General features: G+C 39.5%; 2 protein-coding genes across 3 annotated transcripts; both read right to left on the bottom strand.

Annotated features, from left to right (window-relative positions):
- Positions 1-26,599: 26,599 nt before the first annotated feature.
- LOC133789787 (uncharacterized) lies at positions 26,600-27,687 on the bottom strand. Its single transcript, XM_062227525.1, has 2 exons — positions 26,959-27,687; positions 26,600-26,875 (listed from the first exon to the last, which is right to left on the bottom strand). The coding sequence occupies exons 1-2, from the start codon at positions 27,123-27,125 to the stop codon at positions 26,734-26,736; spliced, it is 309 nt and encodes a 102-aa protein (XP_062083509.1). The 5' UTR covers positions 27,126-27,687; the 3' UTR covers positions 26,600-26,733.
- A 6,704-nt stretch (positions 27,688-34,391) lies between these two features.
- LOC133788460 (calcium-transporting ATPase 4, endoplasmic reticulum-type-like) lies at positions 34,392-45,664 on the bottom strand. Of its 2 annotated transcripts, none has more exons than XM_062225949.1 (9): positions 45,471-45,664; positions 43,863-45,378; positions 37,872-37,941; positions 37,667-37,788; positions 37,058-37,339; positions 36,577-36,954; positions 36,062-36,171; positions 35,362-35,590; positions 34,392-35,255 (listed from the first exon to the last, which is right to left on the bottom strand). In XM_062225949.1, exons 2-9 carry the CDS (start codon positions 45,255-45,257, stop codon positions 34,671-34,673), a joined length of 3,171 nt encoding a protein of 1,056 aa, XP_062081933.1. In that variant the 5' UTR covers positions 45,258-45,378; positions 45,471-45,664; the 3' UTR covers positions 34,392-34,670. The 2 variants fall into 2 exon arrangements, with proteins under 2 accessions (XP_062081933.1, XP_062081932.1); XM_062225948.1 differs by having other exon boundaries at positions 43,863-45,273; positions 45,471-45,663.
- Between the last annotated feature and the right edge of the window lie 26,425 nt (positions 45,665-72,089).

Here is a 72,089-nt window from a genome sequence, read left to right as displayed (position 1 = left end):
GATGGCTCTAAAATCCATCAGTGTAGGTCGTCCTAGAATCACGTTATATGCGGCTGGACAATCGATTACCACGAACTCAAGTATTTTAGAGACAGTTCGTGACTCTTCTCCAAATGTCACCACTAGTCTGATTGTCCCTATGGTCCCCGTTCCTTTGCCCAATAACCCATACAGAGTCATTGAGGTTGCCTTCAAATGGGTTACGGACAATCCCATATTTTCTAGGGTGGGCCTGAAAAGCACATTTATGGAACTTCCATTATCCATCAGTATTCTCCGTACCCTTTGGTTAGCGAACTGCACGGTTACCACCAGTGGGTCATTGTGTGGGAATTGAACGTGGCTAGCATCCTCTTTCGTGAAAATGATTGGTTATTTTTCCAACCACTGTTGTTTCGATAACCACTGCTCCGAGACAAACTCCACACCATTATGAGTTTTCAAATCATTAATATTCCTCTTTTGGGATCCGCTGCTCGTGCCCGCCAAATGAGGTCCTCCGACAATAGTAGTTATATCTCCTCCTATTATCGGGGGAAGGTCAACCTGATTCATCTGATCTCCAAGCTGACCTGTCATGGCTTCCTGAGATGGTTAAGGATTTTGCCCGACTGGTTGATTGGGGAATACCTGATTTCGGGTGTACTGAGCTAATGGTCTAGCCCGAATGAGAGTCTCAATCTCATCCTTCAACTGTTGGCAGTCATCAGTGTTATGACCGATGTCATTGTGGAATCAGAAAAACTTTGAGGGGTCTCTCTTCGCTCTCTGATGCCTTAAAGGCTCTGGCTTCTTCCACGGGAGGTGATTAGAATTTTCCAGGAAGATATGTTTCCGGGTGTCTGTTAGGTCGGTGTAGGTGGCATAAACGGGCTTGAATTTCTCCACAAACTTGTTCTTCTTTGTGTCAATCTGGTCGCCGCTCACCATTTTCCTTCCTTTTGTTGTTTTTCGCTTGGTTATTCTGGGTAACGGGTTGAGCCGTAGTTGCAACATCTGTCACCGTTCCAATGGGTTGGATAGGGACCTGGCTGGTTTCTGCGACAGCAGCTCGCGCCTCTTCCAGGTTTATCCACTCCTGGGCCTGAGCCAAGAATTCATCTACACTTTTAACTCCTTTTCATCGGTGTTCTTGCCATAGGTCGCCTCCCACCAGGATTCCTGTCCTCATCGTCATTAGCTTAGAGATATAATTAGCGTCCCTAGCTCGTGCTGCAACATTGGCGTATCTGCTCAGATATGCGTTCAGTGATTCACCAAGTTGTTGTCTTACATTGGCCAATGAATCAGCCTCTACACGAGCTGCCTGTGAAGCTGGGAATGCTCTCTTAAACTCGCAAGGAAATTTCTTCAACGAGCTTATCGAATGCTTCTTGTATTGTTTAGACCACTGTCTGGTAGGTCCAACCAAAGTTGCGAGGAACATGATACATCTTAGATTGAGCCCGACATTGTGGACCATCATCATTATGTTGAACATCCCGAGGTGATTGGATGGATCCGTGTTTCCATCAATTGTCGGCATGTTCGGCATCCTAAAGCCAATAGGATATGTAGCCGCTACAATGTTTGGAGCGAAAGGTTCGAGCTCCTCATCTGATTCACAATCGTCCATTCCCTTTCTAGATAAGAGTCCTTTCATTTGTTCTTCCATCAAAGCCAGTCTCTTAAGGGTTAGGTCCTTGGCCCCTAGGTTAGTTGGGGGCTATTCAACAACTCCCATCCTATTGTACACGTTTGATGGGTTGCTGTCCCTCCAAGCTCGAGCTTGGTTAGGCAAGACATTCCCATTGTCGCGTACGATGGACGGACCTCCCTTATGTCGAGTAAAACTAATATCCTCATTCCGAGTTGGATACCTTCTTTGTGAGTTCAAGTGATCGCCTAGGTCGGGCTGTGGATCATATCGAAGACTTTGTGCTGATCTCAGGTGATTTCTCAAGTTGTTCTCAGACTTGCCTCCATGCTGGCTCCCCGTCCAGTAACTTCCATTGGCAAAATTGTTAGGAAAAATTATACAGGATCTTTATTTATTTTCATGTAGATCTAATATTAAACAAGTTAATATGAGACAACATAGAACATGTTTCTAAAATTGAATTCAAAGAGAAATAATGATAAGATGTAATTACCCGACTAACTTAAAGACCTCAGACCATTAAAAACTACTAAGCATAGCTACTAATTTGAATACATACATCAAGAAATAATAGAACTTCTTTCAAAACCCAAAATATGGTACAAAATACAAAATAAGGTATGGGATCCCATTGTTATAAAACATAAAACATAAACTTTAAATTAATTGTTTTAATACTAAGTGCGGAAATACATAAGAACATAATTTAAAAGACTTTAAACAACGTCATCCTCGATCTTCTAGCAATCCATTCAGTCCATTCATCCTCAACACACATGCCAAGCTGCCACGAATCCTTCCCGCCTTCCATGCTCATTTTCCTGCACCATCTAAAAAGAAAGGAATGAGCCTAATGCCCAACAAGGAAAATCTACTACAAACATAAACCATAATATCATATCATAAATCATATACTATAAATATATGATGTAAAAACATATATCATATAGGACTACAATATTAATGGCCATTAACTCATTAACGTGGTATGTGAAAAAACCATCTAGATCCTCAGTCTACTAATCGAGGTAGTTTAGATCACAACTATAGTATATGATAACCCATCTAGGTCCTCTGTCTACTAATCGAGGTAGGGTAAATCATAACTCTAAACCACGAAAGTGATCAAACTTCTTGGGGCTTGCTATCTGTTGACCCAGGATTTGGCCAACTGACATGGAGTCAGAGTATGCTTGATATGAATGAATGTGTAGAGAGAAACGTAATGACAAAAAGTAATAACAACACGATATTTTTATAGTGGGTCGGCCCCAGGATCTGGTAATAACCTACGTCCACTTAGACTGTTATTGATATGAGAACCAAAGGAGTGATCAAAGAACAAGGGTTCAATGAGTTTCACTAACCTTTCAAGGACAATACAATATCACTAGGAGAATTACTATAGTCTCAAATGATTCAAAAGCCAAAAGTCCCTTCCTTGAGCTATCTTTTTCTATTTATAGGCTCAAGGGGGATTACATAAGATCGTTACAGATATTCTTTCCTGAATAATCGGATACTCAGGAGATTGTGTGAGTTAAATTCGAGATTTACAAAGATCTTCTCATTAATGTTGCTTTGTATGCGGAACTATCGATCAGACTGGTCGCAGGTAAGACTAGGCTGCTTACTGCTTCAAATGCGTCTTCTGGTTGATACTCTAGCAGAGCCTTTCCAGGTGTCAGGCACGTGTCCAGGGATCACTTGCCACGTCATCAATGCTAATTTTTTGGATAACATTTGCCCCCCAAGTTTATTTATCACGAGCAATAAATAAACTTTTGAACGAACGACTCTTCGGTAACCCCGCCTTACGTGTCAGTACCCTTCGTGTGTTCTTGGAAAAAGTAACCTACTTCCGTCTAATCACGTCTTTTCGGTTCCCCAGAAATAATTCGACGGCCATTCCGCTTCCCCATACTACGAAAAAGGGAAACTGATGATTACACCTTTTTAATGCCATAGACAAACTTATATAATACCTTCGAAATCTTCCTTTTCTTTTTATGCACGCCATTGTCTTCACAAGAAACCCTAAAAACTAGAGCTTTAATCGTCCCCGGAGACCGTTTCTTCTGTATTTCCAAGACTCAGACCGAGAGTTCCCTGATCTCCGAAGACTCTTTTTCCATCTCCACGATCATTTTCTTGGTAAGTTTTCGAATTCTTATGCTTCAAATTTTCGTGGTGCATGCTTCTGTATGTTGATCGTTTGAGTTTATCTGTTTCTGGTTCGAGATGCTTGTGAGTAGAATGTTTTGTAGGCAAAAAAAAGGGTTACGAGTTAGTTTAATAGTCAGGATCATACTTTTAGGACGTAAGATCGAAGTAAAAATTCGATCTTTAGGCTAGTTGGAAAATAGGTTTTTCCCGCCCTAAGGGGAGTTGAAAAAGCTTTCTTGAAACAAATTTTTGCTTTCACCCTTTGATCCGTCTTTCAAACTGTTCGTATGGAACACTTAGCTTTTTGTTAGAATGCTGTTGTATAAAAGCTTGGCTTTTTATACTCGTCCAGCGCTATTCTAAAAAGCCTTTTAAAAAATTCTTTATCCTCACCTCCCCATTATTCTGTTTGCAGACATTGATGCCAGATTTGTGGGGAGGTGAACGGCCCATCGACGACGATCTTCTCGCCCAGTTGCTCGAGGGCGAAGAACAACCGGCTGACCGAGTCCATGAGATTCCCTTCTCACGATCCTCTACTAGACCCCGTCTTTCTCCTCCTCAAATGGCCCGCTCCAAATCCGTAGGCAAGAAAAGACCTGAGTCTGAAAATAGTCCAAACCTTCCTACCCAGCCTGATTCGCAGGCTAGGGCTCCCTCGACCAGTGGTCGAGAAAATCTTGCTCCTGACCCTAATATCCAAACCAGGGCCCACCCTCGCCATCAGAATCTGCCTGATGTCGAGTGGTACACTTCCCCGACCAGCTCAGTGACCATTCGGATGGTTGCTAACTACTTCAGGAAATACCCTCTTACAGGGGTTTCCATTACAATTCCTGCCGCAGACCAAAGGGCTAACCTCCCTGGGGGCATATACAGTGCCTGGTCTCGGTATCACTTAGAGGTGGGGGCTTACCTTCCTCTACATCCTTTTTATGAGGGGGTGGCCAATTATTTCGGTGTCGCCCCCTTCCAAATTACTCCAAACGGATATAGAATGCTGACCGCACTCTATATCCTGTATAAACTCAAGAAATGGCCAAAACCTACCCCTCATGAGGTCAACTATCTTTTGACCTTAAATCCAACCCGCAACAATATGGAACGGGTTTCTTCCACTTCTGTCACCAGGAGACCAACTGGACGTTCCTGAGTGACACCACGCATATATCGAACGTGGGGCAGTACAGTAAGGAGTACTTCCTTACACCGGACATAACCAGCAACAACCTGGCCTTCTCTCGAGGAGGTAAGTGCTTGCCTTTGACTGGTCGATACTTTTAATCAAGGTGTCTCCTTTCATTTTTCTCAAACTGTAATCTGTCTTTCAGGCCCATGGTTACGTCCGACCCCAACACCAGACATGGTGTTGAGGTCCAATAGACTGGCCAGGATGACAGACGCAGAAAAAAGCGTCAAGTCCCTGGTTACCGATGAAAACTTGAGGCTGTCTGGCCTCCTGGCTCCTCGCCATGAAACAAGAGGGTCCGTGGTAGACGATTCCACTGCCGAGGGGGTTCTCGAGCAGCAACCTCCTGCGTCTCCTCCTCCTCGGAGGCCAACGGGGGTTAAAATCAGGGAGCCCACGGGCAATCCTTCCGCAGAAAGGCCTTCTGCTCCCCAAGGCAAGGGGAAACAAAAGGCCAAAGAGCCAGTTGTGGACTTGGGGGAATCTTCTGATGAGAACGGTAAAATTATTTTTCTTTTAAGTAGCTTGCCAATTCCCTGTCATTTGTTTGACGGGGAGGGAAACTTTACATATACTCCAAATTTAGGGCCAGAGTTCTTCATGCCAGATAATGAGTGTGTGACTAATAGAGTCAATAGTATACCGACCAGTAATTGTAGCTCGGGTATTCACTTTGTGACCTCTTTTCTGTTGTATAAAGAATTTTCATCTGCTTTTATCTTTACCCTTTTGCATGCTTTTTCTTGTGTGCAGATATGGTCGCTCCCAACGTCTTCGATCTATACAATGCTGAGGAGGAAGAAGAAGTTCCTCAGCTCCGAAGGAAGTCATCGCGGAGACAAACTGGCGAGACAAGCCAGAGACCGGCCAAGAAAAGTCGAACAGAGGACCCTCCCAGGGACGTGCCAGCTAGGCAAACTTCTATTCATTCCCCGGCCTCTGCTGAGAAAGAGACTCCTCCCGTTCCAAAGATCCCTCCTCCGGCTGCGCCCAGCAGGGAACAAGACAGGCGGGAAGAGACCCTTGGGGCCAAACTCTCGAGCTGTGCCGTACGAGTAGCAAAAGACCGCATTGCGCTCATCGGAAAAAATGACCGCGTCAAGGATGCAATGGTTGAGGCAGAAAATATGACGGTCGACCTGATCCTAAACAGGACCTTGAAAGAAATAGCCAGTGTAAGTACTTCTTTAATCCTTTTGGCCTTAGTCTTTTAGTCTTTGCCACAGGTTCTAACTCTTATCCTCTGTCTTCAGGCGTTGCTGTCCGCCACCATTGCTCGCACCCACACCCAAGCCACCATCGAGCAGGCTAGGGTAAAGGCCATTGAGGGGTACCAAGTGAAGGCAGCCGAGGAGCTTTCGGCTGCAAAGGCCAGGCACGCCAAGGAGTTGGAGGCGATGGTTCAACAGAGGGACGCTGCGGTGACAAAGTTGTCGGAGGCTGAAGCTGTAAAGGAAGCTGCGATAAAGTCGAGGCAGGACTATCAAGATGCCAGCCGCACCCACCTTCGCGAAGTCAGAAGATTGGAAGAGGTGCTTAAGCCCAAGGACGAGGCCATCACCACTCTTGAGGGCAAAGTAAAGCAGCTAGAGCTCGACAACTCCAAAAATCTGGAAAGGTATAAGAGGACGACTCTCTGATGTTTCTACAACTTCTGGAAACACAATCAGGGAGCCGACTTCAGCTATCTTTTAGAGGATGTCAGGGCTGCCGAGCTGGCTCGCTGCACTGCCCAACTGGCTGAAGAGGAGGCAAGAGCGAGGATCCCTGCTTCCCCAAGCCTGGCTGGTGCTGAAGAAGAAGAAGGGGCCGTTGAGGATGCTGTCAACCAGAATGCTGCTAATGACCCTTCGGCCCCAAATGCCTCTTGAGCTTTTCCATTATTTTTTCTTTCTTTTTGATTACACGACCCACAGGTCGTGATGTAAAGACAATATTTTTATTTTAAACTTTGCTGCACGGGCAGTAAATCTTTTTCTTTTACTTGAACAATTACATCCAAGCAGTGATGCTTGCGGTGTAAAAGATTGCATGATGCTATAATATTTTCATTTATTATAACATTTGTTCGTATGACCGAACTTAGCATAGTACTTTGGCATGATTTAACAAAATATAAATTTTGAAAAATACTCTAAGTACCTTAGCATGCTTTCACTCATTTTGTTCATGTGTTTACATACCTCATGGTATGCTTTGCTATCGATGTGCCTTATATGCCCCCCAAGTGATCGAGGAGCTTTAGGTCCTTGGTCACTTGCCTTGACCATGACCTGTTCGAACATTCCTGTTCAGGTGAAAAATAATAGTTGTAATACAGCAAAACAACACACGTAATGAACAAATACTTGTAAATATAAATTCACAAAGGTTGGCAAGAATGACTGGCTGTGCACAGTCCCTTATAATCTCGTATTAAAAATGGACTAAACATGTCTTTACGAGTGTTCCTGAAATAGAATCTTACATATATGAGCGATTAGCCATATAGCGTGGCTAACCCTCTTTGCTAAACTTGTAAAAAGAAAGAATTAATACAAGCCAGCCCTTTAAAAAGGACTATTCACTGATAATACTTGCGCAGGTGTTCTCCGTTCCAATAACGCGGAACGAGATCTCCGTTTAAGCGTGCAAGTTTGTAGGTGCCCGGATGAAGGACTTCTTCAATCTGGTAAGGTCCTTCCCAATTAGGTCCGAGCACTCCAGCAGTAGGGTCGCGGGTATTTAAGAAAACTCGTCATAGCACTAAGTCTCCGACGTTGAATTTTCTTTCTTTAGCTTTGGAGTTAAAGTACCGGGCAACTTTTTGTTGGTATGCAGCAACTCGGAGTTGGGCCTTCTCCCGTATCTCATTAATTGAGTCTAGGGATTCCATCATTAGTTGGCTGTTCTGGTCATGGTCGTACGTTAGACGTCGATGTGAGGGGGGATCTAATTCGACAGGCAACATTGCCTCATATCCATAGGCTAGGGAAAATGGGGTATGTCCTGTCGCTGTTCGGTGAGACGTTCTATACGACCAGAGGACTTCAAGCAATTGCTCTGGCCACGCTCCCTTATCTTCTTCAAGCCTCTTCTTCAAGGTGTCTTTAAGGGTTTTATTCATGGCTTCGACCTGCCCATTCGCCTGGGGGTGTGCAACTAAAGAAAAGCTTTTAATGACTCCATGTCTTTCGCAGAAATCGGTGAACAAATCGCTGTCAAACTGGGTTCCGTTGTCTGAAACTATCTTCCTAGGCAAACCATATCGACAGACAATGTTCTTGATAACAAAGTCAAGGACTTTCTTGGTCGTGATGGTAGCGAGCGGTTAAGCTTCGGCCCATTTGGTGAAGTAATCGAATGCCACGACTGCGTACTTTACTCCGCCTTTCCCTGTAGGTAGGGATCCAATCAAATCTATCCCCCATACTGCAAAAGGCCACGGACTTTGCATCTGTTTCAATTCGTTTGGAGCTGCTCGTGGAATCTTGGAGAACCTTTGACATTTATCGCATCTTCGTACAAACTCCATCGAATCCTCGTTCATAGTTGGCCAGAAGTAACCTTGCCTTAGAATCTTCTTTGCCAAGCTTTGCCCCCAGCATGATCCCCACAGAAGCCTTCATGCACCTCTTTCATGAGTTCCTTAGCCTTTTCTAGTGTAAAGCATCTGAGTAGTGGCAAGGAATACCCTCTTCGGTACATAACACCATCGACCAGTATGTACCTAGCAGCTCGCCTTTGTAGAGTTCTGGCTTTGTTTCTATCTGTTGGTAGCGTACCATTTGTCAGATACTCCAAATAAGGTGCCATCCATGTATCTTCCATTCGAATCTCCATACTAGATTCGGCCGCTTGTATGCTTGGCTTACTCAGTCTTTCTACTGGCACAATGTTCAAAGTGTCAGCATCCTTCGCGCTCGCAAGTTTGGAGGCATCTGCGTTTGAATTCTGATCTCAAGGGATTTGCTGGAGGGTGTACTTCGTGAATTGGGCCAACATGTCTTTTGTTTTATTTAAGTAGGCCGCCATTTTCAAGCCTCACACTTGATATTCTCCTAGGACTTGATTCACCACCAGCTGTGAATCACTGTAGATATCAAGCGTTTTTATGCTCATATCCTTTGCCATCCTCAATCCAGCGAGGAGTGCTTCGTATTCTGCTTCATTATTTGACGCGGTGAAGTCGAACCTGATGGCGCAGTGAAATCGATGCCCTTCCGGCGTTATCAATATCACTCTCGCTCTAGCGTGGGCTTCATTGGAGGACCCATCCGTGAATAACTTCCACGAAGGAGCTTTGTCTTGAGGCTCAGGCGCTTCAGGCTGTTCGCACTGCTCGCTGTCTGGGAGTTCGGTGAACTCTGCAATAAGGTCGGCCAAGACTTGTCCCTTGACTGCTGCTCGCGGTGAATAGGTTATATCGAACTGCCCCAGTTCGACTGCCCATTTTAATAATCGTCCAGCCGCTTCTGGTTTTTGGAGGACTTGTCGAAGGGGCTGGTCAGTTAGAACTGTAATAGGATGGGCTTGAAAGTAGGGGCGTAGCTTCCTAGAGGCCAGGATTAAGCAATATGCTAACCTCTCGATTGGTGGATATCTCAATTCTGCCCCGATCAGCCTTTTGCTGACATAGTAGACTGCCTTTTGTACGCCTTCCTCCTCTCGCACTAGTACCGCGCTAGCAGCAACTTCAGTAATCGCCAGGTAAATAAACAAAGTTTCTCCTTCAATTGGATTTGATAAGATGGGAGGCTGTGCCATATGGGCTTTCAAGGCCTGGAATGCTTGCTCCCAATCTCCTGTCCATTGAAACTTCTTATTTCCTCTAAGTAGATTGAAAAAAGGGACACACTTGTCTGTTGATTTCGAAATGAATCTACTTAGGGCTGCGATTCTTCCGGTTAGACTTTGTACATCTTTGATCCTTTCTGGCGATTTCATGTCGATCAGGGCTTTTATCTTGTCGGGGTTGGCCTCGATTCCTCTTGAATTTACAATGAACCCCAAAAACTTCCCTGATCCAACTCCGAAGGAACATTTGAGGGGATTTAACTTCATCTGGTATTTGTTCAATACACTAAAGCACTCTTGTAAATCCCTCACATGTCCTTATGCCTTCTTAGACTTTACCAGCATGTTGTCCACGTATACCTCCATGTTTACTCCGATTAGCTCCTTAAACATGTGGTTGACTAGCCGTTGGTAAGTCGCACCGGCGTTTTTCAGTCCGAAGGGCATTACTTTGTAACAGTATAAGCCCGTATCGGTCCGAAAGCTGGTGTGATCCTCGTCAGGGGGGTGCATGCTAATCTGGTTGTAGCCTGAATATGCATCCATGAATGAGAGGATCTCGTGCCCTGCAGGTGCATCGACCAGCTGGTCGATTCTTGGGAGCGGGAAGCAGTCTTTCGGGCAGGCTTTATTGAGGTCCGTAAAATCCACGCAGGTCCACCATTTTTCGTTAGGCTTGGGAACCAGCACTGGATTTGAGACCCACGATGGATAAAATGCCACCTTGATGAACCCATTCTCCTTTAGTCTTTCGACTTCTTCTTTTAAGGCTCTTGATCTATCTTTATCGAGCAACCTTCTCTTTTGTTGCACGGGTGGAAAGATCTTGTCTATATTCAGGACATGGCTGATAACTGCGGGATCTATCCCAGCCATGTCTTTATGTGACCAGGCGAAAACCTCCTGGTTCTTTCGCAAAAATTCCACCAGTGCGTTCTTCGTGGTAAGCTCTAAGTTTTTCCCAACCTTTACGACTCTGGTCGGGTCTTCTTTGTCAAGTTGGACCTCCTCTAGGTCCTCGACGGGTCCAACATTTTCTTCAAAATCCCCAAAGCGAGGATCCAAATCTCTATCCTCACTTTGGGCAACACCCTATTTGGTGACTTCATCACCGAATTGGGCTTGTGTATCAACTGCCATCTGCAACCTATCTGAGGCAGCGCTCTTCGACGTCCCACTCTTCGCCTTTGTGATTGAGGCATTGTAGCACTCCCTGGCTTCCCTCTGGTTTCCCAACACTCGTCTTACCCCCGCGTCTGTTGGGAACTTCATGGCCAAGTGCCACATAGAGATGACAACCCGTAGATCAACCAATATAGGCCTTCCAATAACGGCATTGTACGCCGAGGGACAATCGACCACTACAACAGTGGCGAGTAATGTCCTTGTTGCAGGCGCTATACCCGTCGTTACTGGGAGTTTGATCAATCAGGCGGGGGCGAGTCCTTCTCCAGAGAAGCCGTATATCGTTCGGTTGCAGGGCTCCAAGTCCTTAACGGACAATTTCATGCGTTCCAGTGTTGATTTATACAGGATATTCACTGAACTTCCTGTATCGACCAGTACTCTTTTCACCATCATGTTGGCCATCTGGATGTCCACGACCAGCGGATCGGAATGTGGGAGCTTGACGTGTTGGGCATCGCCATCAGAGAAGGTTATCTCACCTTCCTCTGACCGAGCCTTTTTTGGTGCACGGTCCTCCACAGTCATAATTTCGATGTTCTGGTCATGGTGCAGAGTCCGAGCATATCGTTCCCTGGCGCCGCTATTTCCCGCGAGGTGTGGGCCTCCACAGATGGTTAAGAGTGTTCCAGTCACGGGGGCAGGCTCTAAGGGTGGCGAGCGTTGGCGCGTGGGCGCTTGCTCGTTGCCACCCGGAGCTTCTCGTAGGGAATTTCCCGAGGCCCGTACGTATCTTCTCAAGTGTCCTTGTCTAATAAGGAACTCGATTTCGTCTTTCAATTGGTTGCATTCATTAGTGTCATGTCCGTAGTCATTATGATAATGACAGAACTTGGTAGTGTCTCTCTTCGAAATATCCTTCCAAATGGGGCCAGGTTTTTCGTAAGGCACACTAGAACTTGTGGCCTGATAAACCTCTCCCCGAGACTCAACGAGGGCAGTGTAGTTAGTGAACCGAGGTTCATAACGATTACCCTTGGCTCGTTTGTTGTCGGAGGTGGAAGGCTCGTTATACGGCCGTTTTCCACCATTCTTGCCATTGCCGTTGCCGTTCCCGTTGCCTTTGCCGTTGCCATTAGGTTTGGAACCATTGGCGGCTTTGGCGGGTTCGGAAGCCTTCTTATCCTTGCTTGAGGGCTTTCCATCATCAGCAATGGCTTCTTCGAGCTTGATGTAGCGATCAGCTCGGTCTAAAAATTCTTGGGTAGTTCTCACTCCTTCCTTTCAGAGACTTTTCCGGAGGGGAGAGCGACGTTTAACCCCTGCGGTAATGGCCATCATTTTGCCTTCGTCCCCCACCGTTTTTGCTCCAGCCGCTGCTCGTATAAAGCGCTGGATGTAGTCCTTTACTGACTCCCCATCCTGCTGGCGAATTTCAACCAGCTGGTTTGCTTCGGTTGGATGCACACGACCTGCATAGAACTGTCCGTAAAACTCCCTTACAAACATTTCCCAGGAAACTATTCTTGCGGGAGGGAACTTAAAAAACCATTCCTGCGCAGCTTCAGGAAGTGTTGCAGGGAAGATCCTACACCGAGCATCTTCAGACACTTTCTGAATGTCCATTTGAATTTCAAACTTGTTGACATGAGACACTGGGTCTCCATACCCGTCAAAGTTTGGGAGTGTAGGCATTTTGAACTTGCTTGGAGTTTCGGCATTAGCTATCCTCTGTACGAAAGGAGTGCCTTTCCTCCTATCGTGGTCGATGTAAGATGTCCTTCCCCCGACCAGCTGTTGCACGGCCTTGTTGAGGGCGTCTATCTGGGCCTGTACAGCGGCAGGAATCGCTGTGGCCTCTGTTGCTGGGGGGACGTTCTCGCCATGCCGCTCGCAGCGATCGTTAATTACGTCACGCAAATCCTCGTCTCTTCTCCGCTGCTTGCTACTCCCGAGCCGGTTGAAGACATTATTTTGTTTGGGCTGCCCCCCAACATCCCATCTATTGGGTTGGTCATCTTGAGGTACCTGGCTCCTGCCTTTACCTCTTTCTTCATTCCTTCGGCCAGCATTCCCCTTGCCTGAGTCAGCCTCATTATATCCATGGCCATCTCTGAACCTCGACTGGCTATGGTGGGATCGACTGTTCCCTCGATTTCCATTCCTGGCTGAAACGTCCCGAGCGTTAGAGGGTGGCCTGTACTGGTCGTGGTGTCCCCGTGCATCATCGTGCCATGGGGGACCCCGGACCGTAGAGCCTAACTCTGAGTCCCTCCTATTACCAGGGGAATACTGACCTCTATTTGGTAGGTTTGGCTCATCACCCCTACGGCGTCTAGGACTACGAGGCTGATACTCGGCCCTATTCTGCCTTTGTTGTGGGGGATTGCCGCGACCAACCTGGGATGGTGGTTGCGCCTCAGGGTCCAGCAGGACGTCGTCATGGGGCGCTTGAGGCTGCTCGGGCCTTTGTGGACTTGAAGTCTGGATCGGTGGGCTTGGATTAGGATCTCTCTGAGGTGGCCCATTTCCAGGTTGGTCAGGTTGCGAAACAGGTGCGGCCTGATTCCTTGCCAGCTGCAAGGCCGCCTCGAGGGCTGCCATGGCCTCGCTCTGGCGGTGGTCCATCTCCGCCTGCCTTTCGCATAGTTCTGCGCGTTGCCGTTCAATCTCCTGCTGCTGCCAAGCTACAACTCCGGCAGCAGTCTCTTGACTGGCTTTCAGACTAGCCAGCTCTTCCTGCAACGCCCCCAGGGTACTCTTCAGCGTTGCATCATCCATTTCTTCCTCCTCAAAGTCCAGATGTGGCTTATCCTCCGCCACGCTTGCAGGGGAGGAGGAGGTGGATTTGATGATGCGGCAGCGGCCGCCTATCCAGCTTTCCTTCCAGTTTTCGCCATTAGTTTTCTCAGCAATGATAAATCAAGCTCTCAATGAAAGTACCAGAATGTTGACCCAGGATTTGGCCAACTGACACGGAGTCAGAATATGCTTGATATGAATGAATGTGTAGAGAGAAACGTAATGACAAAAAGTAATAACAACACGATATTTTTATAGTGGTTCGGCCCCAGGATCTGGTAATAACCTACGTCCACTTAGACTGTTATTGATATGAGAACCAAAGGAGTGATCAAAGAACAAGGGTTCAATGAGTTTCACTAACCTCTCAAGGACAATACAATATCACTAGGAGAATTACTATAGTCTCAAATGATTCAAAAGCCAAAAGTCCCTTCCTTCAGCTATCTTTTTCTATTTATAGGCTCAAGGGGGATTACATAAGATCGTTACAGATATTCTTTCCTGAATAATCGAATACTCAGGAGATTGTGTGAGTTAAATTCGGGATTTACAAAGATCTTCTCATTAATGTTGCTTTGTATGCGGAACTATCGACCAAACTGGTCGCAGGTAAGACTAGGCTGCTTACTGCTTCAAATGCGTCTTCTGGTCGATACTCTAGCAGAGCCTTTCCAGGTGTCAGGCACGTGTCCAGGGATCACTTGCCACATCGTCAATGCTAATTTTTTGGATAACACTATCTAAGCAAGTCATATGCCTAAGCGACTACGAAACATATAACACATATCATATCATAACATAAACATATAAACACATATAATCTAACCTATTTTCCTTACAAAAAACTGGGATATGGAGACAAGAAAGGGATTGGAAAACTCCTAAAGTCAGCAGTAAAAACCATGAGTTTCTAAAGAAAAGGGATGAAAAAGAGAACTAAATCATCAAAGAAGAAACTTACCAAAAAGAACCTTAAGTTTCAAGAAACTTAAACACCTAATCAAGAATCATAAAAATAAGTTAGGATCTGAAAGAAAACAAAAGAAAACTAAAGAACTTTGAAGAGCTGAACTTAAGGATAAGAATACCTTGGATGACCTATGACTTTGATCTACACCTTGATATCGAAATAAAACTCTATCTTAAATCCAAAGTGTTTAGAAAAGCTTAGATTAGAAAAGCTTTTAACCCAAAACCCAAGTGTTTCTCACTATAGTAATCTTAGTAGCTTGGGGGCTCTGAACAATGCTTGAATTATAAGTGAAATGGCTGAGTACTAGGTCTTATTTATAGATTTCAAGGAGTGAAACTAAACCCTTTTTAGAATGAATAAATAAATGAATATAAAATGAAAAATATTTGAATTTCATTCAACAGATGCCCATAACTCGGTCAAAATCTTTCAATAGCAAGTCCAAGTAGTTAAGGCTGTTTCTAGCTCGGTTCTACAAATATTTCAAAAAAATGTGTGCCAAGGGCGATATATCGCCTACCCTGGGCGATATATCGCCTAGACCTATATCCTGAGCCCTTGTGCTTTCGTTCGTGTGAAGTTGACGTATTTTCCGTATCTCCCGTAGGCGATATATCATCCCCTATAGCTGCAATATATCGACATACGCTGATATTTTAAACACGTTTTTGCACTTTTCAGGATATTTTGAAATTAATTAAAATAACTTTGACTGAATAAAACGTGATCCTAACAGCTGCTAGAAGGTTTTAGAGCTTCTAGATCTTTCTTTTAATTAAACTATTCATAAAAAATACTTAAATCCTTAAGAAACATGCTTGTGACAAGTGTCACACTCTTATTAATTCTATCTAAACCTTAGGTTATAATAAATAATATTTCTAAGAACAGTAATATTAATCAAACCTTATGTTATAATTAATATTTCTAAACTATAGGTTAAACTTATAAAATCCATAATTGTTACTATGAGTTTCCAACTAAGTCCCGGCTTGAACCAACATCCACGGAAACTAACATACTACAGGCTAATACTAACTACTACTACTACTACTATCTAGCTAAGTAAAATTCTGAAATACTACATAAGAACACTTACATTATACACAACGGAATGAATGAGTCATTCCTTCAATTTCTCTAACCCTTGTATCCTTTCTGTCGCAGTGCATTACCAAGAAACTGAACCGTTCTTCAATTTTCTTCACAACCTTCCAAAGTATCCTTAGAATCACCTAGACTAGGGTGGGAAATTCTCAACACATGAGATAGATACAGAGAGAAGAAGAATAGAAGAGAAAAATTGATGCTTAGAAAATGACTTATGCAGTAGAGAGAAACTTATGATTCAACTTTTTGTTTTCAACTCTCTCTTAGCATTTATTTTATAGACTCAATTATGTCATTTATTTAATTAAAAAATAAATAAAATAATAGTCAATTAATAGCCCTAAGTCAAAATTATAATGGGCTTTAGGCCCATAAAATTTCCCATTTGATTATAAGCCCGTTGGACTTAAAATCAAGGCCTGTATTATTTTCTATTGATTTAATTAATTAAATCCTTTATCAAATTAATTATTTATAATTTGAACCTTGATTTAAACTTATTTATTAATTTAGATACCAATTTTACTTAATTAATAAATCTGCCATAATTTCTCTTTTCTTCTCTAAATTACATAACTTTGTGAAACTATCCAAAATTGACCTTGTCAACTTTGATAAATCTAATTGATAATTAAATCAATTAATTGAGACTATCTAGATGATTTTATCCAAGGTATAACGGGGACCATGGGCCTATGAAATCAAGCTCCAATAAGTTATCATAAATCTAACAAATAAATTTACTAACTTATTAATTCCTCGTGACTCCACTAAAGACTCGGAATTGCACTCTTGAATTCATAGAACACTCTATAAGCAATATGGATACGTTATTAATTATCCATTGTTACAACTATAATTGTCACTCAATCCTCTATAGACAGTCTACAATGAGATGTGACTAAAATACCGTTTACCCTCATTGTATTTTATCCTTAAAATACTTCGTTCCTTGTAAATGATATTTCAGTAAACTAATATTAATTATGAAATGAGATCTCTATCATTTAGGACCTTGAACAAAACTAAAAGGAAACCATCGTTTCACTTCTTCATCAGAAGCTTTAGATGTTCATATCTATGATTAACACTCTCACTCAATTATACTACCGAGTTCCCAAGATGTAAGTATGGGCTAGTCCATAGGGTAAGATAGTAACGAACAAGTCGAAGAACTCAAATAATACAATAAATTAGAATACTAACCACTCATAATTGAGGTTGAATTGACCTATGGACAACTATATGATATGACTAGAATAGATAATAATAATATGTTTACTTATCCTATCAACTGTCAATATCGGTCCAGTCCGATGTAACAAATACATCTGATCTTATCTACTTTGCTAATGTCATGGAAAGAACATAACACTGTGATGTGTAAGTAGATCATATCGTAGATTGAAAATTCAATGTAAATTCTATGTACTGACTAATTTTAGGACAAACTTATTTTGAACATATAATCATATTTATATTCCATTGTGATTACGTCACTATAAATATGATTAGCTATATGCTCGGGATTTAATAGAAGTTTATATTAAACAAATAATCATGAAAATAAAACATGTGAGCAAAGTGATTGACCAATTCAAAAAATGATTTCTTTTCTTTTATTGATAATAAACGAGATTACAAAGAAATTGTGTTTTAATTAGGGCATAAAACCCCAACACTATTCTCAAAGACGACGCAATTTTTTGGGTCAAAATCTTCCCAAAACAATAACTTTCCCAATTAGGAAAGATCTTTATCTTTGAGTCATCAGTTGATGCAGTACCTCAAATCTTTACACATTCTATTGGCTAAATCAATAGCATAAATGTGTTCTTCGATGGAATTGAAGGACTGAACCGAGTGGGACGTACTTGCAAAAATGCTCTTCGATGCTTAAGTTAGTCCACGATTCATTCACTATAATCCACCATCAAACAGTAAAAATGAATCCAAAGTCCCTATAAATGAGTCCATGGCTTACTATTTATAGAGAAATTAATGAGCAAGTGAATTGGAAAGACTCCCCCTGATTGGTCCATTTGTCAATATTTTTAATTCATTTTCCCTCTTCTTTTCATGTCTTTCAAATCAAGCTACAAATATGAGCGTGGAGCAATTGTTCTACCTTTGCACTCTTTTTGCTTACTATTTCTATGCAGAGCTTGGAGCCCCTTCATTCACAAAGAGCATTGAGCTCTTCGTTCATTTAGAGCTTTGAGCTCTTCTTTCATCCAGAGATTTGAGCTCCTTATTTGTTTAGAGCTTTAAAAGAACTTAATATACCAAAATGGTGCACTTCATTATTTAAATCATGCCATGCCATCATAGAAAATCGTTTCCCTACATATATGTGTGTATAACTTCAACTCAGAAATTGAAAAATAGCAAGCAAGCAATAAACCAAACCTATGAAATATCATCAAGCTTTAATATATATATATATATATGTATAACTTCAATTCAGAAAATCAGTACATTCTCAATAATTGATCAAAAATCATCAGCCAAACTTTTACAATACACATACCATTCATTTTGCAAAATCCCAACTCACAATTTTATTCAATTTAATCAAGTTTCATATATCAATATCTTCACGACAGGCAGCAAGCTCAGAGAAATAGTACATTCATATATCAAACATCACATATCAATAGATGTATATATAATATTTGACTAATTCTATATTATATATATTAGGTTGAGTTAGCTTACTGGTATTATTATAATGAAAAAGAAAAAAGAGGAGAAAACAATACCTTCCATCTTCGGCAACTCCTCTTTTGCACAATTTCTCCTATTTTTGGCCAGCAGGATACTGGGATAGAGAAAGAGAGAGACGAAGAAGGTATGGAAATAGACGTGAGGAAGAGAAAGACAAGATAGGTAACATATGGGTAAATTATTCATTCTCAACAGTTTTGCATTTTTCAATTGTAAAGGGAAATTTCACTATTTATACTTAATAGTGTTTAATATTACCAAAAAATCCTAGCACTATTCATCCTTTCAATTTGATGCTAAAATTTCCCCTCATACCCAAAATTCCTCTCCCATTATATCAAGAATCCCTTTTACCTTCTCTTCCTCTCTCTTCTCTCTCTCTCATTCTCACGAAATCCTCACCAAAACCCACGGAATTGCATGATTTTCTTGCTGAAATCATTGTTAGCCATCTCCAATGTCTCTGTGAAGTCCCCAATATCAAAGGCAACATCCATTTTGAGGGTTTTTGGAGGAGAAAAACCATGGGTAAGAAGATTTTTCATTTTTTGTGTTGGGTATTGTTTGTTTGCCTTTTTTTTTTTTTGGCTATTTCAAACAGATCTAAGCCTATATTGGTGTGCTTTTTTGGGTTTGTTAGAGAGATTTCGCGATCTGCATTTTTCTAGGTTTTATGCAACTTTTTTGCTTGATAGGAGCTCGATAACAACTCGATAGGGGCTCGATGGTATGTAGATGTAACGACCCAACTATTCTAGACCATGGACCATTATTAACTACTATACTAATCTTAAGAAAACGTACATATAAAAACACCATAACTTTATTTAAACTGTAAAGTAAAGGTTTAAATACATAAAAAATTCACTTAGGATATGGGATCCCATTGTTTTGAAAACAAAACAAAACATAACTTAAATAAATTGGTTACAAAATTAAGTGCGGAAAAATAATACATAGAAATCATAACTAAAAGACTTAAAAAAAACTTCATCCTCAAATCGTACGCGCAATCCACCGATTCCATCCTGCCTCAATACACATCCCCAAGCTGCCAAGAACCTTCCCGCCACCATAAATATTTTCCTGCACATATAAAACATAAAGGAATGAGCCTAATGCCCAGTAAGGAAAATCTACTACAAGCATGAAACATATACATACACATAAACTATAAACTATAAACTGTAAACTATAATCATATGACTATATAAATACAACATCTATTACAATGGCCATCATACTTCTTGGGACTTGCTAGCTAAGCATTCATATGCCCATAAATTTACGGGGCTAGTTATCTAAACAAGTCACATAAATTTATGGGGCTTGTTATCTAAACAATCATATGCCCAAGGAATCTACTATTGGGACTTGTTATCTAAACAAGTTATATATTTATTATCTAAACAAATTATGTGATTGTTATCTAAACAATTCATATACTACAACAACTAAAAACATATCGCACTTATAACATAGACATATATCAACAACATAAAAACATACAAATCTACCCTATTTTCCTTACCAAAAACCGGAATGTGAGAACAAGATCGAGACTTTGGAACACTACTAAAAACCATAATAGAGAGGTGAGTACACTAAGGAAAAGAGATGAAAAGAATGATCTACACCATCGAAAAGATACTTACCAACAAGAACCTCAAGTTCAAGAACTTAGATGCCTAACCAAGAATAAAGAATACGAGTTAGGATTTGAGTAGAAAAACTATAAGAACAATACATAAAGGAACTAGAATAAGGAATACATTGAATGCTTCTACGATCGAACTACACCTCGAAACTGAAATATGCTATAAACCTTACTTCCCAAGTGTTTATTAAGCTTATAATGATAAAGCTTATAACCCCAACCCAAGTGTTTAACACTCTAAAGTAATCCTAGCAGCTTGTAGGCTTTGAACTCAACTTGGTGAATGAAGAAATGGCAGGGTACTAGGTCCTATTTATAGAGTTCAAGAATGAAAAGATATTCATTTAGCTTGAACAAAATAATGGCTTTTTAATTGAAAAACATTTTAATAATCATCCAGCAGAGGCTGAAGACTCGGCCAGAAAGATTCTGGACTTATCAAGAGGTTAAGGATTAAAAGGAGCTCGGATTCAAAATTGTTCAAAAATCTTGCACCATAGCCGATATATCACCCATGCTAGGCGATATATCGCCTGGGCTGATATACCCGAGGCTCGTCGAGGTTGTCGTACGAAGCTACGTGTTTTTTGTTTCCCCGTATGGCGATATATCGCCCCCTAGAGCTGCGATATATCGGCATACGCTGAAATATTATACACGTAATTACACTTTTTCAGTCTAATTTGAATTGAGTAAACAACCTTGACTAAGTCCTTTAACGATTTCAAAGTTGCTGGCAGACCCTAGGATTTTCAAATATTGCTCTTAATAAACTATTCCTCAAAAATACTTAATTATTCGTTAAACATACACATGACAAGTGTCATTTCCTTATTGGGTCTGTAACGACCCAAATTCACTAATAAGGCTTAAGGGCCTTGATTAGTATGCCGGGAGGGCATGATGGGAATTATGTGTGATTATTATGATTAAGATGTATGATTATGATTTTAAGCATGTTATATGACTATGTGAATTATATTATGTGATAATTATGATATGTGAATTGTACTGTGTGGGTGCTGTGATACAAACGTGATGCACGTGCCAAGACGGTCCTAGGAAACTAGATAATGGTAACTGGTGATTTGGTAACCTGCGTAACCGTTAGTAACTATAGAGAGTAACAGATTTTATTGGGAAAGTGGTAGAATTGCAAAGTTAAGGAAAGGACAAATAAGCCCTTGAGGTCTAGTTAGTAAGTGATATTAATGGAGGGTTAAAATGGTAATTTGGTAGTAAATAGATGAGTTTGAGCTGAGGGAATAACATATACGTATAATATTTTGGAGAGGGGTTTATGCTGAATGGTAGAAACCTAGAATTAGAACAAAAAGGAGATAGAAAGGAGAAGCAGAAATCTAGACTCTTGGAAGGAGAATCAAGGGATGTCTGAAGTTATCAACCAAGTTTAGGCCAAGAAAACTCAGAGGTAAGATTTTGATTATGCTATATCCAAGTTTTAAGTCTGAATTTTAGTTAAGGAAGGTGAATTGAGATAAGTTGGTGGCTGGTTTTATGTAATTTCAGAATTTGGAAACCAAGGGGGAAGAAGGTCAAGAGCTGGAGGTTGAACCTATCACTTAAGGTAAGGTCTCTGTATGTTTATTAGATTTTTTTTGTTAAGGTTTAGGGAGTTTGAAGTGTGGGTCGTGCTTGAATTCAAGCTGTGCATAACTTTTCTGGTTTGAGTTGTCAAGTGGGAATTCAAAAGTGAATTTTAGGATTGAAGGTGTGAGTGAGCTTAGGCATGATGTCTTTGGGTTGTTGTGAGGTTTGTTAGGGGTTTAGAGTTGGTTTTGGGACTTAGGATAGAGTTTGGGGTGAATTGGTGAGGTTGGAGCTCGGGAAAATGCGAAGGAAAACCCAGAAATCTGGGTCTGCGATGGTGTGCCGCGGCACGGCTTTTGCTTGCCGCGGCCTAGGGGTCTCTGGAGGTGGGTGCCGCGGCACAAGGAATGTGGTGCCGCGGCACAAGGAAAATTTCAAGGAGTGATATTTTGCAATTTTTGACCTTTGCTCCGGGGGTTCGGGGGATGTCTCCGGGATGTTGTTCTAGGGTTTTGGGGGTTCCGAGAGTGTGGATTAGGTACCGGGAAGGTAGTCTTGGATTGGTTAATGAAAAGGAATATTATATTTGTGTTTGATTAGGACTTTGGAGAAGCTCGGGATAGAGGACCGTGCTTGTGGCTACGTGATATCGGAAACCAGCGAATTGAAAGGTAAGAACACTGCACCCGAATGTATGATTGTGATGGGACTAAGTGCTCCCGAGAATTGTTTTGTGTCATCGTTGGTATTATGCCAAGGGACACGTGTAAGCGGTCTAAGAGTACCGTTCATGAATTTAGTGCATGGGACTCGAATTGGCCACTGGGAGCCAGAAACGAAAGGATAACAGAGGGAGCAGCTTGTGAGCGCTAGCCCTGGTTATCGTCTGTATATTGTGTTATGAGCTGATATGCTTTGTATATGAGATACTTGACTATTGATATACTTTGTATATGAGATACTTGACTATTGATATGCTTAAGTTTATGAGATGCTATATGTAAGATTGACTTGACAGCTAAATGTGCATGCTCTATTATTGATGTGTGTTCTTGCTGGGCCTTGGCTCACGGGTGCTACGTGGTGCAGGTAAAGGTAAGGGCAAGTTGGACCAGGCTTGAGGTGGAGAGCTCCGAGGTGAAATGTACATAGCCAGCCGTTCGATCACCACGATCGAGGAGTGTGTCAGGACGGAGATCACCTAACTGCTCATTTTGCCTTAGTATGGCTGTTAATGTATATAAACTTTGTAATTTTTGTAGTATGGCTTTTAAACTGTCATTTTTGGGATCCCATGTACATAAACAATGTTTAGCAGTGAAAATGTATCTTTTGAGACCAAAACGCTTTTAACCCTAGTTCCTCTACTATTTCAATAACACGTTTTTACTTTAATGACTTGATTAGCGAGTCTGGCACTTTATAAACACACAGTGTAGCGGTCCTGGCTATCCAGGGCGTTACAGGGTCTATCTAAACCTTATAGTATAATAATTATCATCTTCATAATCAGTCATATTAATCAAACCTTAGGTTATAATTGATATTCTTAAACTATAGGTTAAACTTAGAAAATCTACAAGTGTTACTACGAGTGTCCAACTAAATCCCGACTTGAACCAAAATCCACAGTCATAAAAATACTACAACTATTACTAGCTATTACTATTACTACTACTATCTAACTAGCTAAGTAAGGTTCTTGGACTCTACAGTAGAAGACAATTCTTTCATGAGCTTGATGCTGCTCGATATAGTTCGATTATAGCTCGATAGTTTTAGGCTTTGTTGCTCGATTGTGCTTGATGGCAACTTTATAGGGGTTCGATTGGACCCTATAATATTTTGTTTAGTAGTTTTCTCAATATGTGCTCCATAGGAGCTCGATAGGGGCTCGATAATTGGCAGATGGGTATGTAATGTTAAGAGTTCGATGCTGCTCGATTATGGCCTGATGGTGAGTGCTCAATATGGGCTCGATGAAGGTTTTGGTTAAGGTTATGTTCGATTTAAGAACTGTTAGCTCGATAAGAACTAGATAATATCTCGATGAGAGCTCGATAATATTATTTTTCATGACTTTGTGAAAATTTTACAATTTTTTTTAACAATTTCTTTGTTTTCTTTTTCCAACACAGGTTCTATTGTCTACATTTTTGTATCTTACAATGGTGTTTGGGAATTAGAAGGGAAGAAGTGGATTTTCAAGGACCCTCAATGCATGGCGATACCGATGGAGGATAATGTAATGTACTTGCAACTTCTTGACATATTTCACAAGGAACTTAAAGTTGATAAACAAATGTATGGGTTGATATTTGAGGTTCCTTACACATGCGGCGACCAACCGTTTACACCCGTTCATATTGAAAGTGATCTTGGTGTCCGTGCATTCTTAGGAGTAACATCTAATGAAAGGTTATCCTTATGTGTCACTCATGTTAAGAAAATTGTCATTGCAGATCCATATTCCACTATCGGTCCCAGTGTTAATAAAGTTCATAGTGAGGTAGGCAATTTTGTTTCAGAAAGGGATATTGTGGGAGATCCTGCTGGACCTGAGGGAGCTACTTTAGGAGGTCCTATTGGTGACATGAGGGACAACGAGTATGAGTACGACCCCTATGTGAATGACGATCCGGTATTTGAACATAATTAGGACTCGGGGTACGATTAAGAGGCATATTATAGTGCAGAAGTGCCGATTGACATGTCTGATGATTTGCAAGTCGAATAAGTACAAGAATAGCCAATACGTCCTATTGCACGGGCAAGCCCACCAAGTCAAGGATGCTGAACACCTGGCACCAGCTCTAGTCGTCCTGGTGGAATAGAATATAACAATACAGGGAACGTTCCAATATTTTTGATAGAAGATCACAGAAGATGGAGTGCTCCCATGTTTACAAAAGAAGATATTATGGCCTCTGGTCGATCTGAAACACCCTCATCCGGTGTACTGTTGGGAGAACTACACCTTGGGAAGACTTTTGAGAACAAGATGTCTTTGAAAACCAAAGCGGCTCTCTTCGCAATGAAGAATAATTTTGAGTTTATGGTTAAGAAGTCTGGTATTGATGCGTTGTATATCACCTGCAAGGATCCTGATTGTGGTTGGAGGATAAGGGGAAAAAGTAGCGTGATCGGAGATGTTAGAGATCACTGTTTATAATAGTGTACATACGTGCTCACTAGAATTGCGACATAAAGACCACCATCAAGCAGCACCTTAGGTCATTGGGCACCTTATCAAGAACAAATATGCTACTGATGGCATTAGTTACCCGGAAAACAACATAAATGAGGATATGAAGAACAATTTTGGGATCAATATGAGTTATATGAAGGCTTGAAGATGCAGAGAGAAGGCACTCGATTATGTCAAGGGGACACCTGAAGAGTCGTACTTCAAGTTACCTTCTTACTTGTACATGTTGCAACAAAAGAATCCAGGTACAATAACTAATTTTTTCACAGAGGACGGTCGCTTTCTTTACTGTTTCTTCTCACTTGGAGTTTGTAGAAGGGGATTTACATCATGTCGTCCTGTTATATGTGTGCACGACACTTTATTAAAGGCAAGGTATGGTGGCCACATGTTGTGTGCTGTTGCATTGGATGCGAATAACCACCTTTATCCAATTGTGTTCACGATTGGGGACAGTGAGGATCATAATTCTTGGAAGTATTTCATGATGAAATTGAAGGAAGCCATTGGAGTTGTTGATAATCTGGCTTTTGTATCAGACAAGCATGCTGGCATTATTCATGCTCTTGTGTTGGCCTTCCCTGATGCCTACCATGATGCATGCTACCATCACATAAGTATGGATGTAATCGCTAAGTTCAAGATTGATCACTGTCACAAGGAGATGTGGATGCAACCTATGCATTTTGGAAGTCAAAATTTCACAGATTCTTCAACAATATAAAGCAAATTGATCTTTCCATCGCTCGATATCTCGAGGGTATTGGCTTCGATAAGTGGACTTGTGCTTACTTTCCTGGGAATCGATACAATATAATGACAAGCAACTAAGCTGAAAGCTTCAACAAAAAACGAGAAATGCAAGAACCTTCCTAGTCACTAATGTTGTGGAATTCGTTTGTTTCACAATTCAGTCATGGTTTGTTGTGCGCTGTGAGGAGGTAGAGAAGTGCACATCCAAATTATCAACAATATATGAGAAGGATATCTCAGGAATTGCGAATGATGCAAGGTACTTGAAAGTCCACCCCCTTGGACAGTTCGAATTTCATGTGGTACACCTAGAAGGTGATGGTGAGGTGATGACCAAATCATGCTCCTATGGCATGTTTCAAATAATGGGTTACCCTTGTGTTCATGTTGTGGCAGCAGCCATCCTGCGCGGTGTCAACATTTACTCACTGTGTTCCCCATATTACACTACTGAGATGTGGATGGAGTCTTACAAAGAAACAATTTACCCAAATGGCAACGAGGACGAGTAGGAAGTTCCCGAGAACATAGAGAATATGCAAGTTGGGGTACTCGTTGAGAAACAACCAGTTGGTCGGCCGAAGAAGAAAAATGTGGGAAGAAGGAAGACAAACTGCTATCCATTGAATGGCGAAATCATTCACAAATAGCGCAAATGTAGTATGTGTGGTGGTCTTGGCCACAACAGGGCTACATGCAAAACTAGGCTATAAACTTTTTTTTCCCATTTGGACTTGTTGTATTATTAACTTAGCTTGTTTTCCCTTCTTTTTTCTTACAAGTTATGTTTAGCTCGATTATAGCTCGACATGAACTCGATATTAAGTCGATAGTAGCTTGATTGAACTCGATAATAGTTTGATATAGCTCGATAGATGATATATGAAAGTTACAAAAAAAAATGTAAACAACAGAACCCAAAGTTACAAACTGAACATGTAAAGACCCTGTATATATACAGTCATAAAAAAAAAATGAAGAGCATATCATAATCGCTCTTATAATATATGTCCATAAAAAAAAACAGAATATACATGTTTCATATAAAAGCCAGTCAAGGTCGCACATTTTGATACCACAAGTCTGTCATCCACTTGTTCCTGAACAACTCTATATTTTCATCGCAGATCGTTTCCAATGGAATGCTGACAATGAGATGCTCAATATGCTTGAAAACATACACACCACAATCTCCACTGTAGAAAAAATATAAACATTAAGTGTACAATACTATAATTTTCTTTAGTAACAGATATAGTATGAAGATGATGTTTTTTACATTCTCTTTGACTGAGTGAGCTTGTGTTGCTTTAGGCGACGCCATATGAACTGATGGGGCCTCTTTCCTGCTGCAGGAATCTTCAACATCAAGCTATCAGTGAACAGTTTACTCTGTAGCAATAGAGAAGGAAACAACAAGCACCGTGGCTTCATAACTTCCTCCATATTTTCATCACTAATCACCGATATGTCTGAATCATAAACAATTAGTGCCCAACTAGAAATAGAAGCCTCAATGGCCAATGTTGCTGTTCATAGGTCTGGCACCAATATAGACTCTGAACTCCTCCCCAAGATGCCAGAAACTGCTGCTCGATGCCGATCACCATGGACAACATGTCAGAATCCCACAAGAACTTTTTTTGTCGGTACTCATCCTGTACTGATCATATCGGGCATATATCACTAGTGAGAAAAAAAGGTTCATCACAACAACATTTTGGCAATATGTCATGGGAAAAAACTGGCGACGCCTACGAAACATGTGCTGTGCCGCATCAATATGCCACAAAGAGAGTACAATATAAAAAGTTAGCAAGGACCATCATAAATGGTTAAAAATAGGGCAGAAACGAATAAATTGTGTTATAATCGAGCACTATCGAGCTTATATCGAACTAAACATCGAGCTCATCGAGTCCCTATCGAGCCCCATCGAGCTCATATTAAGATAATACCAGACAGTAAACAATCACCCTACAACACCCCATCAATCTACTATCAAGCTCCATTGAGCTAATCTCAAATAGTAAACGACAACCCTAGTTCAACACCCCCATTGATCAACTATCGAGCTCCATCGAGCTAATCTCAAATAGTAAATAACAACCCTGGTTTATAACCCCCATCGAGCAACTATCGAGCCCCATCAAGCTCCCATCGAGCTAAAATCAAACAGTAAACAACAACCCTAGTTTATAAACCCCATCGAGCAACTATCGATCCCTATCGAGCTCTCATCGAGCCATATCGAGCTCAAATAACCCCTCCCCCCAATCGAGCTCTTGGTAACCCCCCATCGAGCCCCTATTGAGCTTTCACTGAACCTTATCGAGTCAATAAAAGATAACTAATAAAGATTAAAAAAAAAGAATTTGTTAACTGTTTAAATATATGGCTTACCCCATCATTGAGCCACGACTGGGGTATCTTCCACGTCAGAAACTATGATGGACCGTGATTCCCAGTGTTCACATCCCTCGGGGCCTGGTTGGTGATGTCTCCAAGCAGCCACTTGCAAATTGTCCTATACTGTTTGGTCCAACACAATTGCCTCCTGTGTAGCCTCCTCTGTAGATGCAACTACATCAGTGCGAGGTCTTTTCCTCGTGGGATCAGTGTAGTCATCAAACCATTTTGGCTTGCGTCTTTCGCGTCTGGTCCTCTGAAACCGAAACTTAGCAACTTCCTCAGGGTTGACAATAGCGACTCCCGGAGTCGCAAGATCAGGTGTCACAATGATGGTGGGAGGAGTGGTTGGATCATCAACATAGTCATTTGGAATATCCCTCACGCCTCACTGCGCTCTCCCTCCATATCTTGTTCTCCGCTTCCTCAGCGGTAAGAGCCTTCTCAATGGCCTGGGCATAAGTGGTTCCTCCAGGTACCGTTGTAATTCTAACATCTCGGGCTATCATAGCATTCAGCCCTCTAATAAACCTATCCTGCCTAGTTGCATCAGTAGGCACAAGATCTGGAGCAAACTTTGCAAGCCTATCAAATTTCAGGGCATACTCAGTAACGGTCATACTGCCCTGAACCAAACTTACAAACTCATTAACCTTTGCTGCTCTGACAACAACATTATAATACTTCTGACTGAATAAATCTTTGAAACCTTCCAAACTCAATGTAGTCACCTCCCTAGTCTACGATGCCACCTCCCACCAAATACGGGCATCCTCCCTCAACATATAAGTGGCGCAGGCCACTCTATCATGCCCCTCAATCCTCATAAAATCCAGAATTACCGTAATCATAGTTAGCCACTGCTCGGCTTTCAATGGATCTGGTCCACCCTCAAAGATTGGGGGTTGTTGCTTCCTGAACCATTCATATAACGGCTCCCATTTGTTACCAATCTCCCCATACTACACAACTGGTACCACTGTAGGTGGTAAAGCAGGGGCATCACTCCCTGATGGAGCCTGCTGTTGCAGAATACGGATCTGCTCGTCTTGACTCTGTAATCGAGCCTGCATCTCAGCCATTAATTACTGCCAGTTCTCAGGCACTGGCGGAGGAGTCTGGTCCTGGTCATCACCCCTGATCCCGGACCTAGTGCCGGCTAGTCGTGAAGATTTTCTTGGACGCATAGCTATCCAAGTCAATCTACAAATAACGACTCGGCAATCAGACCATGACGACAGGGTAAAAACATCTCCAAGTTCCACCAATAGAATATCACCAATCACAAACAGTCCACATATAAGCATCCATTCTCATGCACTGGCTGCTAATAAGCACGCCTCAAATCTCACTACACAATAGCTATAAAACAGGCATTCATACATGCACGATATACAATTAATCATTCAAATATTCATCTACATGCACGACAATGTTAATAAACATGCCTCAATATTCTCACTCAACAGTCAAGGGCCAGGCCCTATCAGTATCTCATGCTTCCTAATAATCCAGTAAATAACAGCATTCATTGCTCAACACAAACACATAAGCACATAGGCACATATACACATTACCGAACCCTGATCTGAGCTTGTCTTTAGCAGCGAATGTACATGTCTAGCCTGTCTTCAAGAACCCTTAAACCTAGGACGCTCTGATACCAAGTTGTAACGCCCTGGATAGCCAGGACCGCTACACTGTGTATTTATAAAGGTGTGAGACTTGCTAATCAAGTCGTTTAATCAAAACGTGTCATTAACTAAAGAGTTCTAGGGCTAAAAGACATTTTGGCCTCAAAAGATACATTTTATAAGTTATAAACAGTTTACAGAAGGGATCCCCAAAATCAACAGTGTTTAAAAGTTGGTTTACAAAATTCAACAGTTAAGAGTAAACATTAGCCATACTAAGGCAAAATACAAGGTTCTGGTCCTCTCGTCCCTGTAATCTCCTCAACCGTGGCGGTTGAGCGGCCTGATATGTACATTCACCCTGCAGAGCTCTCCAACCAAGGTTGATCGATCTTGCCCTTGCCTTTACCTGCACCACGCAGCACCCGTGAGCCAAGGCCCAGCAAGAAAACAACATACACAGTATAAACAATATTATCAAACAGACATTCCAGTAAGCATGTTCAGATATTCAGTCCACAGTATATAAGCACACTTCAAGGTTCAAGTAACCTCATCTATACTCAGATTACTCAACAATCTCATTAATCACATTCATAGCCAAATATAATAATCAATTAACACAAATACTAGGGTCGACACCTTACGTCGCACCCTCTGTTTAACCCACTGACTCCGGCCCGCTTAAACCGAGCTCAGTGCATAATAAGCTGTCCTCGGATACCAGTGTCCGAGCCGTGCCAATTGCACAAGTTAACCATGGCACGCTTAGGCCGTTGGTTTACAATTTACATGGCATAATACCATTCTTTCAATCATATATATCAGGGAGCCCTTAGTCCCGTTCAAATATTCAACCGGGTGTAGTTTTCTTACCTTTAGCTTTCAGATGAATTAGCTACGGGCGATACTCCTTGAACGCGATCCGATCCTCGAGCCCTAGCTTAACACCTAGTCACAACCATGATGAAAGACACCATTAACAATATTAAATGAGTTTCCAAACCAAGTTCTAGTACTCGGAACATTGAACTTCACCAAATATGGTAAAAGACTCAACCCCGAGCACCCTAGGTTAAATTCCCAAGCCTAAAATCTCAAAATCCCAAAATCCCTTAAGCGCCCCGGCATAGGCCACCCATGCCGCGGCATGGCCCCCAAACAGATCCTTCTAAGGCACAAAAACAGGTAAGGGCCGTGGCATTTCTTGGGCCATGCCGCGGCCCACCCTCCTTCCTCAGCATGCAACAACTTCGAAGGGCCGCGACTCACCAAGAACCATGCTGCGGCCCAACCCTTCGAACCCAGAAAAAAACCACCATTTTAAATCTCTAAACCTCACCTTAAGCCATCCCAAAGCCCCCAACTCAAAACCAATTAATAATAACAACATTAGAATGATTTAAACAACACAATCCAGCCAAAAATCCAGCCTAAGACTCACCAAAATCCCAACTCCAATTTCTGAGATTTCAAACCCATAAAACTCAAAACCAGCCATGAAAACTCTCAAATTCAACCATCAAACTTCAAATTAATCCTTACCTCAGCTGTAGAATCGTTTCTCCAAGAGTCCCTTGGCCTATCTTCAAAGTTTCAAGCCTCAATTTCCACCTTAAATGCCATAACCACAGATATTTAAAACTCAGCCATTTCTTTAAATTCCTAACCTCAGAACGAAAATTCAAAACTTACCTTAGCTCTATCTCAGACCTTGATCAGTTCTTGAGCTAATCCTCCAGATTATTCCCTTCAATTCTCAAAGACACAGCTTAATTCCAGCAGTTCCCTCTCAAGTTTCAGTAGTTTTTCCTTTGCTAGGAGAGAGAAGGAGAGATAGGGTCAGTTTACACTTTTCTGTCTAGTATTTTCTAAGTCTTCCAAGTATATCCTTAGATTATTAGACTAATCCCAAAGCTCGGGGTGCCGGAAACGTCCCCGAGGCCAAAACGGTAAAATCCCCCAATAATCCCGCCTAGACATCCTAACCTCAAATATATCTCCAATTATTTATTTTCATCACCCGATAGTCTAAATCACTTCCTGATACCTAAAATACCCCTGACTTGTCCAAAGTCAATTATAATACCCCGTTGTGACTTTTCCCGCTATCTAGCCCTAGGATCGCCTCGAGTCACCGGTTGCAGAATTATCCACATAATAATGTGGTTCTCGCATATATCTAATACATATATATCACATCATCATATAATATCATCAATTATCATAAACACACTATTAATCATCTATTTACGCATTTAAATCAATAACATTCATTCTAATCCCGATTATGCCCTCCCGGCATACTAATTAAGGCCCTTAAGCCTTATTAGCAAATTCAGGTCGTTACAGCGACTTTCTCAAAAGTTGCATCCTCCTCCTCACCAGCCTCCCTTGGATCCTGGCCAAGCCCGGGATAAAGGGGAAGATCTCCCTCTGTCAGCGATAAATAAAAGTCCTTTTCTGCTGGTCGGGGCTTTAACATCGGAAGGATGGTCAACTGCAAACAACATAAAATATTTGGTTAACTCAAAGAATCGTAAAAGATAAGCATATATATAAATAATTTTTTTAATGTCAATCAAATATAACTTATATTCTTCTTCGATAACATCGGTGAGAGGACAGACTTGGTGAAATCCTTGTTCTTCCGGTGCTACCAACTAAGCATCCTCGGGACCATGTTTCCCGAGCTCACAACAAACTCCGTTGCAAGCTGCTGAATAGCCTCATATGCCCCATCCTGTAAGGTTGGGGCATAACCATAGATACTGTAATTGGACTCTTGCTGCACCTTGGCATCCTTCTTGTTCTCATAGTTTGCCATTTGCTTCAGCATGTCCTTCTTACAAGACTATAAAAGCCTCCCATAAGAGTACTTCCCCCATGGATAGCTGAAGAAGTAGTCTACGTCCTCAACCATCTTCAAAATATCTCGCCATATATGCAACTTGCCCTCTATGACATTTATCACCCCCTCAACCAACAAACAGAGACCAAGCTTGTACACATCTTCCACAACAGTACAAGTCTTGAAAGCATTGTCCACCTGTGAGAGCTTTATTTTCTCAACATCATTGAAATACTCCTTTGTCAAGTGGTTGCTGAGATTACGCTCCTCAAACTCTTCTCGTGATGGGAAGGTACTGAAATTCAACCCTGTCACCAGGGCATACTCTCTCATGCCGAATCTACAAGACTTCAACTCCAAAAAGAAATGCACCTCATCTTCTTTATTACAGGAAATTTTTCTCAAAAGCATGTGATGCACCAAAACTCCTGAGAAATTAAACTCCGAAGCCAAAATGAACTGCTTGAAAAGGGATTCCTTAGCCCATTATATCAGCTCGAGGTCCACAAACCTAGTCTTTATGTGATTTAAAGTGCTACTACCCCGATATGTGACTCGGCCAGAAAAGTGATCTCCAAACGGAACAAGCAACTTAGGCATCTGCAACAACACATGAAAAAATTGGTAAGAAAACAGAATAAGGAAAAAATTTAAAAAAATCATAAAAAACTGAAATAAACACTGTCTTCGAGCTTCTATAGAGCCCTATCGGGCTCAATCGAGCCTCTATCGAACTGCCATCGAGACACTATTAAAACTAGTCTTTTAGGTTACCATCGATCTTATATTGAACTTCCATCGAGCCTAACTATATCAAGCCCACTATAAAACCATTCAAACCATCAAACCATTCAAACTACCCTATCGAGCCTACTATCGAACCATAGTCGAGCCTATCGAGCTAGTTTCATCTATTACCACACCTCAATCAAGCCATTATTGAACATGTATCGAACCCTATCGAGCCACTGGTTCAAACCCAGAAAAAAAATCCTAAAAAAATGATGAACCCATTCCCCAGATCACATATTCAACAATAATTTCTATCAAATATTGAAATGGGTTCAAGATTTTACCTTTGATTGTCAAACTTTGGAGGAAATAATGGCTCGGGGTTGACGTGGGTCTCGGGGCCGACGGAGAGATGGGAGAGAGGGTCTCGGTTTCGCCGTGGGTCTCGGTGTCGATGGCGGTTAGGGCTCGATGGGGTTGGGGGCTCGACGGAGGTGGGTTCGATGGGGTTGGACGATTTGTGTGTGTGTGTGTGTGTGTGAGAGAGAGAGAGAGAGAGAGAGAGAGAGAGAGAGATTAGGGAGAGAAGTGAGATGTTGATTTTTTTTTTTTTGTGTGAAAAAATTAGAGGGGTATTTTAGAAAATAGGGGAATGTTTAGCATCAATTTGAAATGGTGAATAATGCTACAATTGTTATGTAATTGTAAATATTAGTATGTATAAGAAGTGAAATTTCTCATTGTAAACCCACTTTACAGCTGTTAATGTACATAAAAATAAAAGTTAAATTTTTTGGACACGTGTTTCAATTCAACAAAAACAACTCCTTTCCATTTTCGCCACCTGCTCTATAGTTGGATCCAATAAATTATCTCCTCCTCTTTCCTTTTCCTTCTAGATCTCTCACCTCTATATCCTTCCTTCCACAATTCCTTATCAAACTTCCACTTACATGTGTTTGTGCTTATGCTCGTTCTTTTGTAGCATTTGCGTGTTACTATTATGTTATGGGTGTATAGAAATTTGAGGTTCTTTTGTCGCGTTTTTATTAGAATTTTAATTAGTAGGTCACTTCAACCAATCCCAACGTAAAAGTGATTTGCCACATTATAATGGTTGTGTTTAATTACACAATTGTGCACATATCAAGTCCCGAATTCTTCTTTTTGGGCTTTCGTTCAGAATCTGCACCATTCTAGCGGAAACAAAACGTTAATAATTATCTTCAACGATCTAAATTCTAGCTAGATCTTTTAAAAGTCCAAATAATCCCCCAGATTCAAAACAATGAAGGTTACAATAGGACCCAAGAAAAATTATAACCTACTTCGAAAGATTGTCTGATTTCCCCCAATAACAAAAACTCACTCGGCTTTGCGCTTCGTAGTTTTTCTTGCATTAGCATACCTCCACCCACTTGTACACCTCCCCACGAACTTGAGAATTTCATCAATGAGTATTACTGGCAATGCAACCATCAACACCAAAAGCCATTCGTTCAGGCTGAGGGGAACAATGCCGAAAACTTGTGCAAGGAATGGGACATAGAGAATCAAAAAGTGCAAGCCAAAGGAGATAGACATTGCCAGAAGCAGCCATGGATTGACCCAAGGCGGCATGGTGACTAGGCTACTATCCTCAGACAAGGCATTGAGGGAGTTGAACATCTCAATGGCGACCAAAACTGAGAGGGACAAAGTTGAAGCTTTAATCTTGCCCGACTGAAAGTAGTCACATGGATTGGAGTCAAAGTTGAACTTCAGCGACCCTGCTGTGAAAGGAGAGACAGAAAATCCCTCCCAAGAACGGCACTGTCCCCAGTTTGCAAGCTGAGAGTAGGTCACAAGTGTATGACCATCTCCGCTCAGGTCAATGCCTAAGAATGAGCTGTGTGTGAACCAAATAATGAACACCCCAACTGTTGCTATTCCGACGTAGAGGCCTATGACCTGCATGGACACAGAATGCATTTAGAGTTAAAGTTTCTCATGGTAAGTACAAGCTAATTCCAAACTCAACTGAAGTAAAAAATCAAGAGATATGAGGTAGTAGTACAAGATAACGGAATAGAATCCATGCACTGATCAAAGAGTCATCGCTTCTTCTAGGGGGCTTTTTCATTATGTCTTTGTCTGGAGGATTAAATCCCAGAGCTGTTGCTGGGGGTCCATCAGTGACAAGATTGACCCAGAGAAGCTGAACAGGGATCATGCCCTCTGGAATGCCCAGAGCAGCTGTTAGAAATATTGAAGCAACTTCGCCAATATTTGAGGAAATCATATACCTGCATATAACATTTGGTTAAGGACACAAGAGATTCAATAATGTAATTATGATGATTTATACTAGGGCTATCTTAATGAATTCTCAACCAAATGGATGCTCAATCCAGTAAGAAAGTCAATCCTGTGAGATTACTAGAATTATGGGTCTAGTACATGCATACGGAAGCTTATGTTTCAAATTGTCAATTTTCCTGTCTCTGCTTTATGAGCTAAGCACCTGAAGGGATTGTATGGGAGATATCTTAAAAAACTAGTCATCTCAAACTCAAATGTGTCAGCACGATGCTGGGTAACGAGTGTATGTTGAAGCTTTGAACCTTCAGAAAATTCCATTAAAACCAAGAACCCATAAATAAATATATTTTTTCGATTGATCCTATTGTAAGTAGAATTTTTAAACAATTTCTTCTTGACAGTCGGATTGAATTATAGAGTGATGAAATCCATCAAACATAACTAGAGAAGTAAACCTGATAAAAGCCTTCATGTTGTTGTAAATAGATCTTCCTTCGCCGACAGCAGCAACTATAGTACTGAAGTTATCATCTGCTAAAACCATATCAGAGGCTTCCTTTGCAACCTACAATTAGTGGATCAGCAATGGTCAAAGCATTTTTTAAGCATAACACTACCACTAGTATTAATAATAAGTAAAATAATACACAAGATGTAACAGGGTGTACAATGAAACACAGACGCAAATCTAACTAACTCATGAAATAGATTGAAGGCTTATGGCCATTGACCTCAATAGTAAGCATAATTGTATAACTTGACAGGCAAAAGTAAGGCGGAGAGACTTGGACAAAACCTAACATAAACATTCAGACAAATTTGTGGCCGCAAAATAAAATAAAATGCAGACAGTCGACGATTCCAAGGGTCCCCTCATTGGAACATTGAATGAATGACAAACAATAAACAACCCCCCCACAAAAAAAAAAGAAAAAAGAGAGAAAAAAAGAAAGCCATCTAAAAAACGTACCTCTGTCCCTGCAATTCCCATTGCAATCCCTATATCAGCCAATTTTAATGCAGGTGCATCATTTACTCCATCACCAGTCATTGCAACTACTTCCCCATCGTCCTTAAGCAACCTCACAATTTCTTGTTTATGTCTTGGTTCAGCCCTAGAGAACAAGAGCCCTCCACTTTGTCTTAAGAAGTTTTTTGGATCATGATGCTCCATGAAGTCTTTCCCTGTGATGCTTCTTGAACTAATATCTTCATGAGACCCAAATACACCTATCTCTCGACAAATAGTTTCGGCAGTATTTTTATTATCTCCTGTAATAACCATTACACGGATTCCAGCAGCCCTGCAGTCCTCAATTGCTTGACGAACCTCTTTTCTAGGAGGGTCCTTTTAAGTCACAAGTAACATCCAATGGTCATTATTTCGAGTAAAAAAAATGTAAAAAAAGTTGAAAGTACATTTGACACAGCTAAACACAGCAAGAACTCACCCTTATCCCAACAAGACCAACAAAAGTAAGTTCACTCTCAATTTGAGAGTAATTTGTTGGATTAAGTAGAAGCTGGTGAGCTTCGTGATCTTCATCACCATCATAAGTGGAAAATTTTGGCAGGTCTTCCTTGTATGCAAAACCCAAGCATCGTAATGCACTTGTTGACATTTCATGAAGACTTTCTAAAATAAGATCCCTTATGTTTTGGTCCAATGGTACCGCTGTACCATCAGCCAGCTGAACACTTGTGCTTCTTTCCAATAAATTTTCTACAGCACCCTGCCACAGTTAATTGAATAGAATCAAGCAAGCAATTAAGTCGTGAAAGTATCACAAACCAAAATGTTTAAAAAAAAAATGGATGCCAGAGATAATTGGTGAAGATGTGAAATTGTCTCAGTAAAAGAAAAAGTTGGTCCAATCAGGGTTAAATTTTCATCTTTTGGCAAGATAATAGTGAGATGTTGAAGGTATTTTACTATTTAGGGAGGGGGTTAAGTGGTAAAGAAGAATACATAGACTGGATTAGCGATCAATAAAATCATTAAATCTTTTTGAGAAATCAGTAGTCAATACAAGTGACCTAGGAGACAGTAGATAGCGTACCTTGACGAGTAAGGATTTTGTTCCTGATCTAGAATTAACAATGACTCCCATGGATTTTCGATCACGGTCAAACTCAAGAGTTGCAATCCGTTCCTCAGTATTCTTCCATACTTGACAACAGGCTAGAAGTACCAAAAAAAAAAGTAACTTAGCATCCAAGAAAATAAAAGTATCAAACTATGAGTGGCTCAGCTAAGAAACTTACGTAGAGCATCACCATTCGAAGTTGAACCACTATTTAACCCTTCAGGGAGTCCCATCTTTTCGACAAGAACCTGAAACAACAAAGAAAAATGATTGAAAAAATCCATACATAATGAAGAAGATTTTCTTGAGCATTTTTTTAGCATCACTTAAAGAATAATTGGGCAGTGATCAATAGCAATAAATACACATGCATAAAAAAGTTGCAGAATGGGGGAGTACTTTGTGTAAAAAATGCAACAACTAAAAACTGAATATATCAAAAGAAAAAAACAGAGCATACTGGTTTTGATTAAGCCAATTCATGTGCCACCTAAGAAAAACACATGAAGAATGAAGACTAAAACCAATCAAGATAGGAACCAAAGAGAATACCAAGTGTAGAAATATCATGATTGTTTTATTGTTAGAATCCAAAATTAGTATAAGAATTTTATTTTTAATTCTTTCCATGTATAGATATTTTTTGTCTTAATTCCTTTTATTGTAGATTAGTCTGTTCACAACAGAATAAAAGGAAAAAGATATTTTCCTTCTGTATAAATATATGGATTGTAATCGTATTTTATTATCAATAAGAATTATTCAAAAATTCCCACATGGTACCAGAACCGACACATTCAAAACCCTAAGTTTTTGTTGTTTTTTACTGTGATTTATTTCTTCTCTATGTCGATAACACCATGGACAAGGAAACTCCTCCAGTCCATTCAACCATCTCTAATGATTCCTCTAATACACTCCCAATCACGAATCCTCCAGCCACTTCTCAATCACATGTCACAAAACCTCCTCAAGTCCTTGAGAGCTCTCCTCTTCCAATCACGTGTCACAAGCTCAGCAGCAAGAACTTCCTTCAATGGTCTCAGTCAGTCATCATGTACATCTCTAGAAGAGGAAATGATGAATATCTCACTGGTGTAGTCGTGGAGCCGAAAGAAACCAATCCCACCTATTGTCAATGGAAACGCGAGAACAATATGGTAATGTCCTGGCTAATCAAATCACTCTATGCTTCTTGAGAATGGAGAGAATTTACTTCTCTATCGGACCACCCAAGATCTTTGGGAGGCAGCCTGTGATACCTACTCCAGTTCTGAAAAATACTTCAGAACTTTTCAAAACTGAAACCAAATTGTTTGAATTCAAACTAGAAGACTTAAATGTCACCCAATATTATAATACAATCACTCAGTATTGGCAACAACTGGATATGTTTGAGGTGTACCCTTGGAAGTGTCCAACTAATGCTGCACTCTACAAATAAATTATTGAAAAAAAGAGGACATACTGATTCTTGTTAGGCCTGTATAAGGATCTTGATTAGGTGGGCTAGAATTATGAGTCTCAAAGCCTTTCCCTCCCATTCGCGAAGTATTTTCAGAAGTCAGAAGGGAGGAAAGCCGTCAAAAGATGATGATGCCCGATACTACTTCGCTGTCAAATGGTTCAGCAATGCTCACTCACACTTCTTGTCAAGATAATAGGCCTCGAAAGGGGGGTAGATCCTGGTGTGACCACCATAAGAAGTCGGGCCATTTTCGTAAAACTTGCTGAAAGATACACGGAAACCTGCTGATTGGAAGCCCAAAGCACGTGCTAATGCGGCTGAAACCTTTGCAGAATCATCCAATGAAGTCAGTCCTTTCTCCAAAGATCAACTTGAGGCTCTGCAGAAGCTATTTGGCCAAATAATTGCACCTTCAGCCGAAGCACATGATAGCATGATGAGTCATCAAGATACCATTCCTTGCGCCTTTGCTGCCAATTCCTACAACAATGGTTCTTGGATTGTGGATTATGGGACATCATATCATATGACAGGTGATTTAAAGGCATTGCTAATGGGTCACTCTCCAATGTGATAGGAAAAGGATCTGTCAAATTATCAGATGCACTTCTCCTTTCATCTGTTCTTTTTGTTCCTAAATTAAATTGCAATCTTCTCTTCATTAGCAAACTCACTAGACTTAAATTATGTGACTAAATTCTATTCTAATAATCGTCGTGAATTTCAAGTTATGGGCTCGGGGAAGGTGATTGGCAATGCTAAAGTGCATGGTGGTCTCTATATTCTCATGAACACTCCTCAAAATAAACAAGATCACCCATCAAGTTGTGTTTTTAATTCTGTTCCTAGTTTAAATTCTACTTCTATTTCCAATGACAGTCTAGTTATGTTGTGGCATTTTCGCTTGGGTCATCCAAATTTTAATTATCTTAAAATACTGTTCCCTCATTTATTTATCAATAAAAAGTCTCAATTTTTTCATTGTGAGGTGTGTCAACTTGCAAAACATACTCGAAGCATTTACTCAAGTATTCCTTACAAATCTTCCAAACCTTTTTCATTGATACATAGTGATATTTAGGGACCCTCAAAGGTAAACAATGTGAACGATTCTAGATAGTTTGTTTCCTTCATTGATGATCATACTAGAACCACGTGGACTTTCCCCATGAAAGAAAAATTTAAAATTGAATCTATTTTCAAAGCTTTTCATTCCATGATTCAAAATCAATTTCAACAAAAATATCCAAGTTTTAAAAACAGATAATGGTATGGAATATTTTAATTCAATTCTTGGCCCTTACTTTTAAGATCAAGGGCTTATCCATATTAGTTCCTGTGTTGAAACCCCTCCACAACATGAAGTGGCTGAAAGGAAAAATAGGCACCTCCTTGAAGTCTCTATCCATAATGTTTTCAATTCATGTGCCTAAATTTTTTTGGGGAAAAGTTGTTCTTAATGCCATTTATCTCATCAACCGTATGCCAAGTCGTGTCTTAAAATTCAAAACCCCTTGCAATTTGTTACTCCAAGCTTTTCCTCACCTCTCAGTTTTTCCTTAGAATTGTCGCATAGGATCTTTGGCTGTACTACATTTGTCCATATCTATAATCATAAAAGATCAAAACTTGACCCCAAATCACAGAAATGCATCTTCATTGAATATTTTAGTAATAAAAAGGGAGACAAATGTTACTCACCACCCCCAAATCAATTCTATAGTACACTAGATGTCACCTTTTTTGAACACCAATCATTATTTCCCAAATCTACTATTCAAGGGGAGAATCCGAGGGAATATCAACTTTGGGAAACTCTTCAGGGCAATCAGGCTGTCTTTCTTCCTACTCTAACTCAACATGCTTTCTCACCCACATCATCTGGTCGTCCTCCTTCACCCTTGCAACCTGATAAGAATTCTATGATTGATGAGTTGGTACCTATTGCTATTGATGATCTTGATCTGCCTAATGCACATCGGTAGGGTGCAACACCAGTCACCCTATAGAAAAGTATGTTGTTTATGGGAAACTGACTCCTATGTATCAAGCCTTTGTCTCCACTCCTGATCTTGTTCAGATTCCCACAAGCATTAATGAGGCACTACAAGATCCCAAATGGAAGGTTGTTGTTGATGAGGAAATCAATGCTCTTGAGAAAAATAGTATACGGGTCCTTGTCGAGTTACTTCACAGAAAAAAAGCAGTGGGATGTAAGTGGATCTTTACTGTCAAACACAATTCAGATGAGAGAATCAACAAATTCAAGGCTCGGTTGGTTGCCAAGGGGTTCACTCAATCTTATGGTGTTGACTATCAAGAGACGTTTGCTCCTGTCGCCAAACTCAATACAGTATGAGTCTGATATTACTTGTTGTGAATTGTGATTGGCCTTTATATCAATTGGATGTGAAAAATGCTTTTTTAAATGGAGAATTGGAAGAAGTCTACATGGAAATTCCACCAAAGTTGAAGAAATACTTCAGTGGCCGATTGGTTTGCAAACTCCAAAAGTCTCTCTATGGCTTGAAACAATCACCTCGATAGGTTTGCAAAGTCGGTTGTAAAAGTGGGATACACTCAATACCAAGTCAATCATACCTTGTTTGTGAAAAACTCTTCAACAGGGAAGTTAACTATTCTCATTATCTATGTTGATGACATAATCCTAACTGGGGATGATACAGGTGAGATTTCTAATCTCAAGAGAATTCTTGCATCAGAATTTGAGATAAAAGATCTAGGAGTTCTAAAATACTTTCTAGAGATGGAGGTACCTCAGTCCAAATAAGGAATTGTTATATGTCAACGAAAGCAAATCCTAGATCTTCAGAAAGTAACTAGAATGCTGGGAGTAAGCCAGCAGATACTCCAATGGACCTTAGTGGGGAATCAATTCCAATAGAGAGAAGTTATCAAAGATTAGTGGGAAAGCTGATCCATCTCTCCCCTACCAGACTAGATATTGCTTTCTCTATCAGTGTAGTTAGTCAATATATGCACAGTCTTAGTGAGGAACATTTGGAAGTTGTTTGTCGTATCTTGAGATACATTAAAATGACACCAAGTCTTGGTTTGCACTTCTGAAAACATGACAACTGAGACTTAGAAGTCTACATAGATGTCAGTTGGGCTGGAGAGTTGACAGAATGACGACCAACCAGTGGCTACTACACTTATGTTTGGGGAAATTTAGTCACTTGGCATAGCAGGATACAATCAGTGGTCTCTCAAAGTAGTGCAGAATTAGAATATCATGCACTGGCCTTGGGTATTTGTGAAGGAACGTGGATTAAAAGGCTGAAAAGTGAGCTGAAAGTTGAGGTTCCAACATCCTTCAAAATGTACAGCGCCAGTCAAGTTGCCATCAACATCGCTAAGAATCCAGTTCATCACGACAGAACAAAATATGTTGAAATAGACAAAGGCCCTGTTTGGCACGACTTTGGAAGAGCTTTTGAAGTCTTAAATTACTTTTACGTGTGTTTGGATGAAATATAGAAATAGCTTTTTAGAGAAGCAGTGACTCACCTCACCAGAAGAACTTCTAAAAAACACAGGAAGCTATTTTCTTGTTTTAATGAATATTTCATAATACCTATATTACCACTATTTTTTATAAAAGAAAAAAATAAATTACATAACAGTTATAGAATACGATTATTTTTTTCTTAAAAATATTCTATTTTTTTTAGTTTTAGTTTTAGTTTTATTTTTCTTGTTATTGTTTTATATATAGATTCTCTTTCTCTAACTACATTTATATTTTTATATTTAAATATTCAATTTAAAATTTAGATTTTTTGTTAATTATGTTTAGATTTTATGATTTATTTATTTATTAATTAATATTAATTCATATATGTATGCAATAAGATCTTTTTTCTTCAAAAGAATGATTGATTTTCAAATGAGTTCAAACATAACATATACTATTATTATTATTATTATTATTATTATAAACATATATTTATGGTTAAATTTGATATTTATTTTATAAGAGTATTTATGCAGTATATACCAAACACTCTGAAAAACTCTTCAACAAAGAAAAAAGCTCTTTCAAAATATAAATCCAAACAGGAATTAGAAAGTTCAAACTTTTACTTCTCTTCTTATTATGTCTAAAAGTAAAAGCTATACCAAACAAGCCCAAACACTTCATTTATGAGAAGGTGAATTCTAAAATTTTTCAACTTGACTTCATTCCCACAAGGAGACAGATTTCGAACATCTTAACAAAGGCCTGCCGAGAACAAACTTTGAAGAATTCAATTCCAAACTGGGTTTGTATAACATTTACAACTTAGTGTAGAAATATCAAAATTATTTTATTGTTAGGATCCAAAATTAGAATTAGAATTATTATTTTTTTATTCTTTCCATGTATAGATATTTTTTGTCTTAATTCCCTTTTTATTGTAGATTATTCTATTCACAACAGAATAAAAGGAAAAAGATCTTTTCCTTCTGTATAAATATACAGATTGTAACCGAATTTTATTATCAATAAGAATTATTCAAAAATTCCCACACCAAGCATCTGATTTATTATACTAGGATTTCTTTTATTTTCTCCCGAATTTGAATAATAGAGAGAAAGAACATACCTCTGTAAGATAATCAACAACAATCTAATTAGAATGAATAACCAAAAAAAAAAAAAAGACAAGGAAGTGCAAACTATTATTTTCATTTTACCTTCAGTGCTGCTTCAGTTGGTAGTCCATTGGCCACATAATGATTGCCAGCTTGTTCAACACCAGAATCATTACACAATGCAGCAATCTTCGCAATTGTTTGAAGATTAGCATCAATCCTACCCGATGGCCAGTCTTGTATCTTTCCATCAATAGGGCTATATGTTGTTCCTTCCACACCGAAGGCTCGAAGAGTACCTGCCCTAGAACCAATTGCCACAAGCTTAGCCACAGCCATCTGATTTGTTGTCAAAGTCCCTGTTTTATCTGAGCAGATCACTGTTGTACAACCAAGGGTCTCAACACTAGGCAACTTCCGGACAAGGGCATTTTTTTGTGCCATCTTACGTGTGCCAAGGGCCAAACATGTTGTGATAACTGCAGGCAGACCTTCTGGAATTGCAGCCACAGCCAGTGCCACAGCAATCTCAAAGTAATAAGTACATTTCTCAAATGAAAACTTAAAATTTCTTGGCCACCCATCAACGTATTCCCAGCTGAGAAAGTACTTTACATTGATAAGCCAAACTAATGCACAAATCACTCCTATTATCATTGTCAAAGCTTCCCCAAATTCATTCAACTTTTTCTTCAATGGGGTATCTTCTTCATTCTGCGAAGCCTCATGGATCTGGGAATGCACTTTTCCTATCTCAGAATTCATCCCTGTTTGAGTAACCAAGCAAATACAATGCCCGTTTACAATAGTTGTCCCAGCAAAAACCATACATTTCTTCCCCTGAATATCAGAATTTTCAGGAACAGCTTTAACCGTTTTGCTAACAGCTTCACTCTCTCCTGTCAATGACCCCTGCTCAACTCGAACGGTAGAGCTTATCAATCTCAAAACTCTCATATCAGCAGGCACCTTATCACCGACCCTCAACTCCACAATATCACCAGGCACAAGCTCCTTGGCAGGCAAACTAGGCACCCTTTTACCATCACGAATGACACTAGCATGCTCGGACTGAATTTCTTTCAAAGCTTCCAAGGCCTTTTCAGCATTGCTTTCTTGCCAAATTCCCACAACGGCATTTACAATCAATATCAAAAAGATCACAAGAGGCTCCACGAAAGCCGTGATCTCCATTTCACCCCCTTCATCCCCATCATACCAAGCAAGAACAAACGAAATAACAGCCGCAGCCAAAAGAATCCTCACCAGAGTATCATTGAACTGATCAATAATAAGCTTCAAGATCGATTGACCCTCGTGTTTCTCCAATTCATTCAAACCGTACCTCTCCCGTCGCTTCTCGACCTCATCGGACGACAATCCCAATTCTTGATTCACCTCAAAATTCTCCTCACATTCTCGAACATCCTTCGACCACGCCGGGAAAGTGTCCTGATTCAACGATTCAACACCATGGGTTTCACCTCCTTTACCCATCGAAATTTAGCAACTCCTATTCCAAAACGAATCCCAAAAAAAAAAAAAATCCACAAATTATATCAAATCCTCCAAACCCAAAATTATCTCAGAAATAAAACCCTAACCCCCTGTTTGCCAGCTAAGAAAATCATTTAAAAAAACATAAAGTAATCAGCTTTGATTATTAAGCATCAACCAATGGAGAGTGAGAAAACGAAGAATTTGAATTACCAGATTTTGAATGAGCACGCAGTCCTCTTTCTCTCTCTTAAAAGTCTGAAACTCATGAAAGAGTAGAGAGAGAAGTTAGCAAGAAACAGAAGCAAGAGATCTAAGCAAAAGGATCACTTGAGATGGAAGGCAATTTTTATATTCGGAGCGAGTGAGAAGAGAGAGAAGCAAGGAGAGAGCGATTCAACTGCTTCGCAGACTCGTTAGATTGCAGGTGGAGGTAACTAGATTACCATATATGGCAGCCAATTAAATTTTGCCACGTAATCTAAAATAGTAGAGCGCTTCCCATGTGGCCCAGTCAGAAAGCAAGACCACGTGGACCTTCTTTAACTGCACATCCGAAAGTGGAACTCAAGTGGGTTTGCTTTGCTTTGTGGGAATTTTTTATTTTTAAATGTAATTTAATTAATTAAATAAATTTCTTTTGGTTTCCCGGAAGAATATGCTTTCCGTGGAAAAAGTAATCGGTTGTTTAGACTTTTTATTTTTAATTAATAGTTTATTTCCTCTATTATTATATTTTATACTTATATGAAATTTCATGCTCCTTACCTTCTGATTAAGAAAAGAATTTTATTTGCAAAATTGCCCTTGGATTCCTACATATCCTAATCCTTTGCCTGTTACATGGATTTTATTTATTTTTTAATTTTTTCTTGCTTATTTGAAGGAGCAATGAGACTCATGAAGCTTGTAGAATTTATTAAAGTTTTGCAGGACTTTAACCCCATATCTCTTGGTGGATCTTATTCCACACTAGTGGACCTCTAAGCTGTAGGAAGTTTGAATTTTCAATAGTTTTTGGTTATGTGGAAAAGTAATAGCATCTTCTAATGTCTGGTTATCTGAATCACTGAATTGATAAAAATATATTTGTAGTGAGTAAAGGCCACTTTTCTTTCCCACAATGACACTTGGGTTCGCAAGTCGTGCATGATAATGGAACTTTATTGACATTTTTAACAGTGTTTGGAAAATTTCATGGGCAGCCATGGAATGGAACCGTTGACCGCTGTTAGTTTTATTTTAACTGCTAAATTATTCACTAGTAAAAAAAAGCAACACTAATAATAAAATTCTGATTCTCTTTCAATTTTATGATATGAATATACCAGATAAAAAGTTAGCAATAAAGTTAAAACAGAGAAACATGCATTAGTATAAAAAAAAAAAAAAACCCTAAATAGTTTTCTATGTATTTGTAAATAAATTCATAAAATCACGTAATGAGTAGGTTTATCTAAACAATAAATTGAGTTGGCCGTCCTGTTTAGTAATTGGTAATTTGGCATAGACTTTTCTCTTAAGTAAAGAGAGTTGAGGGGCCTACTTCTGTTATGTTTGTCATTTATCTTCTTACCTTCTCAAGCTTCGTGGCCTTTATTTGTAAGTTGGAGTGTCCTTATCAAGACTTAAAAAGCACTAATAATTAGGGCAAGATCCAGCCCAGAAGAGGAAGGCAAGGCCAGTGATGGTTTCTTTCAGGATAATATATAAGAAGAGGGAAACCAGTTTTAAACATTGGTTAAAAAAATCCAACATAAAATGTGACGATTGGACTGGAATATTATTTTTTGCAAGTATATGATTCTAAGATGATAATAAGTCGTCAGACCAAGTAAAAGGGTCCAAACTACTTCCATTTCAACCAAAAGTTACACTCCATAGAAAGAAAGAAATAACATGCTTAAAAAATTAAGGCACCAATTGGTACCAACATCAATTGAAGTGGAATATCAAATTTAAGAGTTTTAACATTTTAAACTATAACATATGAGAACATGTTAAATTCAATTACTCATATTAAGCAACGCATATGGTGTTTTAAGGGAATATATATTTTTTTTAAAACAACGCCAACTCATCATTGGTAAAAGTAGTAACAAGTAATTTTCTCAAAAAAAAAAAAAAAAAAAACAGAAAAGAAAAGGTAGTAACTAGTAATTAGTAAACCATTGTCCAACCCCTTTTTATCTTTTGACATTTTAAATTTGTCTCAATTGAATTTGAGTAGTGTTTCTTTTGAAAATTAATGTGTATTATTCCAATGCAACACAACATACACAATCCTCGTGATCCAATTTAACTTAAGTTGCATGAGTGCTATTTGTTTTCTTTTGGCACCTTTGTCTCTTCGTAAATGTCAACATATTTCCAGAGTGAGTTTATGTATCTCGCTATAATTAATGTTGTGCATCATAATTATGGATGACAATTGGTAGAACATAGGTAGGGTATGTGATGCCAATCGTATACCTTACTAAATTTAACAATTATTAATTTCAAATTATATCAACTACTTCAATATAATGATAATACGAGTGGATTCTACCAGGACATTAATTTAATTTGTGACTCAAATAAACAATGAGTTAATGAAAGGGGTTTTAAAGATTGATGAAGTAAAGAGAAATAAAAACAGTATTGAAAACAAATTTAATGATTAAAAAAGTAAAAGGTCATTCTCCACCATTAAACATTAATTCAAGCATTTAATAACAATATTAATCTCTATTCCCTATCAAATTAGATAAGACTAAAGTCATCATTACCCCAATCTCCTAATGTAATTAATTAAAATAAAGCACTCTTAATTAATTATATCCATTAAACAACCTAAATGAAAAATACCAAAGATTTAATTTAATGAAAGTATTAATTAAGTTTAGAGATATTTGCGGCAATAATGTCTATGTAGTTAAATTTGTTGCACTTAAATGTTTATGTACAAAATTTGGCGGCAATAATGCCTACCATTAATGTTTTTGTGCAACAATTGGTCACTGAATCGTTAAGGGTATATATGGTACACGTGGTACAACCCGATTGGGTTAAATTATTAATTTTTAAAATAAAAATATATATTTCTGTTTTCTAATCTAAAACAAAAAAAAACTAACCATTAACAAAAACTAATTTTTTTTAATATCTTAATAACATTTCTAAAACTAATCTAAAAAATATATATAAAACCAAACCCAAAATATAACCTAATCGGAAACCCAATCGAATGAATCCCTAAAAATTCTTTACCCAGAAAATTTAGAGGAGGAGCTTGAGAGAAAATATTCAAAGAAGCCATCCATTTCGCGATAGGAGCACGAAAGAGATGACTACGGCTTCGCCTCCACAATGCCAACCATTCGATAACCGGAGGAACAACCACCCGACTACGTTGAGTTCTTTTCTTTTGCACAGAACCTGTTGACTAGGTTTCATTTCTTCTCAAAGTGTTTTTACAATGTTTTGGGAGAATGATAAGGATACTCTATATAGAGCAGTTTGGGAGGGGAAGGGTATCAATTTTCAACTTTTTTGGGGGTGAGAGTTTTGTTGATTTATAATAGGTGGTATTATTAAATTTGGGTCAAATTGTTGTTGGGAAGCATGTGCATACAGTTGACAGAGTGTGGTCCATTGAAATATATGCTTTGTTTATTGAATGAATCTTTGTTGTTGTGGTCCATGGTTCAATCGTGTGGTGGACTGTGTTGCTCTTCAAGTGTGTGAAGTATATTGTGTTTCGGTTTGTGTGTGTGTAAAGTGTTGACATAACAATTTTTATTTTTGTTGACTAGGGCATTATTCTAAACTAGAGTTGTCTTTATTTAACATGTGGCCATACTAACATCTTCACTATTGAAATACATCATGGGGGAGGCTGGTTTACTCCATTCGACAATAGAAGATATGAAGGAGGTAAAGTTGATTATGTTGATTGGGTGGATACTAATTACCTCACTAGGATGGAATTGGATGGAATGGCCTTGAACTTAGAACATAAACTTCCAGTGGGTTTTTTGTACAAACCAATAGGAAAGGTGCTTAATATGGGCTTCATGGTGGTAAGGGATAAGGAGATCCAAAGAATTGTGGAGGATATTGAGAAGCAAAAAGAGGTTGCAAATCATTGTCTGGTTACTAGGTCTGACAAGTTTGAGTTTCAGGTTCAATGCAACAATGGTAGTGCCTTGGTTGTCGATTTGGAATTCAGAACTTGTACATGTAGGAGGTTTCAACTATTTGGGCTTCCTTGTGGCCATGCACTAGCTACTATCTGGTTCATGGGAGGTAATGTCTTTGATTATGTCCACAGATTCTATAAAAAAGAATAGTTGCAAAAAGCATATGAACAGAGTGTACATCCTATGCCTAGTCCAGATATATGGCCTCAGACAGAACTCAACCCAATTGATCCACCACTTGAGACGAAGCTGACTGGAAGACCTAAGAAAGCTAGGAGAAGGGAGACATATGAACCTCCACCTGGTTCAAAGAAAGCTCGAAGAACTGGACAAATTAATACATGCAGCAATTGTCTGAAAACAGGGCACATGAGAGATACATGCAAATCTGCTGAGGTGGTTGAGGTATGAATTTTATGCTTTCTTCTCTTCCTAGATAACTTTTATCATTGATTCAATAATGATTTAGGATTAGTTGTTTTATCATTGTTTTGTGAATTTGGAGCTGAATATTTGTTTGTTCAACCTATTTTAGAATCGTGTGGTAAAAAAGCGAGGTCATCCACCACTGCAGAAACCAACTGAAGCCACACTTAAAAGGAAGGCAAGAAGGCTAAAACAACATGCTAAAGGAGGAACTAGTGGCGCAAAGAATACTTAACCCGATACTGTCTAACTGGAAGGAGTTTCATATTTTGATTTTATTTTGAACTAGTGGTTGAATCTTGTATTTTGGTGTCTGTTATGTGTTATGCAAAGTTAGTATTTGGATGTTGTGGTTGATGGCTATTTTTTGGGTCATGAAAGTGTTATGTAAACCATTTTAGAGTCATGTACAAATCACCTTTTGCACATATCATATAGACTTGTTGATCATATCTGTTTTTTGAGTCATGACAGGGTCATGTTGGCCATGATATTGGTCATGTACAGATCAGATACATTTGACTTTTTAGGCCTATATTTTTGTACAAGTCGTGTTATGGTAATGAATGTAACTAGTTGTTGATCATATCTATTTCACAAAATGCATAAACTAGAATACCAAATTCAAAAAGCTTGCTGAATTTGAATACTTAATTTTGAGCAATCAAGTTGACCATCAAAATAGACCAAGATAGATTACATTGATTCGGGGCTTCATTTTACAACAAAATTCATTACAAATCAATGCCTAGGCTGTAATAGCTTTGTCATTGCCAATATTGCAAGTGAATATTACCCAAAAATAAACTAACAATACAAACAACTTCTACTTTGATTTTATAGCCCAACTAACCACAACCAATAAAATTACAGCAAAATACAAAATATTCAAAAAGTAGTAACATTGCATTCGACCTCCAACATTTACTCTACCCTTGCTTTTAGCACAACTTTCACAACGTTCTCTTCCAAAATGAGTAATTAAAATGATGACATTTATTGTGAGCCAAATTTGGCACATGTTATATTTTGTGCCAAATTTGGCACAACTTTTAACATGTGCCAAATTTGGCACACATTTCAGACCGCCGTTGGAGTTCCATTTTATGAAGATGGGCTAAAAAATGGTTATACACCACTTTTATAGCACTCCATTGGAGATGCTTTAATTATAATTTATCACTCAAACATAGAATTCCAGGTGAATAGAAATTCTAAGATGATAGTAAATTAAAGCAAAAACCTATTTAGGAACCTTATAAACAAGATGAGAATAAAATAACAATGAAGATTATTAAAAACAAGAAATCACATTTAAGTATTGGAAATTATCCTTAACCAAATAAAAACTTAGCTAGACCTTGATAAACAATAGTGTTATACCCAAATTTCGAGATTAAGTAAACAACCTCAAATGTAGGCTCATAAAAACATAAGCTCGAAATAAATTAATTTCCACATTATACTTGTGCAAATTATCATGGAATGTCATAGCCAGGCCATTAGCTTGCAAGCATAAGTCGTAAGTTCGAAGGCAATCGTCTTCGCCAGGAAATGAGCTCGACAGACTCTTCTAGTACCGAGGTGTTGATGACTAGATTAGTGAGCTCGTAGTAGAGTATAGTCTCAGAGGTGTCTCGAGATAGAAGTCACGTTCGAAGACACGATTAAACAACAACATGGAAGGCTGTTAGAAAATCCCTATTTCTTAGGGATTAAGTTTGACTGTGCGTTTAGTTCCTATTTTTATGGGATCTTTACTTAAATAATGCATTTAAGTTGTATTATTATTATTATTCAAATATTTATTTGAATTTGAATATATGTTGTAACTTTCCTAAAATTGTGGGAATATATTCTTGTAACCAGGTCTATAAATAGCATGGACCTAGTCATTTAGTTTTCAAAGACTCTGCAAAATTGCTTTCACTTGAAGCTTTGACACAGAGTTCAGATTTGTAAACAATGGTGAAGAGAATAATTGTCTTGTTTCTTTCATTGAGAAAATATCATATATTTATACACAACTTAGGGAAGCTATTATAGGAAACTAAGAGAATAAAGGAAACTAATTACCCTAATTTCTAGCTAATTTTACAGCTAAGGTACATAGCTAACACTCCCCCTCAAGCTGGAGCATATATGTTAATCAGGTTCAGCTTGTTACAAAAATAATCAACCCGCACCCCATTAAGAGGTTTTGTGAAGATGTCCCCTAGTTGCTCTCTAGTCTTCACATATCCTGTAGAAATTAAACCTTGCTGAATCTTCTCACGAACAAAATGACAATCAATTTCGATGTGCTTAGTTCGCTCCTAAAACACAGGATTAGATGCAATATGAAGAGCAGCCTGATTATCAAACCACAACTTTGCTAGTACTAAAGTTTTGAGTCCTACTTCAGTCATAGTTGATATATCCATATTACCTCACACACAGATTGTGTCATAGATCTATATTCTGACTCTGCACTGGATCGTGACACAACATTCTGCTTCTTACTCTTCCAAGAGACCAAATATCCTCCAACAAAAATACAGTAACCTGAAGTGGATCTTCTATCTACCTTGGAACCTGCCCAATCTGCATCTGAGAAACACTCAATATGAGTGTGTACATGATGCCTCGTCCTGGTGCTTCTTTCAAGTAGCACAAAATTTTCTCTAACGCTGCCTAATGATGAATTGTTGGAGATGACATAAACTGATTGACCACACTAACAAAGAATGCAAAATATGGACGAGTCACAGTAAGATAATTCAACTTTCCAACCAACCCGCGATACTTTTTAGGGTCTTCAAATGGTTCCCCATCTCTTGTAAGGTGCACAGCAGGATTCATTGGAGTACTACAAGGCTTTGCTCCCAACTTTCCTGTCTCAGTCAGCAAATCAAGTACACACTTTCTTTGGGATAGAAAAATACCTTCTTTACTACGAGTGACCTCAACTCCCAAGAAATACTTGAGCACCCCCAAATATTTCGTGTGAAACTGAGTATGAATGAAAGATTTAAGAGATGAGGTTCCTCTAGTATCATTTCCAGTGATAACAATGTCATCTACATATACAACTAACTGAATGATACCAGTAGTTGATCGCTTATAGAACACAAAATGGTCTGACTTACTCTTCAACATTCCAAATTTCTCAACAGCCTGACTAAATTTACCAAACCAAGCACAAGGACTTTGTTTCAAACCATATAAAGATTTTTGAAGATGACAGACTCGCCCTGACTCCCCTTGAGCAACAAAACCAGGAGGTTGCTCCATATACACTTCCTCCTAAAAATCTCCATGAAGAAAAGCATTTTTGATATCTAACTGATGTAAAGGCCAATGGTGAGTAGCGGCCATAGAAATAAACAACCGAATAGATGTCAACTTTGCAACAGGAGAAATCCACTCCATAGGTTTGAGCATAACCCTTAGCAACAAGACGGGCCTTTAAGCAAGCAATTGAGCCATCTGGATTGACCTTAACAGTGAATACCCATTTGTGCCCTATGGGCCATTTTCCGGAAGGTAAATCAACCAAGTCCCAAGTACCATTTTAATCTAAAGCATTCATCTCTTCTACCATTGCATTATGCCAACCAGGATGAGATATGACTTCACGAACAGTTTTAGGAATCGAGATAGAATCAAGGGAAGCAATAAAAGAGCAAGAAGAAGATGACAAGTGATTATGAGAAACAAAAGAAGAAATAGAATAAGTGCACTAACGTTTACCTTTTCGTAGTGTAATTGGAAGATCATCGCTCGAGTCCGAATCTGATGACAAAGAAGCAGGTGCAGGACATGAAACAGAAGGTGGACGCCTGGAGTACACTTTAATAGAAGGCGGAGGCATGTCAGGAGATGTAGCTGAGGTAGGTTGAGGATCAAGAGAGTTGTTGTGTGTTGTGCCTGAGGTAGGTGGAGAAATAGGAGACTCATTAGAACATGTGTCAGGGTCAGAAGATGTGGTAGAATACACCAGCAAATCGTTATTCTCCCCCTGATGAGAAGGAGTAGATGAAGACGAAAAATAGGGTGTTTTTTCCATGAAGGTAACATCAATGGAGACAAGATATTTGTTAAGATCAGGATAGTAACATCGATATCCTTTTTGAAGACGAGAATAACCGAGAAAGACACACTTTAATGATTTAGGATCTAATTTGGTGACATGTGGACGAACATCTCGAACAAAACAAACACTACCAAATATCCTAGGGTCAATAGGAAACAATGACTTACAAGGAAAAAGAACTTTATATGGGATCTCACCATTAAGAACAGAAGATGGCATGCGATTAATAAGAAAACATGTGGTGGAAACAACATTGGCCCAAAATTTGAAACAAGAGGGCTCGTGCAGTTTCAAGTAGATGTCTATTTTTACGTTTTGCTACACCATTTTGAGATGTAGTATCAACGCAAGAAGTTTCATGAAGCATGCCATTAGAGACCATATATTCCTTGGCATTATCACTTCACAAAGTACGAACAGAAACATTAAATTGATTTTTGATCTTAACACAAAATGCACAAAATATAGAAAACAACTCAGAATGATTTTTCATTAAATATAACCAAGTTACACGAGAATAATCATCCACAAAAGTAACAAAATACCTGAATCTAGGTTTAGACAAAATAGGAGAAGGACCCCAAACATCAGGATGAACTAATTCAAAAAGAACACTAGCATGTTTATTGATTCGAGGATTCGAACTAAGACGATGATGTTTAGCAAACTGACACGACTCACAATCTAATGAAGACATCTTACTAAATTGGGGACAAAGTTTCTTGAACAAAGGAAGGGATGGATGACCCAACCGACAATGAGCCTCAAAAGCGGAAGCAACACTCGAACAAGCAATAGAAGTTGGTGGCAGTGGATCATGAACATACAGGCCGCTAGATTCATGTCTTTTACCAATAATCTTCTTCGTCATAAGATCCTAAAATAAACAATGATTGGGAAAAGAATGAGATGCAATAATTTAGATTACGAGTGAGTTGGCTAACATAAAGCAAATTAAAGGATAAATTAGGTAAGTGTAAGACTGATGACAAAGTAAGCAGATGTGTAGGAGTAATGGTGCCAGATCCAAGAACAGAAGATGATGATCCATCAGCTAAGGTAACAGTAGAAGTGGAACTATGAGATTGAAAAGTAGAAAAGAGACTGGAATTACCTGTCATGTGATCTGTGGCACCAAAATCAATGACCCATTTTGAGGATATGGAAAGAAGGCATGCATTAGATTTACCTGAATCAACAATAGCAGTGACAGAAGAAGATGAAGACTTAAGTGATTCCTGGTACCGTGAGTACTTGGCAAATTCATCAACAGAAATAACAACCGATTTGTCAGATGCATCACTAGTGCTTGTAACATTAGTGAACTGTCTTTGCTGATTTTTAAATTGCAACTTTCTACACTCAAATTTGGTGTGACTAGGCTTTTTACAATAGTTACAAAAAATGTTTCCAGAATTCGATGTTAGATTGTCAGACCCTTGTGGATATCCCCCTTTCTGTCCACTTCCCATAGGCATTACTATTACTGTGACTTACAAAAGCACTAGTAATTAGATCAGATGGAGTAGTTTTAGTGCGGAGAACACGACTAAAGACATCTTGCAAAGATGAGATGTCTGACCCAGAAAGAACTTGTGTTTTCGCATAATCAAATTCAGGGGAGAGCCCCACTAGAAAGCTCATGATAGCCATCTGCTCTCGTTGACGTTGTTGAACCTTCACATCAGGACTAAAGGGCAACAACATATTAAGTTCCTCATATGTCTTCTTGAATGCCATAAAATAGTTTATGAGGGATTGATCTTGTTTTTCCGAACAATAAAATGCTTTGCACACGTCATACATATGGGAGAGATTTCCTTTTCTAGAGTACAAAAATTCCAAATAATCCATTAGTTCTTTAACAAATTCACAGTGATTGATCAAACCAATTACCTCATTATCAATAGAATTTTGAATTTAAAAGAATAAGCGAGCATCATCCCTAAGCCATGTCAGATCAACTTTCACCTTCGAATATGATTTTGGAGGATCACTAGTCTAGTGATCATCTTTGTCAATACTCCGTAGATAGAGGAGAGTAGTCTTGCTCCAATCCAAATAGTTTGAACCATTGAGTTTATGGTTAGTAATTTTAGACATTACTTGTGTTGACCCTGATTTTGGCCAACTGACACGGAGTCAAATATGCTTGATGTGGACAAATGCGTTGAAATGAATGTGATGACAAAAACGATAAAGAACACAAGAGTTTATAGTGGTTCGGCCCCAGAATCTGGTAACAACCTACGTCCACTTGAACTGTTATTGATATAGGATCCAAAGGAGTGATCAAAGAACTCGGGTTCAATGAGTTTCACAAACCTCTGAAGAACAAAACAATATATCAAATAGAATAACTCTAATCTCCGATAATTAGAAAGAAAAAGTCCTCATTCCTTGAGCTATCTTTCTCTATTTATGGGCTCAAGGAAGATTATATTAATTTGCTACAGATATTCTTTCCTAAATAATCGGATACTCAGGAAATCATGGGAGATAATTTCGGATTCGATCATAACTGCATGAGATTTTTTCCGTATATAGCGTGTATACGACCAGGCTGGTCGTATATAGAGATTGAGCGTATTGCCAATAGATATCTTCCTGGTCGATAGTCGAGCATGAATCCTGCCAGATGTCAGCCACGTGTATTAAATGTCTGCCATGTCATCCATGCCTGTTTTTTGGATAACAACTGGCATCATATCCATCACAATAGTTAACTTATTTTCTGCCATAATCCTAAAACAGTGAAGCAAGAACAAAGAGACAAACAATAAAGAATCACACCAAAGGATGATAAACAAACCTCAATGATCACAAAAGAAGAAAGCGATGGTAGAAATGGATGCACCACAGGGTTAAAAACACCAAAAAAGTCAACCGGCAGAGAAAGGATCGGAAAAAGAGAGCTCACCGCTCATGTGCTGGCACGTGGGTGTTGTCGCAGAAACTTCAGACAGCGCGTGTGGTTCACGCGCTACAATTCCGGCCACCAAACTTCGGGGTTCTGCAGATCGGCGGCTGGGTAGTCTGTTGGTGCCAGCGGTGAGAGTTCACGAGCTCTCTAAATGGGTTTTCCAAAAAATGAACCCTAAGGAAGATGAAGAACAAACCCTAATTGCAAATCCCAATTTTTTTATAAATCCTAATTTCGAATTTTGAATTTTAGCTCTGATACCATGTAAACAATGGTGAAGAGAATAATTGTCTTGTTTCTTTCATTGAGAAAATAACATATATTTATACACAACTTAGGGAATCTATTCTAGGAAACTAAGAGAATAAAGGAAACTAATTAGCCTAATTTCTAGCTAATTTTACAGCTAATATACATATCTAATAAGAATAAAGTGACTCATGGACGTAGGAAGATTTTGTTGGGGGAGAGTGAGATAACACCACCACAAGAAATAGAATCTACACAAAAATTGGATTGACAAAGACTTAAAAGGATTGAAAAAGAACATACAAACCCAAGTAGAATAATGGTGTTCTTCAACTTTGATGAAGCTACAAACCCTAGGCAAGATCACCACTTTGAACAAATCCTTTGAGCAAACAAAACACAAATCAAGGCTTATACACATTATAGAACGCTGCCCTAATACTCTATTTCCCAGTCACTATTGATGCTTGAGGTCTTCTCTTGAGGAAATGAGGATTGAGATTGAAAAAACCTTCAACTCTCTAAGTCAAGCACTTTATTAGAGAGTTCTTGGAGAAAACTAGAGATTCTTGGAGCTAGAGAGAGAGAGGGTAGAGAGAGATTGGAGAAAGTGATCAAGTGTAGCACCCTGGTTAGCCAAGACCGTCACACTGTGTATTTTAAATAGTGCTTAACTCGCTAAATGGGTCTTCAGGCCATAAACGTGCATCTAAATGTAATTAATGGGCCAGGGTTAAACATTTAGGTTAAAATGAATGGATATTTGATTAAAAAAATGTTAAACTGTACATGGGATCCCATAATAATGTTTACAAAGTTGTTTACAGTTCAAAATGGTCATTACAATTCCAAAAGTTACAACCCGCCGACCTAAATAGCAAAAATAGGGTTACACCCTAGTTCCTCTGAGAAACCTTGGCCGTGGTGGTCAAGCGGCCGCATATGTACACATTGCCACCTAAGCTCTCCACTCATGGCTGGGTAAGCTTTTCTTTTCCTTTACCCGCACCACATAGCACCCGTGAGCCAAGGATCAGCAAGAAAACTTATTACTGCATGCATACAAGTACAAATAAATGATTATAGAATCATTCTTGGGCCCGCAGCCTTAATCAGATGACCGTAGAGTCAACCTGGGATCCTTTGCCTTGAATAGATGACCATGGAGTCATCTTGAGGTCCTTTGCCCTGAATAGATGACCATGGAGTCATCCTGGGGTCATATGCCCTAGCCATGTGACTATCAAGTCACCCTCGGCCTTCTAGCCCTAGGTCTGAGTAACTAGCCATAGAACTAGTCAAGCGTTTTAGTTTTCTACGACCATTGGGTTGGACGAGCGTGTGACGCTCTATTGATTAGATCTAATCATACCGAAAATCGCTCGATGCACTATTCCTGCTCTTGACTCATAAATCAATGCTTTACGACCAGTGCTCAGCACTATTGCCGTTCTTGACTGATAAGTCAGTGCTTTACGACCAGTGCTCAGCGCTATTGTCGTCCTTGACTGATAAGTCAATGCCTTTCTCAAGTAAATAATGCAACCAAACATTCATAATGCAACAGATAACCATATATAGAGCACTTAACATGCTTCATCAATAATCATGCATGTCACATAATGGGAGTAGTTTTCTTCAGAACGACCCTTGAGCAAGATCTTGACCTTGAGCCCTTACCAGTAACCTAATCATAACCAAATATAAAATCCCATCAATAAAGAGTAATTAAAGGTTCCCAGACCAAGTCCTAGCCCCTGGGACCTCGAATTCTACCAAACCGGGTAGTAGATTCAATCCCGAGCCTTAAGGTTTGAAACCATGACCTTAAAACTTTTGCTGGCTCAAAAGAACCAGGCATGCCGCGACCTACCCCCAAGGGCTGTGGCACACCTCCTAGACAGTAAGCCCCCTGTCTAGGTGCCAAGGGTGGGCCATGACTTTCCCTTGAGAGTCCTTTCTAGGCTCTGGTGTTCGCTCAGGTTGTGGCGCCCAAGAACACGGCTGCGACTTGACCCTGCGAACCCAGCACCCCTGTTTTCCTCAGATAAAAACTCACCACAAATTACTTCCAAACAATCTAAAAAATTGAAACTAAAGTCCAGTACAACATTATCACCAAACCAACCATAAAACCCAAGCTTAAACACACCCAACACACCACCAAAAACCCCATTCACAACCTAAAACTCTCAAGCTTAATGACAGCCAAAACCATAAAGAAAACTAACTAAAACAGAGTTATAAACCTCACCTCAGCTATGAATTGAATCCTTCAAGTTGTTGCAATTCAAATCTTAAACCCCAAGCCTTAAATCCTCAAGCTTTGCCCCGAAAATCAAACTGAGATTGAGTGAGAGAGAGAGAGAGAGAGAGAGAGAGAGAGCCATGCTTCATTCTACTAGGATTTGCACTTAACCTCCCTTAGGCTAGAAAATTACCATTTTATCCCTTAGTCAATTCTAGGTCCTTTGATGCACCAAGGGCAAACTTGTTATTAGCCACCTACCCCTTTAATCATAATTAACACCTCACAATTCCCGTCACTTCTAATATCCTCATATAATTACCAACTAATTTCCAATTACCCGCTCAATCCCGGTAATGTACTAAGTATCAAATTACCCCTAGGCTCACCTCGATATTTGACCCCATTATGACTAAACCGCTAACTTGCTTCCTAGGATTGCCTCATGCCGAATAGCTCAAATATATCCAGATAATAATGTGGTCTCACCCATATATCACATACATGCAAATAAATATACAAATACGCCCTCAACGTGCTAAAATTACAAAAATGCCCTTCTTATAAGAAACGACCCCATATATATGAAAATATATCCATATAATAATACAACGCACATAATAACACATTAAACCAATTATTTCCCTCGTGGCCCCCTAATCCAGGCACTAAGCCATATTAGGGAATTTGGGACGTTACATCAAGTCTCCTAAATCACTATTTTTGACCCTTATATACAGTATGCATCGTCATTATGTCCAACCAATATAATTAGACTTGAAAAACACGTCATTTTGAGCATTTGCTATATTTCACGTAGTACAGCAGGCAAGGCGATGCATCGCCTGTTAGGGTTTCTTGAAACCCTAGATAGAGGTGATGTCTCGCCTCTTGGGTGGCGACGTATCGCCACCTTCTCTGGCTTTGGACAATTCCAAAGGTCCCAAAATTTCTCTAAATGCCACCAAACTTTTTGGGAACCCATAGATACTCTCATGTATCACTTTGGACCCAAATTTTCATTTTATAAGTGCCTACAATTGAAGCTCAAATTCACATCTTCATTATGTGAATTCTACTAAGTGTTTATACCTTGATTGTATTTTAATACTTATCATTTGTATTTAACCAATCATAACAATCCCCCACTTGGTTAAATACAAGCCATATTCTCTAGCTTAAACAGTTTTGGTGCATAAAATAAAGTACCTTTCGGTTTGATCTTTACCTTAGTGAAAATACCATAAAGTCTTATCGAAATCATTAGTTGCTTAAAGCTAAAACCAAGTATTCCACATGATAACACCAGTGATACCTCACACACCTCCACCACATCTTTTGTTTTCCCACTTTATCGCTTAGCACTATCATGGCCATGTGCTCATCTCTTCATGGACTTTCCGAGGAGAAACTCCAACTCCCATGAGAGGCGACACCGCCTCTAAGTCCACACAAGTGAAGTTCTTACATCATCTCTGCTACCTTTATAGATGCTTGTTACACTCAACTGAACTTCATTAAAAGCCCTAGCCTTAACCCTAACTCGGTAGCAACCAACATTAACCATCTCGGATGGAACTCATTATAAATTTTAGTGTTGAAACTATTCACTTATCAATGACTTACGCTTACCCGTTGAACTCTTTCCCTTGATTTGTACAAGTTGAGAGTTGGGTTTCCATCCTTGGTGAATCTATTCTTCTAGGAGTTTCAATCCCATCCCTTTTGAAGTAGAGCTTACTAACCTTCTCACAAGAGGTTTTGTAAATGGATCCGCTAAGTTCTCATATGAGATTGATATGATTCCACCTTGAATCAATTGTCTCACATATTCATGTCTTAGACTAATGTGTCTAGACTTTCCATTATACACATTATTATATGCTCTAGCAAGTGCGGATTGACTATCAAAATGTATTGAAATTGTTGATACCATATCCGTGGTTAAAGGAATATCCATCATGAGATTCCTAAGCCACTCGGCCTCTTTGCCGGTTGCCACTAAAGCTATGAACTCCACTTCCATGGTTGAGTGTGATATATGTTTGCTTCTTGAAGCCCCATGAGATTTCACCTCCTCCAAGAGTAAACACCCAACCAGTGGTGGAGAGATTATCTCCAGTTCCCGATATTCAATTTGCATCAGAATATCCTTCAAGTATCTTTAGAAATTTTGTATAGTGAAAACTATACTCTTTGGTACCGTTAAGATAACCAAGGATTCTCTCAATAACTTTCCAATGCTTGATATATACCTTTTTATTTCTTATGCAACCTCAAGTTCTCTATTTATTTTAGTTTTGGTTTGACTTTAATGGTGTTTATTATGTATTGTAGGCTAAAACTCTACTTGGATATTTAAGAGAACCAAGACAATTATATAAGAGAACCAAGGCAACAAGAAATTCTTCTTCAAGTTGTTGGGTATTATTTTCTTTCTTGCTTGTAAGAATTATGTACAGTGAGGATTTGATGTATTATTTACATTGATAATAATGAATTTTTATTGAGAATTATTTAGTATCATGGGGATTTGATGTATTATTTACATTTCAATTGTATGAATAAATGTTGTATTTATATGAATTTTTATTATGATAAATATAATTTTTTTTACAAGTTATGGAAATAATAATTAATAATGTGAGTAATTTTTTTATTTAAATTTATATCAAACTTCAATTGTTAAAAATATAATTAAAAGTTTTAAAAAATATATATCGAAAAATTATTATATATATATAAATTTAATGTTACGGCGACACGTATTAATTGTTGGCGTTGCCAGCAACGGCGACACGTATTAACTGTCGGCGTTGCCAGCAATGACGACACCTATTAACTGTCGGCGTAGGTACCCCTATGCCGGCATAGGCAAATACGATAGTCAGTCGACTGTCGTCATTGCTCAATAGCGACAGTTAAAAACTGTCGGGAAAGGCTGTTTTTGTAGTAGTGTCAAATTGCTAGTAAACCTACTAAGTTTGCTAACCGCATATGCAATATCCGCTCTTATTCAATATGAGGCATACATTAGGCTACCTATTGCACTTGCATATTCCAATTGAGTCATTGCTCTTCCTTCATTCTTTTCAAACTTCATGTTTGAATCAAATGGTGTATGTGCCTCTTTGATTTTGAGATGACTGAATTTTTCAAGCGCTTTCTCAACATAGTGGGTTTGAATCAATACAAAACCCCACTATTCCTTCTAACTTTGATACCTAGAATGGTATCCACCTCTCCAAGGTCTTTCATTTTAAATTTATAGGATAGAAACCTCTTCGTTTCCATTATTCCTTTCATGTCATTACTCAAAATCAACATATCATCTACATATAGATACAAAAGTATGACATAGTCACCACAAGTCTTAGAGTATAAGCACTTTTCCGCATTGTTGTGTCTAAATCCATTAGAAACAATGACTTTATCAAAATTCTCGTGCCATTGTTTTGGAGCTTGTTTCAAACCATATAATGATTTGACAAGTCTACACACCTTATGTTCATTTCCTTGAAGAATAAAACCTTCCGGTTGTTCCATATAGACCTCCTCCTCGAGATCCCTATTTAGGAATGCCTTTTTGACATCCATTTGGTGAACATAAAGTTTGTATATAGATGATAATGCAAACAACAACCTTATAGAAGTAGTTCTTGCTACCGGTGCATATGTGTCAAAGTAATCTATTCCCTCTCTTTGTTTGAAATCTTTGGCTACTAGCCTAGCCTTGAAGGTTTGTATGGTGCCATCGGTATGATATTTCTTTCTAGATACCCATTTGCACCCAATTGGTTTAGACCCCTTTGGAAGGTCAACCAATTTCCAAGTGTGGTTTGACATAATTGAATCCATTTCATCATTAATTGCCTCCTTCCTAAAAGCGGAGTCCTTGGAGGACATTGCTTCCTTGAAGGTTTTGGGATCATCTTCTATTTGAAGTACTATTGGATGTTTCCAAGTAACTTCCTCATTATCACCTTCGACAAGGTATAGTGTCTCTATTGGAGAACACTTCTCACTTGATCCCAAATCTTTGAGCTTTTGGCTCCTTCTAGGCAATTGAGGTTGCCCACCAACTATTCTAGGAGTCTCCTCTTGAGGCTCTCTAGTTTGAGCTGGGTATAACTTGTTGTCATTGCATGACATATTCTCAAAGAACTCAACCTCTCTAGGTTCAATTATTACATTAGACTCCAAGTCTAATAATCTATAAGCTTTGTTATTTTGGGCATAACCCACAAATGCACATCGTATAGCTCTTGGACCCAAATTGGTCCTTTTTGGATCGGTGCTCTTGCAATAAGTAAGACACCCCCACACTTTAAGATAACCAATGTTTGGTTTCTTTCCTTTTCATAACTCATATGGAGATATAATATTTTTCTTCATGGGAATTTGATTCAAAATATGACAAGTGGATAGCAAGGCTTCACCCCACAAACTAAAATTCAATTTAGAATGTAATAGCATAGCATTAATCATCTCAATAAATGTTCTATTCTTTCTTTCAGCTATACCATTTTGCTGTGGAGTATAAGGGGCTACACATTTGTGAGTTATTCCATGTTCTTCACAAAACAGGTTAAATTCATTCGAAAAATATTCACCACCCCTATCACTTCTAAGTATTTTAATTTTCCTTTCAAGTTCATTTTCAACTTCCGCTTTATACACCTTAAAATCATCAAATGCTTCATCTTTATTTTTAAGCAAATATACATATGTGAACCTAGAGCAATCATCAATGAAAGTAATACACTATCTACTTCCTCCCTTTAGTCAACATTCCATTAAGTTCACATAAAGCACTATGTATCAAATCTAACAACTTAGAGTTTCTTTCAACACTAGGAAAATGTTTCTTTACCATTTTAGATTTAACACATAATTCAAAATTTTCATGCTCAACATTATTACAATCAATTAATCCACATTTGACAGCCCTTTTAATTGTGCTAAATCCTATATGTGCAAGTCTAACATGCCACAAAGTAATAGAATTTGAGTCAAGCATATAACAACAACAAGAAGAAACTTTATTGTTCACATTGTCAATAGAAGTACAAAGCTTGAACATGCTATCACAAACATATCTCTTTCCCACAAAAACATTGTCTTTAGATAAAATGAGCTTGCCGAAATCTATCACAACCTTGATTCCCGGTTTGCCAAGTAAATTTCCACTTACAAGGTTTCTACTAATATCTAGTACATTCAAAACATTAGTGAGTAGAACCTTCTTGTCGGATGTGAAGAAAAAGTCAATAGTTCCCTTTCCTTCAACCTTGGACCTTTTCTCATTGCCCATTTGGATTTCATGCCCTTCCTTTGAAGATTCAAAGGTCTTGAATAGAGTTCTATCATAGGTAACATGAATGGTGGAACAACTATCATACCACCACCCACTCACCTTTCCATGAATGGCATTAACCTCAATTAGTGTTGCCACTAGCTCCTCTTGGGCTGAGTTGACTTTTGCCTCATTGTTATGGCTCCTCTTGAACCTACAATCTCTGGCAAAGTGGTCAGTCTTGCCATACACAAAACAAGGTCTCTTGGAACTTTTGAATTTTCCCTCATTTTTCTTGGGCCTCAAGGGTTTTTGACCCTTGCCCTTGTTCTTGCCATTTCCTTTGCCCTTGTTAGGAGGATTTGCCACAACATTGGCCTTAGACGTCTCTCCATTGGACTTTTCTTCATTCATATATCTAGAACGAGATTCCTCCTCAATTCTCAAGTGTTTGAGAATTTCCTTCAAAGAAATCTCTTCATTTCTATAGAGAATCTTTTTCCTATAGCCTTTCCATGAAGGAGGTAACTTGGCTATAGTGGCACCCACAAGAAATTGTTCCGACAATACAATTTTAAGAGTAGACAATTTATTCACAATAATTTGCAGCTCATGAATTTGAGGGAGAAGGGGTGTTATCCCCAAAATTTGAATATGATGACGTGGCAATCAAAAGTGACAATGGCAATGAATGGCAGGGCAAAGGTTTGAGATTAATCTTCGGAGTTGTGATATTACTGGACATGAAAATTATTTATCTGGTCTGGAAGTGATTTGACTGACCCATTAGAATTTCTGTCCGACTGGTAAAGATTTTTGACTGACCAGTAAAATGTTTTGGACGACCAGTAAAGTATTTTGGCCGACCAGTCAAATGTTTTGCCTAACCAGAAGAGTGTTTTGGCCAACCAATATCACTCCAGAGAGCAGAGTTGGCTGACCAGATAGATCAGAAGCTCAGCCTATGACTCTTCAGCAAAATTTCAGTAACGACTTCAGTTAGAATTATCCGTAGCCACAACGGGAATCCCTCAGATTATCCCAAATAAATCGCATATTGTTGTATTTTAAATTTGATTATTAATTAAATATTGGTTAGAACAACTGGATTATCCCGATTATGGAGGGACTTTGATTTGTACGATCCATGAGCCTATAAATAAAGAGCTCATGGCATCATTGAGGGGATTTTGATTTGATTTTTTCTATCTAAGCTTTTGGGAACTCGGGTATTCTTGAGTGATTTTTCTGAGAGAAAGTTTGTATTCTTGAGAGAGAAATCTTGTACTTTTTCATTCACACTTAAGAAACTCAGTTGACGCAAGTTCATCTGATCTTAAGTGTAGATCTATATATCACAAATCCAAGTGGATTAGGCTATTACCAATAAATTGGGGCTGAACCACTATAAAATTATCAGTGTCGTATTTTCTTTTGAAAGTTTACTGTAGTTTTGACGTCTATTCGTCATTGGCCAAAATTGTGGTCAACATTTTTGGTGCTTTCATTGAGAGCCTGAAGAGAAGAAACACACTACCATCATATCATATGGCGCCCAAGAATACCAATGTGGCATCCAAGAAGTCAGGCACATCAAAAGAGCCTGTTAGATCATAAGGTCCTGGACCTCAGAACCTTGAGACTGAGCCCAGGGTCTTCCTCAAGAAAACGACTCCAGAGGTTGAACAACTCTAGGAAGCCATGGGGGCCTTCCAAGAAGAGATGATGTAATTCAACGCTCGACAGGAGTCATTTGCTGAAGAAATGGCCAGGCAGAAGGCTGCATTTGAGCAGCAAAGACGGGAGATGGATGCTAGAAGCGAAGAGATCAGGCGACGGCAGGAGGAGGTCGATCGGCGACACCGCGAGGCTGCACTTGATCTGGAAGCGGCAACGCAGTTGACCTAGGCCAATTCCCAAACCGCAACAGGAGGAGCAGCCACACAGAGAGCAAAGAATAATGATGTCGGTCGGAGAACTACTAGCAGGCCGATTCTCGGGGCCCAAACAGAAGTAGGAGTAATCCTCCTGGTCGGGAGGATGATGGGATCTGCCCCAGAACTGCTTCGACACAAAGGGAGAACTATAAAAATCCCTCCAAGAGCCACCGGTCGGAAACTTCTAGGTCAGGAAGTCACCGGCCGGGCAGTAAAAAGACTCCTCCCAGGCAGGATCAGACCAGAGCTCCTTGTGATAAGGGAACTTCACATTTAAAAGATGGACATGGTCGTGATGAGGCTGATAGTCATCACACCAACCGGTCAAAGGAAAAAGATGGCAAAAACCAACAAGGAGGAAAAGACTGCCCGACACGTACAGGGAGGCCACCACTACATCCTGACCAGCAGTGCAGTGGGAGAGATCAGGTCCCGCGCGGTAAGCCTTCTGAAAAAACTCGGAGCATAGTGTTTGATCGCCTAGGAGGACGCACTTCCCGAAAAGATCTAAGGGACGTTATCAGGGACAAGAGGAGGACTGTCCTGGTGGAAGGGCAAAATCTGAACCACCCTGCTAGCCAAGTAGAAATGCTTGATGACGGTGCACCAGATGAAAATGCCCGACTAGGCAGTCACGACCTTGGCACCTCGTCAGTTGCACCAGCCATCCAAGCCCAGCTTGATGCGCTAACGGCCGCGGTGCAAGGTTTGTCAAAACGTCCCTCTGGAATGGAAGTGATAGACCACAGAAGTGGTAGTCCCTTTTGTGCTAGGATCAGAGCAGCCCAACTGCCAGCTAAGTATAAAGCACCAGTTCTGCCAGTATATATAGAAAAGGCAAATCCCATTAGGCATGTTGGGAAATTTGAAGATCAAATGGAGCTGCTCGGTGTAAGTGACGACTACCGGTGTAGAGTCTTCCCGACTACATTTTCCGATACTGCCCAAGAATGGTATTGGAAATTTAAGCCAAACTCCATTACTTCTTGGGAATCTTTTAGGAAATAATTTTGTAGGCAATTCAGTGCTGCTCAGACCCCTCCAGTCTATGCCAACCATTTGGCTGAAATCAAACAAGGAAAGGATGAATCTCTGAAAAACTATATATAGAGATTCATGAGAGAGGCCAACCGAGCTACTGCTGTCGGAGACGGGGGGAAGATGGTTGGAATCTCCTCTGGGATAACTTATCAGAGCCCTTTGTGGGATAGTATACATCGCAATCCAATTACAACACTCCAACAATTTCTTGACCGAGCAGACAAATATATAAAATTGGATGATGCGATTGAGAAATGAGAGAAGGGCCTAAACAACCCAAGCGGATCAACTGATCCTCCTAAAAATGGAGGAAATGGTCAAAATGGCGGAAAGAAATGTGGGAATAATAGGTTTGACCGTCATGAAGAAAAGAAGGCTAAGTCGAGTCCGAATGATAAGCTAACCAAATATGAACCTCGATTCACCAATTACACCACTCTTTCGCCCAACAGGACATAAATCTATCTCGCAAGTCACAAGAGGTTCCATACCGGAAACCCCCACCTATCAAGAAGGAGATGAGTAAGAGAGATATGAATAAATTCTGTCGTTTCCATGGAGACTATGGTCACGACATGAATGAATGTAATCATCTCAAAGATGAGATAGAGTTTCTTCTTCGGTCGGGGAAGTTAAAGAAGTATCGAGAAGAGAAAACCCAAGGAGAAGGAAGCAACAACAATCCTGGGTTCAAGCGACAAAGATCTCCACCTCTGCAACCCGAGCCTGTGGCCTTTACCTTAGACACTATATGTGGAGGTACACACTTGGCTGGAGATAGTGACAAAGCAAGAGAGAGATATGCTCTGACACTTTGGCATGAGTTGGCAGCAACATCAGATGTCATGACTGTAGAGGAGCGACCGTTAAAAAATCCTCGGTATGAGAGTGAGTCTCTCACTTTCCCCGAGGATGATGCCAGACATGTCATGTATCCTCACAATGATTCGCTCGTCATTACCATTTAGATTGCAAACATGAAGGTGAAGAGGTGCCTAGTTGATACGGGAAGCTCGGTGGATATTATCTACAAATCGTCTTTTGAAAAGATGAAGTTATCTATCAATGATTTGAAGCCATGCTCTCAAATTATTTATGGATTCACTGGAGAAGGATTATCACCAACTGGAACAATCAAGTTGGCGGTCACAACATGAGACGCTCCTAGACATGAGGCAGTCATGACAGAGTTCCTAATAATAGATTGCTCATCGGCGTACAACATGGTGATTGGTCGACCGTTGCTCATGGCTTTACATGCAGCAGTGTCTATATGGCATCTTACTATGAAATTCCTGACCAGTGCGGGTATGGGATGTGTCCAAGGAAACCAAAGAGAAGCTAGGGAATGTTACAATGCTTCAGTGGTTAAGGCACGAAGAGGCGTCAGTGAGAATAACATGATTGCGTGTAGAGAAGGAAAAGAAGTGTTAGAAGAGATGAATGTTGACCAGCACGATGTTGTAAATTTTACCGACCAGGAAAGAGCTCCTGGTATTACTGAGCAGCAAACCCCATCTGGTGATGATGTCACCAAATAGGGCATTGCCCAAAGCGAGGAAATAGGCTTTGATCATCGCTTTGGGGATTTGGATAGTGGAGTGGGACCTATGGAAGAGTTAGAGGAGGTCCCAATTGATGAAAATGACCCGACCAGAGTGGTCAAAATTGGAAAAAATTTAAAGGTGGAAGTGAGAGCATAGCTGGTAGAATTCTTGCAAAGAAATCAAGACGTCTTTGCCTGGTCTCACAAGGATATGGTAGGTATCTCACCAACTGTGATCAGTCATGTGCTCAATGTGGATGAAAACTACCCAGCTGTGCAGCAGAAGAGAAGGTTACTTGACAAAGATCGGTCAAAGGCCCTGAAAGAAGAAGTTGAACATCTAAAGGAAAACAGGTTCATAAGGGAAGCTTACTACCCAGCTTGGGTTTCCAACCCAGTCTTAGTGCCCAAGCCAAATGGAAAGTGGAGGACCTGTATAGACTTCACCTATCTAAACAAGGCATGTCCCAAGGACTGTTTTCCTCTGCCTAGAATAGACTAGTTGGTTGATGCAACTTCTGGTCATGAACTTTTGTCTTTCATGGATGCTTACTCAGGATATAATCAAATAAGTATACACCCTCCCGACGAGGAGCATACTAGCTTTTGGACAGATCTAGGCTTATACTATTATAAGGTTATGCCATTCGGCTTGAAGAATGCGGGTGCCACCTACCAGCGTTTAGTGAATGGTATGTTCCGTGACTTGATTGGAAAAAACATGGAAGTATATGTTGATGACATGCTGGTCAAGTCGAAAGAAGCTGGGAAACATGTTCAAGATCTAGGGGAATGCTTTGCAATACTTAGAAGGTATCGCATGAAGTTGAACCCACTGAAATGCTCTTTTGGAGTAAGTTCTGGAAAATTCCTTAGGTTTATTGTTAACTCGCGAGGAATAGAAGCGAATCCTGAGAAGATAAAGGCACTTGTGGAAATGAAGTCTCCAGCCAGAACCAAGGATGTGCAAAGTTTGACTGGGCAGATTTATGCTCTAAGTAGGTTTATTTCCAAATCAACAAATAAATATGTCCCGTTTTTTAACTTACTTAGAGGAAGCAAAAAATTCGAATGAACAGAAGAATGTGAGCGAGTTTTTCAAGACATAAAGAGACATTTGGCTCAACCTCCTGTTCTTTCAAAACTAGTAGATGGAGAGGACCTTTTTATTTATTTGGTAGTCACAGAGCATGCTGTTAGTGCTACTCTAATACGAGAAGAAGATAAGGTGCAGCATCCAATATATTATGTTAGCTAGCAGTTGATAGGAGCGGAGTCAAGGTATCCCATGATCGAGAAGTTAGCCTATTGGTTAGTACATGCATATTATGGCCGTACTTCCAGGCACATCCCATTAAAGTACTTATCGACCAGCCCTTACGCCAAGTCTTACAGAAACAAGAATCTTTTGGTCGTTTACTTAAATGGGCTGTCGAATTGGGCCAATTTGAAATCAAATATTAACCGAGGTCAGCCATTAAAGGACAAGCTTTGGCAGACTTCATTGCTGAATGCACTGGGATTCTTGATCTTCCCAACCAGCAAGAAAATGTGACTGGGCAGAGAGAAAATTTTCCTACCTGGAAACTTTTTGTTGATGGATCATCAAATGAACATCATTCAGGAGCAGGAATTATATTGGTCACACCTGAGCAACATCGAATTCATTGTGTGTTGAGGTTTGGATTTAATGCTTCTAATAATGAGGCAAAGTATGAAGCCCTCCTGGCAGGATTGCGCCTGGCTAGAGATGTTCATGCTCGGTCGGTCGAGATAAATAATGATTCCTAGTTGGTGGTCTACCAAAGTTTAGCGGAATATCAGGCAAGAGGTTTGCGCATGGTGGCATACCTGAATAAAGTCAAGGACCTTCTAGCACAATTCAAGGAATATACTATCAAGTTAGTACCCCAAGAGCAAAACTCCAATGCAGACGCTTTGGCTAAATTGGCTAGTGCAAAAGATGCTGAAACTTTGAACATAGTCCCAGTGGAATACTTGGCAGAGCCGAGTATTGATGAGCAGGAAGCCATGCCCATCACATTAACTAACACTTGGATGACACCCATCATTACTTACCTCGAGCAAGGAATCCTACCAGACAATCGCAATGAAGCTAAGAAGATTATGAGGCAAGCTGCTAGGTATATCATGATGGATGGGATATTGTATAGAAGAGGGTACTCTATGCCACTGCTTAGATGCATAACACCCGACCAGTCAAAAAACATGTTGCCTGAAGTGCACGAAGGATTCTGCGGAGATCATGCTGGGGGGCAAAGTCTCTCCAAAAATATTTTGTGTCAAGGGTTTTTCTGGCCCACAATGAATGAAGATTCCATAGAGTATGTGAAGAAGTGTGATAAATGCAGGGATTTTCTAGAATACCCAGAGCACCTCCAAATATTTTGAAGCAGATGCAGAGTCCATGGCCTTTTGCAGTGTGGGGAATTGATCTGATTGGGAGGTTACCCATAGGAAAAGAAGGGGTGCAGTTCACGGTAGTTGCTGTGGATTATTTCACTAAGTGGGCTGAAGCTGAACCACTAGCAACAATCACCTCGAAGAAAGTGTTAGATTTTGTAATAAAGAATATAATATGTCGCTATGGTCTACCCAAAAAGATAGTCTCTGACAACGACACTCAATTCAATAGTGACTTGTTTACTGATTTTTGCACTAGACATAGCATTACAAAAAGTTTCTCCTCGGTAGCTCATCCATAAGCAAATGGGAAAGTGGAAGCAGTGAATAAAACCTTAAAGGATACTCTAAAGAAACGTCTAGAGCAAGCTAAAGGTGCTTGGGCAGAAGAATTGCCAAAAGTTCTTTGGTCGTATAGAACTACTGCCCGGGCAGCAACTGGTCATACTCCTTTTTCCTTGGCATATGAATATGAAGCCATGTTTC

The sequence above is a fragment of the Humulus lupulus genome, chromosome 7, assembly GCF_963169125.1.
Source record: "Humulus lupulus chromosome 7, drHumLupu1.1, whole genome shotgun sequence".
Lineage (NCBI taxonomy): Eukaryota > Viridiplantae > Streptophyta > Magnoliopsida > Rosales > Cannabaceae > Humulus > Humulus lupulus.
Note: the sequence above shows the minus strand (reverse complement) of the source record. Positions and strands in the feature narration are given on the sequence as shown.

What these genes read in the sequence shown, in the direction of transcription:
- LOC133789787 (XM_062227525.1), bottom strand. Translation starts at nt 27,125, where the DNA reads ATGGAGGAAGTTATGAAGCCACGGTGCTTGTTGTTTCCTTCTCTATTG. An exon ending in CTCACTCAGTCAAAGAGAAT is followed by an intron (nt 26,876 to 26,958) that starts GTAAAAAACATC and finishes TTTTTTCTACAG; the next exon opens with TGGAGATTGTGGTGTGTATG.
- LOC133788460 (XM_062225949.1), bottom strand. Translation starts at nt 45,257, where the DNA reads ATGGGTAAAGGAGGTGAAACCCATGGTGTTGAATCGTTGAATCAGGAC. An exon ending in CAACTGAAGCAGCACTGAAG is followed by an intron (nt 37,942 to 43,862) that starts GTAAAATGAAAA and finishes TTGTTGTTTCAG; the next exon opens with GTTCTTGTCGAAAAGATGGG. An exon ending in TTCGAATGGTGATGCTCTAC is followed by an intron (nt 37,789 to 37,871) that starts GTAAGTTTCTTA and finishes TGGTACTTCTAG; the next exon opens with CCTGTTGTCAAGTATGGAAG.